General features: G+C 50.7%; 2 protein-coding genes across 4 annotated transcripts; one reads left to right on the top strand and one right to left on the bottom strand.

Moving 5' to 3' along the window:
- Positions 1 to 3,825: 3,825 nt before the first annotated feature.
- Positions 3,826 to 9,091, top strand: CDV3 (CDV3 homolog). 3 transcript variants are annotated; one of them, XM_078881765.1, is made up of 5 exons: positions 3,826 to 4,279; positions 6,510 to 6,583; positions 8,097 to 8,239; positions 8,593 to 8,773; positions 8,937 to 9,091. In XM_078881765.1, the coding sequence occupies exons 1-5, from the start codon at positions 3,878 to 3,880 to the stop codon at positions 9,058 to 9,060; spliced, it is 924 nt and encodes a 307-aa protein (XP_078737891.1). In that variant the 5' UTR covers positions 3,826 to 3,877; the 3' UTR covers positions 9,061 to 9,091. The 3 variants fall into 3 exon arrangements, with proteins under 3 accessions (XP_078737891.1, XP_078737887.1, XP_078737888.1); XM_078881761.1 differs by having other exon boundaries at positions 3,827 to 4,279; positions 6,507 to 6,583; XM_078881762.1 differs by having other exon boundaries at positions 3,830 to 4,279; positions 6,507 to 6,583; positions 8,596 to 8,773.
- A 26,818-nt stretch (positions 9,092 to 35,909) lies between these two features.
- Positions 35,910 to 57,511, bottom strand: LOC144951382 (bone morphogenetic protein receptor type-2-like). The gene is made up of 11 exons (XM_078881621.1): positions 57,502 to 57,511; positions 56,149 to 56,268; positions 51,725 to 51,844; positions 51,425 to 51,507; positions 49,855 to 50,085; positions 48,746 to 48,869; positions 46,064 to 46,227; positions 45,257 to 45,404; positions 43,685 to 43,821; positions 42,381 to 42,559; positions 35,910 to 36,348 (listed from the first exon to the last, which is right to left on the bottom strand). Exons 1-11 carry the CDS (start codon positions 57,509 to 57,511, stop codon positions 35,910 to 35,912), a joined length of 1,755 nt encoding a protein of 584 aa, XP_078737747.1.
- Between the last annotated feature and the right edge of the window lie 12,999 nt (positions 57,512 to 70,510).

Raw genomic sequence — 70,510 nt, 5'->3', positions numbered from 1 at the left:
AACAAAAAAATCCAGAAAAACGCATGTCAAAAATGTTATAAATTGATTTGCATTTTAATGAGGGAAATAAGTATTTGACCCCCTCTCAGAAAGATTTCTGGCTCCCAGGTGTCTTTTATACAGGTAATGAGCTGAGATTAGGAGCACACTCTTAAAGGGAGTGCTCCTAAAAGACACCTGTTCACAGAATCAATCAATCAGATTCCAAACTCTCCACCATGGCCAAGACCAAAGAGCTCCAAGGATGTCAGGGACAAGATTGTAGACTTACACAAGGCTGGAATTGGCTACAAGACCATCGCCAAGCAGCTTGGTGAGAAGGTGACAACATAATCAACGATTTTTGGGTTTAGATCGCGTTATTTATAAATGTGTCGTAACCCTCCACCACCCGACACGGCCAATCAGTAAAAAAGTGTCACGTTGACAAAAGACAAATAGTTCACTGCTTTAGCCCACCGGTGTGTTGAAGCGTGAAACCACAACAACGCCAGAATGGCGAATTGCCCGATGATGCTGGATGCAATTACCAGCGAAACGTCGTACTCAAATTGTAAATGTTGTGGTTTCACGCTTCAACACACCGGTGGGCTAAAGCAGTGAACTATTTGTCTTCTGTCAACGTGACACTTTTTTACTGATTGGCCGTGTCGGGTGGTGGAGGGTTACGACACATTTATAAATAACGCGATCTAAACCCAAAAATCGTTGATTATGAACAATATTGGTCGCGAAAGCCTACGTGTTAAACTAAGGTGACAACAGTTGGTGCGATTATTCGCAAATGGAAGAAACACAAAAGAACTGTCAATCTCCCTCGGCCTGGGGCTCCATGCAAGATCTCACCTCGTGGAGTTGCAATGATCATGAGAACGGTGAGGAATCAGCCCAGAACTACACGGGAGGATCTTTTCAATGATCTCAAGGCAGCTGGGACCATAGTCACCAAGAAAATAGTTGGTAACACACTACGCCGTGAAGGACTGAAATCCTGCAGTGCCCGCAAGGTCCCCCTGCTCAAGAAAGCACATATACATGCCCGTCTGAAGTTTGCCAATGAACATCTGAATGATTCAGAGGACAACTGGGTGAAAGTGTTGTGGTCAGATGAGACCAAAATGGAGCTATTTGGCATCAACTCAACTAGCCGTGTTTGGAGGAGGAGGAATGCTGCCTATGACCCCAAGAACACCATCCCCACATTGAGGTGGAAACATGCTTTGGGGATGTTTTTCTGCTAAGGGGACAGGACAACTTCACCGCATCAAAGGGACGATGGACGGGGCCATGTACCATCAAATCTTGGGTGAGAACCTCCTTCCCTCAGCCAGGGCATTGAAAATGGGTCGTGGATGGGTATTCCAGCATGACAATGACCCAAAACACACGGCCAAGGCAACAAAGGAGTGGCTCAAGAAGAAGCACATTAAGGTCCTGGAGTGGCCTAGCCAGTCTCCAGACCTTAATCCCTTAGACAATCTGTGGAGGGAGCTGAAGGTTCGAGTTGCCAAACGTCAGCCTCGAAACCTTAATGACTTGGAGAAGATCTGCAAAGAGGAGTGGGACAAAATCCCTCCTGAGATGTGTGCAAACCTGGTGGCCAACTACAAGAAACGTCTGACCTCTGTGATTGCCAACAAGGGTTTTGCCACCAAGTACTAAGTCATGTTTTGCAGAGGGGTCAAATACTTATTTCCCTCACCCCCTCGTGTACCGTTCCGGCCTTCATAGGTGCTCGCTAACAGCACTTGCCCCTACAGTCTGTTAAGGCTATACGGGGGATCTTTATCTTTGTATTGTATATGCTGTCTGTATGTGTGTATTGTATATAATGTCTGTGTGTATGTGCATTGTATATACTGTTTGTGTGTGTGTATTGTATATAATGTCTGTGTGTATGTGCATTGTATATGCTGTGTGTGTGTGTGCATTGCATACACTGTGTGTGTGTATTGTATATAATGTCTGTGTATGTGTATTGCATACACTGTCTGTGTGTGTATTGTATATACTGTCTGTGTGTGTATTGTATACACTGTGTGTGTGTGTATTGTATATAGTGTCTGTGTGTGTGTATTGTATATACTGTGTGTGTGTGTATTGTATATACTGTCTGTGTGTGTGTATTGTATATACTGTGTGTGTGTGTATTGTATATACTGTCTGTGTGTGTGTATTGTATATACTGTCTGTGTGTGTGTATTGTATATACTGTCTGTGTGTGTGTATTGTATATACTGTCTGTGTGTGTATTGTATATACTGTCTGTGTGTGTGTATTGTATATACTGTGTGTGTGTATTGTATATACTGTCTGTGTGTGCGTATTGTATATACTGTCTGTGTGTGTGTATTGTATATACTGTCTGTGTGTGTGTATTGTATATACTGTCTGTGTGTGTGTATTGTATATACTGTCTGTGTGTGTGTATTGTATATACTGTCTGTGTGTGTGTATTGTATATACTGTCTGTGTGTGTGTATTGTATATACTGTCTGTGTGTGTGTATTGTATATACTGTCTGTGTGTGTGTATTGTATATACTGTCTGTGTGTGTGTATTGTATATACTGTCTGTGTGTGTGTATTGTATATACTGTCTGTGTGTGTGTATTGTATATACTGTCTGTGTGTGTGTATTGTATATACTGTCTGTGTGTGTGTATTGTATATACTGTCTGTGTGTGTCTTGTCTGGTGTGTACTGCGTCTTGTCTGTACTGTGCATTTCCAATGTGTAGTTTGCATGGCCTGGTCGGTGGTAGTGTACTGACAGTATATGTGTATTTGGCTGCTGCTATAAATGTCCACGTGATGATGATGATGAGCCGCTTCGTTGAGCTGTCATTTGTGATCGCCAGGTGGCTTCTGAAAAATAGCTACACAAGCTCAGTGGGCTTTACCTGGGGAAATAAAGTTGAGTTTTTTACTGCACTATCTTGTCCGGTCTATACTGTGCCTTGTTGTCTGTACTGCCTTGTACCACTGCCTTGCCTCACGTGCACCGCTATTGGCACTGTGGTCTCTGTACAGATCGCCTGTACTTGCGTCTGCTGTCCCATACACACACGAACTGGCTGGCACCGTGTTAAGTGTGCTCTGTCGGTTATCTTCGTTGTGTTGTTTATGTTGTCTCTGATCTCCACCTTTCTGGCCTGTGTGTTGTGAAGAATTGGCATCGCCCGAAACGTCCCCAATTATATATTCCCTTTGAATACCAGTGTTGTTACAGACACGGCATGCGTTGGGTCATCTGTTCGGTCTGTCAACTCGATACAACGGCGTCCCATGGGTTACATGGCACGACCTTGCCACGAGACATCTGGCAACTCGGCAGCTTGGTTTGGCGTGACTTGCTGATGAGACCCACGAGGTCGAAACTGCTCCAGTTTGCTCGCCTCAAGTTCTGCTGCATATATTGGTCTGGCAAAACAACGGACTGATGGACTAAAACACGTGGTCATTAAACACGTGGAGTTGACACAAAACCGGGTGGAGGCCGGGTGCTTGACTCAGGCCATCATCACTCCTTTCGGGAGGGGGGTCGATAAAATAAATACAAAGTTGTCCGGATCAACAGCGGTTGTTGTCCTATGTAAATACTCGCCCCTGCCATAGGAATGTGGAATTTCCACTGCTGGTTCTGCAGGGGCTGTAAACCAAAGCGTCGATAAACTCCACTCGAGACTTTCGAGACAAAAAAAAGTCAAGAGTAGGAATCGTAAAGGATCGATTCACGCGCAATCGCTATCAATCGATTCCCACTCCCCCCCCCAACCCGCGTCATGCAACCACTCCCACGGGAATCGATTCGCTATTAGTCGACTCGAGGCGTGGCGCAATTGAATCGAAGTAATCGCTTCATGCCTACCGGGCAGCATGGCGGACGGAGAGGACAAGAGTCTGGATGACTTCTTCGCCAAGCGCGACAAGAAGAAGAAGAAAGACCGCGGCCGCAAGGGCGGCAACGAGGGCGCCCCCGTCTCCTCTTCGGCTTCTTCCGTCGGGCCCTCGGCCGCAGCAGCGGCGGCGGCGGCCCCGACTCCGGCGGCGCCGCCGGTCGCGGCGGCTGCCATCGCCGTCGCTCCCTCGGTCTCGGCCACTGCGGGCGGCGCGGCTGTTGCCGCCGGAGGTGCGAGCTCGGCCGGCGGGGCCGCTCCAGGCAACGCGGGGGCTTCGGGTGGAGGGCAGGCCGCGGCCTCGGCCTCCGTCAAGAAGCCGAAGCGGGAGCGGGAGAAGGTGCAGCGCGGCTCGGAGAACGCGGATAGCGCCGCGGTCAAGGTGACGCGAGGCGCCACATTCGTCAATCCTCGTCGTCATCGTCACCACCACCACCACCATCATCATCGCCACAGCTGTTACCATATCCACCACGATCATCACCATCTTTATAATCGCTCGCGCAAACATTAACCGGTGTCCATTGGCAGTAGCGTGGTGGTGGTGGTGGTTGGGATGTTACTCCGGCCCTTGTCATCAGACGTCGCCACCATCATTACCGTCGCCGCTGCGGATTAGAGCCACCCACCATGTCCATGGGACGTTCATCGCCACCGCGCCAGCCGCGCCGCACGTCGTGATCGGGAGGGGTGCCACGCGGGGCCCTTGTGCTTGTGCCGAGGCCCTGGCCGGCGTCATCCATTGAGTGGTGGGGAAATTAAAATAAAAACCCCTCGTCATCATCACCATCGCGATTACCATCACCGCTACCCTTACTAATGCCACCGTAATTAGCGCCACCACAATCACTGTTACCACCAACACCGTCACCCTCGCTCGAGGAATATTCACCCCCCAGCTACTATTACCGCCACTCACCACCACCACTATTACCTTTCACATTGCTAACACCAGCATCGCCACTATAACCATCACCACAACCTCCAATGCTATTACTACCATTAACACAACCACTACTCCCGCAATTACTGTTACCACCACTAATCGCCACTATCACAATCAACACCAACTCCACTACCACCGTCAGTACTATCACCACGACTTTTACCACCACCATCACCACTACTGTTATAATCTCTACCAATATAACCATCATAACCACTATTACCATCTCCACGACTGTTACGAAGACCACTACCATCAACCACTACAATTACCATCACCATGACCACCATCACCACGACTATTACCATTTCCACCACCGTCACAATATTTATTAATAGTGGCGGTACTCATGGTGATGGTAATTGTGATGATGGTAGCGGTGGTGATAGTTGTGGTATTGATAGTTGTGATGGTAATAGTGGTCGTGATAGTGGTAATTGTTGTGGTGGTGGTGAAAGTGGTGATGGTGGTGGTGATGATAGTGGTAATTATTGTGGTGGTGATAGTGGTGATGGTGGTAGTGGTATTAGTGATGGTTGTGGGAATACGGAGAGTGTGCTCTTGCGAAATGGTTGACACGGGGCTCCCCCCTCCCCCTGCTCTACAGCTTGCAACCCTGCAGCCTCCTATATCGCACACAGCCCAGCATCTTGCATTCAACCTCCACTCCACACCCTTCTACCTACACCCTACACTCCACACCCTACACTCCACTCCCTTCAACCTACACCCTACACTCCACACCCTACAACCTACACCCTACACTCCACACCCTACACCCTCCACTCCACACCCTTAAACCTACACCCTCCACTGCACACCCTCCAACCTACACCCTCCACTCCACACCCTTCCTACACCCTCCGCTCCACACCCTTCACCCTACACCCGACACTCCACACCCTTCACCCTACACCCTCCACTACATACTCTTCAACCTACACCCTCCACTCCACACCCTACACCCTACACTCCACACCCTTTAACCTTGATTTGTGGGGGGGGGGGTACACCGTTCCAAAAAGATTGCGAACCACCGCCGTAGGTAGGCCTTGTGGGGTCAAATTCCCACACTATCCATTACACCCAACCCCCAGTGTGTGGCGGGGTGGAGTTGACCCTGGCTGGCCTCTCTTGCCGGCACGAGGTTTGGAGCTTGATGACCACGTGGCCTAGCCAGCATGGTTCTTTTTTTTGTATTCCCGTCGTCACTTTTTTCAAATGGCGATTGAACGGCAGAGAGGGTTTGACGCAGACTCGGCATTCAAAGAGGAAGGAAAAAGGCGCAGACATGCAATGACTTGCTCTCACCACTGCTAGCGGATTGGCCTCCTACTATAGACGTCAAGACCCTCTCTCTCGAAAGGATATTTGATTTACCCTTCCATGCTGACCACACATCTTGGAAGAGATGGGAATACTACCCGCACTTTAATTCCACCGCACGCGACCTCTTGCCAGCCAATCGTAGACTTAATCGTGGTGGACAAGTCGACAGTGCCAGGGTGGACAAACGGCCCTCGTGGGTGGGGGGAGGGGCATGGGGAATTGCACCGGCCTCCATAGGTGGCCGCTCATGGCACTTGCCCCAACAGTCTTTGCTTGGAACCGCTGGGATGACGCTGCCTGTAACAAACCTGCGGCGTGACCGCCATCTTTGCAGGAGGAAGAGGAGTGGAAGGAGTTTGAGCAGAAGGAAGCCGACTACAGTGGCCTCAGGATACAAGCGCTGCAGATCAGGTGAGCGTGCTTGCCGAGCCCTCGCCTCTCACGTGACCTCTGCCCACCAGTCCTCGCCCTCGATGCAACGGACACCTCTGTTGCCTAGGTCATGGTGGCCAGAGGGCGCCACGGTTACGAAGAGATATTTAACTCCCTTGTCTGGTATGCAGGAGCTAGTGGGTTCTATCCCAACCCTGACGCCCGCTGTATATTTGGTTTGCATGCCTCTCCCAGTGGTCGCGTGGCTTTTTTTCCAGGGTCCTCTGGTTTTTCCATCCACATTTAGAATAAATGTCACGTGCTTAGAGTATTTGGCTGCTAGATATTTCCACATGATGATGAGCCACTTCGTGGGGCTATCATTTGTGGCCAGGTCGCTTTTGAAAAATGAGCTATACAGCTCCGTGAGCCTTACCTCGGAAAATAAAAATAGTTTAGTCTAATTAGTGCCATAGCAGATCGTTAAATAGTCTGGTCACGGTACGGACATGGCCAGGTTGGTGGTGATGGCGACGCAGTGGTCGTGCGATCACCGCCTGTAGCAGAGGGAGGTTCACGGTTCGAATCCGGCTGCCCAAGCTCTGCGGTCCTCTATAGGTGTTATTGGCAAATTAATAACCGTTCATGTCGCCGACAGCGGTGTTCCCGTTTGTACTGCTGGCTGGGCAGAGGCCGTGGTGGGGGGGGGGGGGCCGGGATTTAAGAAACGTTCCACATAGTTTTAAATGCCGCGCTGGGAAATTAACATAAACACGTCCAGGTCAACAAGGTTCGCATCTCCAAATTGAGAAACCGGGATCGGGTCGAAAAATGTAACCACCAGAAAGCAGCAGCGGCAGCTGCAGCGACGACAACAAAGCAGCCAAATTTCCTGAAGCGACGAAGAGGTTGAGAATGGCGAATCGGAAGATCGCAAGTAGGGACACGGAATGTGAGAATACCGAGGGCAACAGGGTTGTTAGAGCTGCACAGAAAAGGATGTGGAAAAATACAGGCGACGATAGCCTAGGACTGGCAGAAATTCGATGGACAGGAATGGGGGAGATAAATGGGGGTGAAGTGCCCATAATAGAGGTTTTTGGGTGAGATTGCGTAAATATATATAATGTGTCATTAAACCCGCCACCACCCGATACAGCCATTTAGTAAGGTTTGTCTCATAAACAAAACATGCCAATTCGTTACTAGTACAACACAGCGGTGTGTTGGAGAGTAAACTCACAACATTTACAATTCGAGTATGAGGTTTCGCCAGTAATTACAACTTGCATCATCAGGCAACAGACAGATTTGGGGATGAAGTGATCTGGTCTGTATCCCAATAATGATTCTTCGGCTTTTGCGCTCCACAAGAACCCTGCTCCTCTGGTGTGCACTTTGTCTTCTCCTGAAGACATCATTCGAACTGTTGAGACAAATGTGGGCTTGGGTTGGACGTGTCGTGAGGAATGATGATGATGGCCGATTACCACGGCGCTGTTTGTGATGACCTCTTGACGGTGCGTGTCCCCCCTCCTTCCCCGTGCGGCAGCGAGGAGAACGTGGAGGAGGAGGGCGGCCTCGAGGGCAAGGAGGACAAGGACAGCGACGGGGAGGGCACGGCGCGCGATAGCGAGCGCTCCTCCGGAGTGTGGAGCCGGCAGGGCGGCCAGGCGCAGCCCACTGCCCCCGCCGGTACGCAAGCACCCGTGTGTTTGAGCTGTCTGTCCATCCATTCGCGGTGGCTAGAAGATGTTAACTACCTCGCCTGTTATACAGGAGGACATGGGTTCTATGCTAACCCTGATGCCTGTATATTTGGAGTTTTTCCCCTCCACATTTAGAATGAACATCACGCGTTTAAGAATATTTGGCTGCTGCAATACATTTCCACGTGATGGTGATAATCCACTTGGTGAGCTATCATTTGTGGATAACCAAGTCGCTTCTGAAAAAGAAGCTACGTAGCTCAGTGGGCCTTACCTGGTAAAAAATATGTTATAATGAAATAATTTCCTGCTGCCCCCCCCCCACCTCCCTTGCCGAAGCAGCGAAGCTAGCGGCCGAGGCGCTGGACGTGAAGGGGGTCGTGGGGGGTGTCTACCGCCCCCCGGGTGCTCGCTCGGGCTCAGCGGCAACCCCTCGCCGGGGACCCCAGAAGCCCCCTGAGATCACGAGCGAGTCGCAGTTCCCCTCTCTGCAGGCGGCCGCCATGGTGGAGACGAAGAGGTGAGTCTCTCCCCGTCCTCGCCCTCTCCCCCTTTCCATCTCTATAGCGTTGTCCGTCTCCCTGTCTATAGCGCTGTCTTTCTCCCCATCTTATCTTTCCGTGTCCCCCTTCTATAATCTTGCGGTCTGTCTCGTCTCCCCGTCAATGTCTGCGTCGCTGCAGGGAAAAGGAGCTGGAGAAGACGTTCGAGACGGTGAAGCACCGCGGGCGGGCGCGCGAGGACGGCCAGCGTGCCAAGGGCGTCGACCTGGAGCTCGGCAATCAGTTCGCCGTGCTCGGCGAGTAGCGGCCAGAGCCATGGCCCATCTGGTCTTTGGGGTGGGGGGGAGGGGGGTGCCAAGGGGGGGGGGGGGTGTTAAGCGGGAGGGAGGGATTGGGGAACAGGGAACGTGTGGCGATGGGGTCGGAAGAGAGAGGTGGGGGGGCTCACTTTCTAACAACAGTATATCGGCGTCGCTTATTCTGTACAAAAAAAAAATAGATTGCCTAAATTAGATTTTAAAAAAAGTGATAAAAACACAACGTACTGGATGTCGGTGAGTTAAAAATTGCGGCCGGCGTTTTTGGTGCAGAATAAATGGAAAATAAAAAAAATTAATAAGCCTGTAATGAATGAAACGAAGAAAAAACTAATTGGAGAGACTGAATGGTGACGTGTGAGACGACCCGGGTCGCCGTGCGGCCTTCCCAGCCCAGCGATCGCTGTGACAACGCAGCCAGATTGGACAGCAGAACGGGAGGGATTGAGCAGATCCAGGGTTGCGCGCACCAGGGGTCGCAGGTCGGTGGTGGGACTGCGTGTGTGCTGCAGGCTGGCCGGTGTGCGTCGGGGGACCCGGGAGGTTGGGCTGGCGTTGTCGCCACCCATCGTCGCGTCTCGTGATGGCTGTTCACCCCCCCCCCACTCTGTGCTCTGTGTGCTAAGAGAAGAGCGAACAAGAAGTGAAAATCACTGCAGTACTGGGCAGTTGGAGGGGTCAATTGATTGTAAGGGGAGCACACGAACCAATCTGCCCTTATCTAACCCCCCCCCACCCCCAATGCACTAGCTGACTTGCCAAGCAACATACTCGCTCCAATCCTTACAAACCAGACATCCAGTCACTAGCATTCTCTCTATTCCAAACCCTAACAACACCAACAGCACTGTTCCCCTCACCTTCAAAACCTAGCCAACCACATTATTGGCCCTACACCAAAACTTAACTATATAACTAGCCCCTACAACCAACACGAACTAAACTTAAAACTAATCAATGAGCCAACCAGTCCCCTTACCAGTAATAAGCTCTATCCTTAACCACGGTAGCCAATCCATACTGCCCAACCGCCTCACGCTGAAAGACTAGCCAGCAAAAACCATAGATCTACATTTATATCTAACAAACTGGACAACCAGCCCCCTAACATTAGCCTGAGTCACAACTGTCACCACACTATCCAACCGCACCTTAACCATAAACAAAATTAACGAACCAGCCCCTGATCCTAACCCTAACTAAACCATTCAACGTGGATCCCACCACCACGTCTAACCCCCACCTCTGGCACTTAACTTCCCATCTCCCCGCCACCTTTTACCAGTCTTTGTTCTTTTTTCACTGTTGCTGTTCCCAGAGAGCCACAGCTCTTGACACGAACGGGGGTGGGCGGCTGGGCCGGGCTGGTGGAGGAGGGGCCTTTGGTGTGCGCACATGTGGATGCAGAATCGGAAATTGTGAAAATCTGTGGTCTCTGGTACCCATTTTTTTTCCCACTGCCACAACCGAGCCGAGCAAGCATGCGGAGTCCGTTGCGGTACTGGCGATGTTCCACTGGCTATTTGTCGTGCTGAGCCAGAACCAAACCTTTTCATATGCCAGACGGGATCTGGCTCGGGGGGGGGGGGGGGGGCGTGCGGGGTTGGTGGGGTCGGTGGGGTCTGAGCAGGGCCAGGGGGCTGGATAATTCTGCGCGTGACGTTAGTGCAGGACTCCACCGTCACCGACTCGTGTACGTGCCTCAACTCGTATGATCGCGCGCAACATCGATGGCTTGGCTCGGCTCGGCTTCTGCAGTGAGGAAAAAGCTCAAACTTGGTGCCTCGTCTGAGCTGCAGCGGGGCTGGCCCGGCCCCGGCGTGGCACAGCTCGGTTTTGCAGTGGGAAAAAGACCTCTGGGAGACGCGTTTGTTTTTTTCCTCTTTCCGCATTCTGGCGAGGATGTGGCGGTGGGGGGGGGTGCTATTGCACCGGGTGCCTTGACAGACGCCTCGACCCTACGTGTGCCCCATCTCTTCGTTTTGTTGTGTCGACCGCCCTTAGGGTTGCAGACACTACCCGCTCGGGAAGATACTTGAGAGTAAACTAAAACAATATCCGACACTGTGAGGAGAGAAAAAAAAATATTTAAAGCTTGTTAAACTAAACGGCACAGCTTACGGAGTTCAGAGAGGCGATTCAAGGAGCTGAACTCGTACAGAGGTCACTTTAACGGACGTGGAAGCTTTGCGCATTGATAGTCCAGTAGCCACAAGACTTCGTGAGGCTTTAGCGGTGCCAACGTTTTCCATGGTCATTGAAATGAATCGATGTTGGGTCGAGAGCTCATCTCACAGGGGTTCTTTATATCTGGCTCCGAAAGTCACGACGGATCGACTTGTCGATTCTTTCATGCTCGCCATGGCCGTGTAGGAATTTATTTGCAGCCAGTGGTGACACATTCACCGCATTAAAAAAAATATTCTTGAATAGAATTGTGACCTCGAATCGAGAGCCGGAGTGGAGAAGGTGTAATGACAGTCTCGTTAAAGTTTTGACGCATCCTGTTGATACTGACCGGTGGAAATGTCTGCGCGCTACGAGTTTGCATTGAAACCAACGATAAAAATTGTGTGGCACAGCAAAGGAGACTGCCGTACGGTGAATTAACCAGGATTGAAAGGGGGGTGGCGAGAACCAAACGTTGGCGCACTCCTGAGAAGTATCACCACTCCGAATGACATCGCAACCCTTTTCCCCAACTGCAGCCGTTTGTCCCCTTGTTGCCTTACACTATTACGTCGTGCCCTTTAACGCACCACCCATTGCAGCATCGTCCCACCCCCCACCCCACCAGCCCTAAAACCAATTATGAATGGCTGCAATGGTGCGTTTCACTACGACGGGGCGTTATCCTAAAGCAGGGCAACTGGCGATGGCGTCGTCGTGATCCGCAGTGCATTATGGGGATTGCTCCAAGTGCTGGGAAGGGATTATTGGGGGTTTGCGTTACTTTCCTCTGGGAGCCAGGGTTTGTGAATGCATTTATGCATTTTAACGAATTTTGAGCTCACCGGCCACGTTGCCATGATTTGATACCCCCGCGGTGGCGCGTTAAGGGATTTGGCAACCCGCAAAATAAATGGCGGTTTAGTAGACACCCCTTCCTAGCCCGCCATGTTATAATGTTACTTTTGGAGCAAACACGCGACCGACATCCGACGACGACATTTCTGTTGTACGCTTTTAAACGCATCACTGCGATTACATCATCAGTGCATTTCGTTGCCGAGAAAGTCGCTTGCGAGTTATCTTTCTCGCCGACGAAACTGCGGGGTCGAAGCGCCTTGTTTCAGATGGCCCAGGCCACGCAGCAGCCTGGCGGTGCGTCTGGGCGATTACGACCGCGTTTGTCTTTTTTTTACTTTTTCGGCTTACGTTCGAGAAAATTGCGTGAACTTCACGTGGGCCTTTTTGTTTGGGTCATCCCTTCAACAAGTTCACTCCACCTTTGCCCAGACAAGAGTTCCCATGTTTGCCGTGGCCGAGGGTTGTGAGAAATGGCGCTTGATCAATGGAGCCTTTGCGATTGAATCAGCTGCTTGCTCGTTCCCACCCACCCCCCTCCCACGATTGTCACTAAACGACCACTCAGTGCCATGCGCTCCGAACACCAAAACCGAAACGCGACTAACATCAAAAAGTGGGCCTGTCGAAGCCTTACCGGAGGTGGGGGTTAGTCACGAGGTTTAGGTTCAGTCCTCGAGGGCTGCTACTCGTGGCTAGTTGGGGTATTAGGGTTGGCGTTTGGTTAGCTAACGATCCCAACCTCCAAGCTGCTTTGCCCTATCCTCCCCATTCCCACTGTACGGTCTTTTCAGTTTTTTGCCGCTTGGGTTTTCCAGCGTTCTCGGCGTGTAGGGCCGGTGGGGATTATAGACGCGTGCCCGCGCTGTTGCTGCTCTTTCAGGTGCATGGCTCCTAATGGACGCTTCACGATTGCTTCCCCCCGGCCCGCCACCCCCTCCCGACATGTTGGCTGCCGTCACTAACACTCATTTTCAACAAAATGCCTGTGCTGCGATTGCTGTTGCTCAACGGTGTGGGACAATGGCGGTAAAACTCTACCTTTTCTTTTTTTCCCCCCACTGCACAACTGAGCCGCGCCCGGGGGGGCCATGGCGAGCCAGCCCGGCACGCCTCTGGTGGCGCCAGGGTGTTTTTTCCACTGGAAGGAGCTGTGCCATGCCACGTCACCGACGTAGCACGCAACGGACAAGTCGGGACGCGTTTAGCGATGCTTTGTCCTCGCTGTGCTTGCTGGCTGGCGTCGCACGCAATGAACGAGTCGAAGGGACTTACAGTGACACCGTCTGTCCACCGTCTGTCCCCCCCCCCCCCCCCCCCCGAGTCGGATGTATTGTGAGGCCAGCATAGCACGGTTTACTTCGCTCTGCACGGCAAAAGGCCAGTGGAAAACCACCCATAGTACCGTGAGGGCTCCACACTGGCTCTGTTCGGATGTTGCAGGGGAAAACAAAAATGGGTATTTGGACATCGGCTGGGGGATCAGCAGAGGTGGCGGGCTGCGCTTGTTCCAATAGTCCATTTCACAGCCCATCGACAGTGTTAAAACATGCAAGATATTTTTTACTTTACGCTGAACGTTGATCTTTAAAACGATCAAACTTAAATAAAAAAGCGCACTTGATGCGTGCTGTAAATCATACATCGGCCACCGTCTGCTTTGGTCTTTTCATTTCTGTTGATGTCATTTTTGGGACTGGTTTTGTTTCTTAAACATGTCAGTGTCCGTATTTTCTAACGGAGTAGAGAACGTTGAGGTGGATGTGGTGAGCTGGCAATGCAAGTGATGAGTGCAGCAGCATCATGGAGTTTGGGCTCATGGAATTCATGGTGGTGATGTGGCGATTATGAAGATGGTGTGCCATGTGGTGGCACGCCAGCCACGCTTTGGAAGTAGGGTCTGTCCCCTCCTGGTGGATACTTCATTGCTATGATTACAGATGGGGTCCGTGAGGTCCACCCCTCATTCCACACTCACAGATAATAGTTCTCAACGAATTATTCAAAATATATGCAACTACTGGCTAATTTTATGCGTAGGCTTTCACTACCCACACGATTCAACAATTAGTTTATTTTGGGTTCGATCACTAGATAGAATGCCGGTTGTTTTTTTTAACTAGAACCCTCCACCACCCGACAGAGCCAATCAAATCAAGTTGCCACGTGGAGGCAAAAACAATCGACCGGTTGATTGTTTTTTGTAAAGCAATATCAAAGAGGAGTGTGAAAAGCGAACGATTATTTCTTGAATTGTATCATAAATGTTCCGGCGACTGACCCAAGTACCGATCTGGCTGCGCTACTGTGCATTTGGCAGTTCAGCCGTGAGCGCCGTGCTACAATAAAAGCAGGCTGCGATCGAATCGCCGATCTTGCAGATATTAGCCGATAAAATAAAGGGGGCACATCACGTGACTACTCAATCCACGGATCGATTGTCAATGAATCCACGCAGCGATTAACCGGCAAATAACGATTAACCAGGTATTTAAAAAAGTATATTCTTATGCCCGTTTTTACATTAATGAAGAACATTGGATTCCGATGTCCGTTTTCATCTTAAACTTGATTCTGTGAGTGCATGCAACACATCTACTGCTGGATGAATGCCGCCTCTAGCCTGCTCTCCCTCCAATGCACAATCCGTATCAGCCAGGGTCTCTCCACTGCTTGATGAATGCCTCTAGCCTTCTTCCCCCCTCTAATGCACCATCAGCGTTGCACTCGTGAACGAATATCGACGCACCGTGCCGCTTGGCCAGGGAGCCGAGTTCCACCATCGGGGTGACCTCCCCATGCATGAAGAGCGCCCCATGTCTCGGACCGGTGGGGCGGACTGCTGCTGCTGATTTCCCACCCAAAAACTCTTGCTCCGTTTCTCTACCCCATTGTCACTCCATCCGTCACTGTCACCTCATCCATCACACATAACACCCCCCGATACTTTCTCAAACAATGGTACTTCCCATGTTGTTCGTTCTTTTCCTCCAGTCTACGATATTCTATTATTTCATGATATTGTTTGTTTCATAAGGCCTGCACCTGTCACCTGTAGCTTAAAGATAACTCATTTGGAGCTATACAGGCGACCCTCTGCGTGTTCCCTCCGTGGTCGCGTGGATTTGTCTCAGGGTCCTCCAGTTTCTCCTTCCACATTTAGAAACATGCGTTGAGAGCAATTGGCTGCAGTACATTTCCACATGATAAGCCACTTCGTTGAGCTATCATTTGTGATAGACGGGTCGCGTTTTCGCCTCAAAGCCCAGCGCTTGGTTATAACACAGAGATCTGTGGACATTCCCACACCCATTGGACTGTGCGATGTCCAGCAGATGAAATACTGCTCAGCAAATAGTTTGTGAACGCAACCGTTCGGACCTTTGAGTGTTACCTCAGGGTACAAATGTGCCCAATTGGGATTACACAAAGCAGGAGCAGTCATCGCCCCCTTCCTGCCAGACCAATGACCCAAGTCGCTCTTGCAAATGAGCTGAATCCAGGTCTCTTGAGCCCTCGCATGCGTGGAGAGCTGGCTGCAGGTACGGCTGCTTTGCTTACACATAACCCCTCATTCATGGGATTTGGCCAAACAACCTATTGCAGCAACCTCCCATTGCGGGATCCATTGAGCCTTGAGACTCAATGAGGGTTTTGCATATTAATAAATGGCGTTAATCCATTGCAGCCATTGGGGTACTAAATATCAATAGCGTGATGAATACACATCGTAAGGCATGTTCGGTGTACCAAGAATCCATTAGAATCGCCTCGGCAACATTGCCACTGCTCAACACGCGCCTTCCTACATTCACCCTTGCAGCAATTCTCCTGAGGGATCCATGCAAACATCCAATGAACAATTCTCATTCCGGTAGAGTGTTAATCACGCAAGCTCCATGGCCACGACATTTGGTCAACCCACTGCACAGTGCGAGGTGGAGCGGGTGACTTGACCATACTTCACCATATTCTTAGGTTTTTTCGGTAATGTCACGTAGGTAAAAAAAACGAATTAATAAAAGTAAAATAAAATAAAAATCACGACGTTTCAGAGGCAACACAAGCTTCCGTCTTCAGGTGGAACCGTCACAGCACGATAGCTGTATGAAGTGAGAGAAATTCCAAGAAAACAGTCCTTGTATATATACTGGTTGAGGGTGGGAGGAGCCAAGGTAGGCCCTGGATATTATTATTGTGAGGTTCGGTGCGGCTGAAGCACGCTGTTAGGAATGAGCCTTTGTTGTGTAGACTGCTTGAACTCGGAGGTTCCAAGAGTTGTTAAGGTGCGGCTGATGGATAGGTGCGCGTAAATGGGACTCAGCCTTTTGTTATGTAGAGGTGGTGCGGCTGAAACCACTGCCAGGAATGAGTCTTTGTTGTGTAGACTGGTTGAACTGGGAGGTTCTAAGAGTTGTTAAGGTGCGGCTGATGTAAAGGTGTGGCTGCTGTGAATGGGACTGAGCCTTTGTAATGTAGATGAAACAGCACTTTGCTACGTTGCTGGGATTAATTCTAGATTTGCCAAATATGTGTGGTCAAACTTAAAGTAGGAAAACCAGTGTGTGAAAAAAGAAGAAACTATACGGTAACTGAAGAATAGTGCCTGTCAAATAAGATGGTCCAAATATGTGTAGTTAACTCTGTTTTGCATGGTTAATAACATCTTTATTTATTTTACTTTTATTAATTTAAAATTTTTACCTACGTGACTTTACCGAAAAAAACCTAAGAATATGAATCCTTGCAGTCACGAAAGCTTCAAATCTAGAATCATACTTCACCACGCTGGTCAGTGCGGGGTTTGTTGAATGTTGGGGAGCGGTAGTCGCTCGCTGCCCTGCGAACCTGGCGACCCGAGTTCGATTCCCGCTCACGGCCTACACCGGTGACGATTATCTGGGCCTCCCCTAGGTCGACTCAGCCTCAAACGAGTACCTGGTGCGGTGTGTAAACATCATCGACAATGGGGTGCTGGTCACCCACCCCCCTCGTGTGTCGTGCCGGTCTTCACAGGTGCTACTCGCTATCACCACTTGCCCCAACAGTCTGTGGAGGCTACACGGGGGATCTTTGTAGGTGCTACTCGCTAACACCACTTGCCCCAACAGTCTGTTAAGGCTACACGGGGGATCTTTGTCTTTGTAGGTGCTACTCGCTAACACCACTTGCCCCAACAGTCTGTGGAGGCTACACGGGGGATCTTTGTCTTTGTAGGTGCTACTCGCTAACACCACTTGCCCCAACAGTCTGTGGAGGCTACACGGGGATCTTTGTCTTTGTAGGTGCTACTGGCTAACACCACTTGCCCCAACAGTCTGTGGAGGTTACACGGGGGATCTTTGTCTTTGTAGGTGCTACTCGCTAACACCACTTGCCCCAACAGTCTGTGGAGGCTACACGGGGGATCTTTGGTGAATGCTGGGAGCCAACAGCAGTGCAAGTAGTTAGCTCCGCCTCCTCTGCCGCCATGGTGAGCCGTGGTGACGTCGCCGCGGCGTGCGTGATGACGGCGGCGTGTGTGGTGACGTCACCGCGGCGTGCGCGATGACGTTTCAAAACACTGGCTGTGTCCACCAATGGGAAGCCGGCTTCTTCCCCCCACTCGGCGCTCCACCAATGGGAGGCTTCCTGCATATTACAAACGCCCGCACGTGACCGTCACCGCGTGGCTTTCGGGCGCGGTCACCGAGACGGCAACCGCCACTGGCGCCGCATTATTTGAATTACAGGGGCAGCCAATCCGCGTGGCCCGTTCTGGTCACGAGGCCGCGTCACCTGCCCCCCCAGCGCATTCGTGGTTCCGGGGCCTTTGGGAGCGGGTGGGTAGCCAGCACCACGCCAGTGGCGATGTTTGTACACACCGTACCAAGTACACATTTGAGGCGGAGTTGACCTAGGTGAGGCCCCAAGCCACACCATTTACTATGGTCAGCCCTTGCTAGTGTAATGAGATTGTGACGATGGAGATGGTTGATGGAGGCAACACGTATTTATTACAGATAACTTCAATACAGCAGAGTAACGACTAACACTCGAAGAGGTATCGGCCTCTTCACCCGGTCTAGTCAGGGGAAGTGTTCCCCAGTTAACGCTCCACATTAACTCCCTACTTCCCTCTATCCTAGACCTTCCTCATATGGAGGCTAGCTCCTGGTCCAGCTTCGGCACAGGTCCCGACCCTCAGCCACACAAGCCCGGCCCTCACAAGGACATCGGGCCTCGCTGCTCTGGGGGTCGCACCTCTGGCTTGCTCTGCCCGGCCCTCAGAAGGGCAGCGAGTCAGAGGAGTTCCAGGGTCCCGCTAGCTGGCCTTCAGTCTTCACTGGTTCTTCGTTTTGGGCTGAGACGAACTGAGCTCTGCTCTCCGGGACCCACTTATATACGATTTCCCCCTGAGGGGCGGGGTTCTGTGGGATCACACGAGCCTCCCAGCCCCCTCCCCTCAGGAGGCCCTTGGCATCCCTTACACAACCGCCCAGAACAGGTTTGTACCACTCTCCCCTAGGGCGGTGCTTTGTGAACCCCCACACGCCCCGCAGCCTCCCTCCCCCCAGGAGGTCTGGCCCGGGATGACACACTCGCTCTCACCGGTAAGTATTACAAGTTAGCTGGTTTGGCGTGTGTGTACCCCGGTACCAACACCACACTAGGTGATGGTTGGTCCAGGTGGCCAAAGCCAGACCAACCGTCAAGCCTAGCGACGGCGCCCCTCGGCAACGGCATTGTGATGCCACCGCCGGGAAGCCGCTCGGCGGGCGCCCCATCTACGACCTCGCCACCACCAAGCGACGGGGCCGACCCCGCTTCCCCCCCACCGCCCCCCACATAAAAACACCCTCACACATTTTCCCACATAGAGCTCCGAGGGGAGGTCTTCTGGCCGGCAGGTTTTTACCCGAAAGCCCTCATAGGGATAATCTTCACGGTTTCCTGCGGGCAGGGAATTGGGCGACATCCCCCGATGCTGGTTCGCACCGCGGCGCTGTGACCCGGGTTGAGATTGCATGGTCACGGCGGGGGTTGTCCAGCCACCACGGTTGAAATGCACCCCCCACACACACATATCGACAAGGCAGGCAGGGGTCCGCAATCCACAAACCAACGGCAGGAAAACGGGCTCCAATCCACAAACCAACGGCGGGAAAACGGGGCCCCGCCCACTGTTCGATGAGACGACGCAATCCGTTGCGCTAACTGGATTGTAACCGCCCGAAGCCAGCGAGAAGACAGGTGAAGCGCTCTGATTGGCCAGAGGAGCGGCACCCCTTGTGAGGTGAGGGGGATAAAGAGAGGGGTGAAGGAGGCATGAGTTAGTTCTTCTCAAGTCAGCTCCCGGGCCGTCAACTCCCGAGTCCAGCCACTCGAACGTCCGTGCGACGTGTCGACATGCTGCGAGGACAAGCCGACAGGAGCGTCTAACTGTGAGTAACTGGAGAGAGAGTGTTGGGATTGAGTCTAGGGAAACCCACACCGCTTAGAGTCCATCAAACTAGATAAATCAGGTACAGACCCTCGGGCGATAGTGTAGGCCTGCCTTGTCGGTCCTTACTGACTTAAAAGCGAATCGCAGTCAGCCGGTAATAAATAATTAATAACTAATCGTAGCCTCGTGTGGTTTCGATGAGAGTGTAAACGCGCGCGGTGCTGTGTGTACGTATGCTCACCGCGTGTGAATGCTGCGTGGGGCTGTGTGAGGGGGGGTGTCGCGTTTGATTGAAGGAGAGAGAGTGTGAACGCACGCGGTGCTGTGTGTACGTACGCTCACAGCGTGTGAGTGCTGCGCGGGGCTGGGGGAGGGGAGGTGTCGCGTTTGATTGAAGGAGAGGCAACGCAGTGTTAACAGGCGTACGGGAGCCGGCAACGAGCCATGCCTCTCTCGCGAACCCGAGGTGGGGCGACCCAGGGAGGGGAACCGTCAGGCGACAGTCCCTGCCCCGTGAGTGATGAGCCCAGCGGCGGCAGCGGCGGTCCGCACAACAGCGAGGGGTCGGGGAGCGGCGGAACCCCTGCAGTCAGAACACAGCAGGGAGAGATCTCGAGGGCCAGCGACCCTCAGCATCCCTAGCAACGGCCTCCCGAGCAACGACCTCCCTAGCAACGGCCTGCAGGAAGTCAAAGGAGAGCATCTGGGTCTGCCCCGTGACCTGCCAGCGGGCGTTCGACACTTCACATAGCCTCAAGGTGCACATAGCCTGGCACAAGCATCGTGGTGACGTCACCGCCACTTCGTGGCGAATGGCGGTTGTTGTTGTCATGTAGAGGTATAGTAACGTGGTACAGTGGTGTGGTGTAGTAATATACATTGCTGACTTCTTATAGGTGTGTAGCCTGGTGAGTTTGGAATTATGAGGCTTGGTGGCTGTTGAGTGTGAGGCAAGGAGTTGTTTCTCGTCTTAGCAGAATAGTGTCTGTTGATTGGCTTCCGAGTGGTCAGGTGTGTCTGCTGAGTGTTGTGGGAGTGTTGACGTGGGTCATAAGTGATTTCTGTTGGGGGTCAAATATGAGGTGACTGGAAGTGGTGTCAGGTGACTGGTGATAATCTGGGTTGTTTTCAGAGTGGCCAACAGAGTAGGGGCAGAGTCCACGGTGGAGAAACCAGGAAAGAGAATACCGACTTATCACCCAGGAATGTCTGTTCTTAACGTTCGTGACGTCACTCCACATCGACCAGCTGGCCTCATTAATATTCATGAGCAGGTAACGTCCTCCAAATGGACACCCTCCCCGACCCAATTCATAATAATTAGCAGCTGACGTCACTCCACATGGGGGGCCGAGGCGCCTCCTCCCCCCTCCTCAGCGTCAACTTACAACCCTCACTACAAAGGAAGAACCCTCACGTTACCCGATCTCCGTAACGCTAATTGAGACATCAAAGTAAAAAGGACGTCATGATGAACATTGGATTATTACCTTAAAATTAAATAGGTCTGTGTCATTCTAGATTTGAAATTTTCGTGACTGCAAGGATCCATATTCTTTGGTTCTTTCGGTAAAGTCACGTAGGTGAAAAAAATGAACAAAAATAAAAATAAATACATTAAATCACGACGTTTCGATTGCAACACAAGCAATCATCATCAGGTGTGACAACCACAGCAAGAAAGTGTTTACTGAAGTGGGAGAGATGCCAAGGTTAGGTCAGTTAAATAAATAAGAGAGGGGAGGGTGAGCGCTGCAAGGATGCTGAGAGCAAATAAGCAACATGATTGCTGCCAAGATAGATGATGGCGCCCAAAGCAAAATGGCGACACTACTAAACGCTGAGGATGCAATTAACTCGGTAAAATAGACTAGTACCTGGTAAATAAGATGGAACATTTATGAACGGTTAAATTTTACTTGGTTAATAACATATTTTCAATGATTGCTCAATTTGTATCCATCATTTCGGTTGAAGTTATGTCTATGTTTATATATCTGGATGGCTTCATGAACAAATCTTTGATGGTAGCCAGACGGCTTGCAGAGCACCTTGGTCTCGGAGAAAACAATATCATGAGAGCCCACAGCGTTATAGCAATGATCAGCAACGGCGGAGGAATTAGTTCTGCCGTATTTCAGATCTGTCTTATCCTCGCGGATACGGTCAGAGACATGACTAAGTTGCATCTGTGGTGATGGCCCAGTAAAAGAAATATGGCCTATCAAAATAATATGGCCAGTCAAAATAAAGTGGCCTGTGAAAAAAAGTGTGGCCACTAAATAAAGAGTGGCCTATTAAAAAATTGAAGTTGGCACTAAAAAAATAATTGGCCTATTAAAAAATAAAGTGGCCAGTCAAGGAACTCTGGCTGGGCAAATAATATATAAAGTGGCCATTTAAAAGAATTGGCCCCTAAAATATTTTTGGCCAGTCAAAAAATTGTCCAGTCAAAATAACGTAGCTAGTAAAACTGAAGTGGCCAGTGAAAATTTTTTTTGCCACTAAAAAAGAAGTGCCCTCTTAAAAAAATGAAGTGGCCATAAAAAATATATGATTGGCCTATTAATAAATAAAGTGGCCACTAAAACAAAATTGGCCTAGTAAAAAATAAGTGGCCAGTCAAGAAAATATATCCAGCAAAAAATATGAAGTGGACAGTCGAGAACGGATTGGCCCGTAAAAAGTGTGGCCAGTGAAAAAATTGGCCACTAAAACAAAGTGTACCTTTTAAAAAATGAAGTGTCCACTAAAAATTAATTGGCCTAGTAAAAAATAAAGTGGCCACTCAAGGAACTCTATGGCCGGGATATAAATATAAATTGGACATTCAAAGTAATTGGTCCGTAAAAAAGATATGGCCAGTCAAAAAATGTGGCCAGTCAAAATAACGTGGCTAGTCAAAATTAAGTGGCCAGTGAAATATTATTTGGCCACTAAAAGAGAAGTGCCACATAAAAAAAGTGGCCATTAAAACAAATAATTGGCCTATTTAAAAATATAGTGTCCACTAAAAATAAATTGGCCTTTTAAAAAATTTGGCCAATCAAGAAAATTTGGCCGGGAAAAACGGATTGGCTCTTAAATATATGGGCAGTCAAAAAATTGGCCATTCAAAATGAAGTGGCCAGTAAAAGAAATGTGGCCCATCAATATAATGTGGTCAGTCAAATAAATTGGCCAGTGAAAATAAGGGCCTATTAAATGATAAAGTGGGCAATTGAAAAAAATGTGGCCATTAATGGAAATTTGCTATTAAAAAAATAACATGGACAGTCAAGAAACTCTGGCTGTGAAAATATACTAATTGGGCAGTCAAGAATATCTGGCTGGGAAAATAATAAAAGTGACCATTCAAAAGAATACGTCCATAAAAAATTTATGGCCAGTAAAAAAGTGGTTCGTCAAAATAAAGTGGCCCTTAAAAATACTGTGGTCAGTAAAAATAAATTGGGCAGTCAAAAAAAGTGTCCACTAGAAAAAAAAATTGCCAATTCAAAAATAAAGTGGTCAATCAAGAAAATCTGGCCAGAAAAAAATATAAAATGGCCACTCAAAGAATTGGCTTATTAAAAAACAAAATACCCAGTATAAAATGTTTTGCCAGTAAAATAAATATGGCCTATCAAAATAATTTGGCCTGTAAAAATAAAGTGGCCAGTAAAAAAATGGCCAGTGAAAGAAATGTGCCTATCAAATTAATATGGCCAGTCAAAATAAATTGGCCAGTCAAAAAAAAGTGTCCATTAAAAAATGTGGTCTATTACAAAAAGAAAGTGGCCACAAAAAAATGGGCTTATTAAAAAAGTAAAGTGGCCAGTCAAGAAAATCTGGCAGGGAAAAAATATGAAGTTGCCGCTCAAGAATTGGCCTGTAAAAACGAAAGTGCCCTATTAAAAAAAATGTCACTAGTAAAATAAATATGGTATGTAAAAATGTGGCCAGTGAAAAAAAAAATGTGACCAGTAAAGAAAAAAGGCCCATCAAAATAATATGGCCATTCAAAATTAATTGGCCTATAAAAATAAAAGTGTCCAGTAACAGAAATGTGGCCGAGAAAACATATGAAGCCATTCGAAAGAATTCGCCTATTAAAAAATGAAGTGGCCAGTCAAAAAAATTGGCCAGGAACAGTTTTAAAGTGGTCATCCAAAAGAATTCGCCTGTAATAAAAAATTAACCCGTAAAAACAAAGTTTTTCACTCTAAATCCTTTATATGCGTGGCGGCTAGAGTCCTCTCGTCCTCTAGCTTGAGATGGCTGCCACCTATGGGTCAGATGATTGTCTGCCAGCATTAAGCAATTGGTAATTAAATATTTAAAAAAATTTCCCTAAACAGTGTAAAATTTTTGAAAAAAATTTTCACGAAAATTAATTATCACGCACAACGAGTCTGTGTGGAAAATGTCAGCTCAATTGGATCACGGGAAGTGGGTTAAAAAACGACCGAAAGATTTGCACGGTCGTAAGCAAGCAAGCACGCAAGCAAGCAAGCAAGCGAACTTAATATAAAGGATTTAAAAAAGATATTGCCAGTCAAAAAAGTGGCCAGCCAAAATACAGTGGTCAATAAAAAAATGTGGCCAATAAAAAAGTGGCCTGTCAAAATGCAGTGGTCAATAAAAAAGTGTGGCCCGTCTAATAAATGGGGCTTATTAAAAAATAAAGTGGACAGTCAGGAAGCACTGGCCGTGAAAAAGTATAAAGTGGCCATTCAAAAGAATTGTGCAGTAAAAAATACATGGCCAGTCAAAAAATTGGCCAGTCAAAATAACGTGGCTAGTTAAAATGAAGTGGTCAGTGAAATATTATTTGGACACTAAAAAATAACTGACCAATTAAAAATGTTAATGGCCACTAAAAAATGATAATTTACCCATTAAAAAAGTAATTGGCCACTACAAAAAAATTGGCCTATTAAAAAATAAGTGGACAGTCAAAATAATTGGCCCGTAAAAAATATAGGCCAGTCAAAACATTTTCAAGTCAAAATAACATGGCTAGTAAAAATGAAGTGGCCAGTGAAATATTATTTGGCCACTAAAAATAAGTGTCCTATTAAAAAAGTGAAGTGGCCATTAAATAAATAATTGGCCTATAAAAAAATATAGTGTCCACAAAAATTAATTGTCCTATTAAAAATTCAGTGGCCAGTCAAGAATTTGTCTGGGAAAAAATATTAAATGGACAGTCAAACGGATTGGCCATTAAAAATGAAGTGGCCACTAAAATGTAGCCATTGAAAATGAAGCGGCCAGTGAAACAAATGTGGCTACTACTAAAAATTGGCCTATTAGAAAATGAATTGGCCAGTAAAAAAATAAGTTGGCTTTTAAAAAAAATTAAGTAATTTGTCAAGATATCTGGCCGGGAAAATTTTGAAAGTGTCCATTCAAAAGAATTGTCCTGTAAAAAAATGTTTCCCAGTAAAAAAGTGTTTCGTAAAAATAAAGTGGCCCATGAAAATAATGTGGTCAGTAAAAATAAATTGGGCAGTCAAAAAACAGTGGCCACTTCAAAAAAGCATGCCGATTAAAACAGGAAATGGCCAGCATAAAAAATGTTTCCAGTAAAATAAATATTATAAATATGGCCTATCAAAATAATGTGGGCAGTAAAAATAAAAAGAAAGTGGCAGGTGAAAAAAGATATTGGTCATTGAAAATAAGCGATCCAGACATCCACCCTACGTCATTCCTTGTGGAAGAGATACGTAGATGACACTTTCGTCATTTGGCCACATGGCCTGCCAGCATTGAACCAATTTCTCAACCACATCAATTTCATACACCCATCCATCAAATTCACCATGGAAGTGGAGAAGGATGGTAAGCTACCATTCCTGGATGTTCTGTTTGAGAAGAGGCCTTGACGGCTCGTTGGGACACTCTGTCCACAGGAAATCCACCCACACAGATTCCTATCTAAAACCTGGTTCCCACCACCATCCGGCCCAGAAGAATTCCCTCATCATAACACTACACCATAGGGCCCACTGCATCTCCGACCAACACCACCTAGCCAGTGAACTGGAACACGTACACCAAGCCCTCAAGATGAATGGGTACTCGGACCGCATTATTCACATAGCTGTTTCTCCAACCATGGAGAAACAATCTAACGAGAAGCCAATCAAAACCATCACTTTACCATACATAGGTGTTACCAAAATATTTCCAAAATCTTAAACAAACACAAGATCCAGGTCCGATTCAATACAATACACAAAATCTGTGATCTAATCCTATCTGTGAAGGAGGTCATTCCTGACATGCAATACCCTGGAGTCTACAAACTGAGTTGTACCTGTGGTAGCAGTTACATTGGGAAAACAAAACGACATGTCTCGGACCGTGTCTGTGAACACAAGGCAGATCTGAAACACGGCAGAACCAGTACCTCTGCCGTAGCTGACCATTGTTATAACGCTGTGGGCTCGCATGGTATTGTTTTTTCCGAGACCCAGGTACTCTGCAAACCTTTGGGCTACTATCAAAGGTTTGTTCATGAAGCCATCCAGATATATAAACATCGACATAACTTCAACCGAGAAGATGGATACAAATTGAACAATCATTGGAAGGATGTTATTAACCAGGTAATGCCTTAACTGCTTGTGGTTGTTCCTATCATATCCGCCGGTCTACTAGCACCTTGTGTCTGTTTCCCCCCGTGTCCACACTCAGCTTCCCACTTCTAGCCCCGCCCACTCCCCCCCCCCCAGCCTCACGTCCTCTTCCCCTAGCGCTCACGCGGCTCCCCCTACCCCACACCCCCCCTCTCTCCTCCCCCTTGCTCCTCACCCTTTTACTCATTCCCACCTAATTCCTCATCTTTCATTCACTCAATGGTTGTCTTTCTGTTTCATGGGTTTCTCTTTCAGTTTCTTGATTTTCTCTCTCAGCTTCTTGGGTTTCCCCTCAAATTGTGGGATTTTTACTGCCAGTTTATTGGATTTCCTCTCAAAAAGTGGCCCGTAGAAAAAGTTCCTTTAAAAAAAAGTGTCCTTTTGAAAGAGATGGCCAGGGAAAATTGACCTGTCAAATCCCAGTGCATCTCTAAAAGTCCAAATGCTTTCCTCCAAAAAGGTTACGTGTAGCGTCTCGTCATACTTATGCTGATTCTGACGATACTGAGCATGTGGAAATCTCACGAACCTCAATCCTTAGGAGCTAAAGTCTCTCTGGACCACGTGGGATGCAGGCTTAAAGGTAAGTAGGCATACTTTAAAAGAACATGGGACCCATTCTTAAATAACCCATTAAACCCCCTTCCCATATTGGAGACCCTCAGGCCCAGTATCACCAGGACAGACACAGCTTGTGAACGCTGTGAGATGCCCCCCAGCCAACACTCAGCTCCCTCACCTCCCATCAGTTAACCACTCTCCCACCCCCCCTCCTCTCCCCTTTTCCCAACACTCGTGTGTTCGTTTTAAGAAAAGGTTCCACCAATCCTAGAAAATCCCCACAGTGAGCTCTGTAAATAAGAATGTGCACGACCTGTAACGGTGGGCAGTATGTTTATTGTTGGAATATTACCATGCATTGGACATGTGAATAAAAAAATATTTGTCAAAGCAACTCTGGCGACTCATCAGGGTAATTTGCACTTTACAGTATTGGCCATGAGGGGCTGCTTAAGGTGCAAAGTTCCACGAGGATTTGTATTGACTTCTTTGATGTCATCACCCTTTACTTTAATAATACACGTGTTTTTGGGTTAGATCGCGTAAATATATAAATGTGTCGTTAAACCCGCCACCACCCGACAGCCAATTAGTAAAGGTTTTTCACGTAAACAGACATGCCAATTAGTTACTAGTACAGGACACCGGTGTGTTGGAGATCCAAGCCATAACATTTACAATCTCAGTACGACGATTCGCAGTAATTACAACTAGCTTCATCAGGCGACAACCAGATTTGTGGAGAAGTCTTCCTGTTTCGTTGCGCGAAGTGGGGAGGGGATTAATGAATCCATGCACATTATTATGCATGCACATTTTGTGAGCCCATTGATCTTGTACTTCCCGTCCATTGTGTGTATTAAAATAGCTGTACCAACAGTAATCCCTATTGAAGTATGGTGGCCTGTATAGGCATGCATTTAAACAATGTTTTATTTAATGATTCGCTTCCGAGCAGCACTAAGTCTGTAGCTATCCGAACGATTACGATTATTTTAATTTTTTCTTAATTTCGATAGATTATCGAATTAGTCTTGGCCAGTAGTCACTAGTTTTACACACAACTTCAACATTGTCAAAATCATTTGAGTGTCCTTGTTGGCGCACGTGTTCTGCTACTGATGACAGTTGTATTTGGGAGTATTTAATATTTATTTGGTGTTCTTTTAGTGTCGTGCTGATCATTTGTCCTGTCTGCCCAACATGCCATTTGCCACAAGTGCGATTTAGCCAGTACACACCTTTTGTTGATAGCTTCGGTAATACATCTTTTGTACCAGGTATTAATTTCTGTATTTTATGGACCGTGCCAAATCTGACTCGGATGTTTTTTCCCCCACGCATCTGGCTAGTTTATCAACACACCGGTGTACTGTACTAGTAACGAATTGGCATGTTCTGCTTACAGGACACACCTTAATAATTATCTGTGTCAGGTGGTGGCGGGTTTAACAATATATTCATATATTTACATGATCTAACCCAAAAAAACGGTATTATGGATGATTTTGGTCGCGAAAGCCTACGTGTTAAACTGACCCTTTACTTGTTTGGCGCAGTGGTAACACTCGGCCCCAGAGTGAGAAGAGTTTCCTAGCTCAGGCGCACTTCTACGTGGCGTTTGTTCGCTCGTCCCTGCTTTGCACGGGTTCTCTGGGTTCCTCCCATAGCTAAAAACATACGATGTAACTAGTATTGGCCAAACATCCCAATTCTAAAAATACCTGCAGATTACTTTATTTAGATTACACATAGCAGGAACCTCCTGAAAAATTATTGAGGCTCTGCGATGGTCAAATGGATGCTGTGTACAAGGCATAAGTTCAACATTGAATTTGTGCATGTTAAGTTATTACTGTTTACCCGGTCACTGTGACCACGAGTGGCAGAACACCGCAGTTTATCGGCAGGCAGCGCTGGTGCTACGTAGCTTCCAGATGCCGATTGGAAGCAGCGCCGCAAGCCGTGCGACGGGCAGCGGCGTGCGAACCGGTGGACGTGGCCGTCCTGCCCCACTTGGCCATCGGCAAAGGCGGCCAACGAGCTGCGCCACGATGCACGCACACACCCCACGGATTGCCTCCCACGCATCCACACACACCCACGTGTACTCGTACCCACGCGCATACACACTCCAGGCACTGTCACCCACCCATGCGCTGCCCCCCACACACGCATTGCACCCACACACAAACACGTATGTGCATCCACGCACTCCTAAATGCTCACCGATGCAGCCCCACACGCACCCACGCACGCCCACATACTGCCACCTGTGTCAGTACCTCTGCGTACATGCGTGATGTCAGTACTCGTATATTTATTTCATAGATGGGTTTCACACTTCCGATTAGCACGGTTGGCGACGTACAGGTCGCGTCCACAGCGTTATGGAGCTGATGAAAAGATGATAATGCTCGACTGATTCAGAGTAGACCACACACAGCATACACTGGCTCCACAGAAATAAGTGACTATCGCACCTTATCTAATACATTTGGTATTGCAATGTATAAAGCAGGAAAGATTGACAATTGGAAGGTAACGTTGCTGCAGAAACACATTATTCAAAACGTTAAGGCCAAACAGCATCTGCTTGAGCATGCGATGGATGTGCTGCCAACTGTCGCCCTCTCTCTGATCTACTCCGTGGCAGAGTAATGTGCTCCAAGCCTGGTCCGGGAGCTCATGCACAAAACTGCTACACGTAATTAATTAATGCACATATACCCTGAGACCAACACCAATCCCCTGGCTCTCTGGTCTGGCAAACATTCTGCCAACAAACATCCACAGAGATGTGCAAACTGCAAGGGAGTTTACACGTTTTCTTGCCACTATCCCATAACCAAACCCTTAACAATGTCGATCACACTGTCACCACTCTCGAATCTCACCCAGATCCGGAAGAATTCTAGCGAACAGAGCAGAAGAATACGGACGTCCAGAATAAATGCCTCGTTTGAGACCCAAACATCGCACCTCCTGGCTCTGACATTCATCGAAGACACCGGTGGTATAATTGTAATGACTCCGACGACAAGAATATAAGAACGGCCAATTTATGAGTTATTCCATAAGGAACCCTACTATGGATGACACAACAAGAGATCCTAAGCTTCGTGACTGTCTTACAGCTTGTATCCTCCTCCGAACCTCTCTGCTCCTCGTGCTCTCCCCTTATATATCCCTCAGCCCCCCTTTCTGGAATGTTCCTTCACCCTATTTCCCTCAGCCAATCCCTGTCCTTTCCCTCTAACTGATCCATACCGTCGCCTCTGGATTCCACCTTGTTTCCCGCCTATTCTCCTTCAAAACTTTCCCTTCAATCCAGTGGCGGCTCCTGCAAAATCTCTCAGGGGGGGCAAATGTCTGGATGATTGATAAGGATAAGGTCCACCCATGCAATGGATAAATTAACAGCTTAAGCATGTAAAGGCAACTTCACTTCTTTAATGTTAATGAAAAATAAAGTGACTCTTACAATACATCTTGTTTGTTTCTATACTCACTATTAAAACAAACCACTCAAGTTTCTTTTATTAAAGATTCCACTAGGTGGCGACAAATGATATTGTTGGATGAAACGTGCTTACGTATGATGACGTAAGCACGTATGATGACGTAAGCACGTTAGGGCGAGCCCTCCCGGAAGCTATAGAGAATGCATTGCAGCGCCCCCGTTCGAAAAAAAACATCTTTGAATGTAAGTCTATGGGACCACTCGGGGCGATTCTCAGCTGGAGGGAAATCGCCCAAAGAGAGGCGGTACTCCACAGAACGTAGCATGACGCTGATTGGACTATATCCAGAGGCACAGTGACGGCTAGCGTGACTCTGTGGTTGAATGACATTGGTGGTGCGTCGCCCAATCGCCCTAATGAAGAAACCGCCCCTGCTTCAATCACTTCTAAAGCCTGCCTCCTGGTCAATCCCTGTGGAGACCTCTTTCCTCCAATCAGAGACTTTGGTTTATTTTTAAATAACCGTCAGGCTGCACATTTGCTTGGGGTAATTTTCGGTAATTACATAATCATCAACCGCCTCAGAGCACCAATAGGCTGATGCACACGTCTCCATTCATAGATGGGAAATTAAAGACAAGTCACAGTGCTGCGATTGTGGCCATGCAACTCAAATTATGGACCATGGAGTAAACGACTGGAGTCTTCGTGTTTAAGAATAATGGAGCACGCCCCCCTCTCACGCCCCCGACTCTTGTTTCCCCTGCGGGCCTGGCACTACCGCTCCATGAATTGAATGTACCCCCCCCTTCTTCCCTCACCACCCCTTCCCCCCCCCCCCAGATAAAAGCACATTGGCTTCCCGACGCGATTAATTTGTGTGCAAGGCGATCGATGTCTACCACCCCTACACCCGCGTTTAAATTCCCCCGTCTTATCACCTAAAGCGTTGTTCGGGCCTGTGTTGTTGTTTAAAAAATCCTCATAAAAAAAGAAGCGAGCCGCACATTAAGCGTTCAACAACTGTCTTTTATTTTGTCCCGACAAACTTTGTACATCAATATATAAAAAAGCTATGACAAAAGTGTATCAATATAAATAATCGTAATACAAAATACATGGTGATGAGGCATACACAAATCGTATAACATTATAGTTTTAGACAACACGTGCGAAACATTTTTAAGTGTCTTGAGATTTAGAGATCATCTCAACATTTGGGATTCGCTGCATTGGAATATGAACCAGCAATTTGGAGGCATGCTTTGTGAAAACATCTCAATACTTCATTTCTTTCTCCAACTCGTCTTAGCAAGAGCTTCACAGTATAATTATTTGAGTCAACTATGGGGAGTTATTTAATACAAACATTTTCTTTGATAAAACCCCCCATTGTGCACCCCGTGAACTAAACAATTCGTGATTTGCTGTCGTCTCCCACGATCTATCCTCTCTCTCCGTGCCACGTCCGTTATAAAGGACGTCGGCCATCCATGACCTTCAACCATTTAGCTCTGTCCATGATATTTGCTAAAAAAGCTTTGCATGTGATACTCCTCCCACTTGCATCCAATGTTCAAATTGCACATTGTTACTTAATTCGCTATCTTCCCCCGGCTTCTTGTACCTATAATTTCCCCAGTCGCCTAGCTTCTACTGCTGGCAGATTATTCTCAAATGCACACAACTTTACAATGGGTTTGGCCTTACATTTAATGACTTAAGGATTGTAAGGGTATGCCCATGTCGAGATTCAGAAACCTTTGATTGAAACGTAAAAGGTTGGGAGCTGAGAGTCGGATTGGAAAGGCAAACACTTGTACATGGTGCAGTCTCTAATCTAGTAAAAACTTTATTCATACGAGGGTTGTGGAACGGCAACCAGTAAATCAGTAACCGTTATCAGGACCAGTTACCGGTTTCAAAAGTCAGTTCACGAACATGCCGATCGGCAAACGCGAATGTGCAAGGCACACGGTGGCCGAAGTCACCGCAAGGTAACATTTTCCCTCGTTACACAGCGCAAAGGTAAAGGGGCAGCCCTGCAGTTGCTTGCAGCTCACGCGTCACGCCATTGCTGGAGGAAGGGCCTCCACTAGCGGGAGCTCTAGAGGGAATTTGGTCTACTCTTCCACGCTGAACTGGACGTGTCGGGAGCTGTCGACTTGTTTATGTTCAGCAGGTCGGTAAATGGTTTATTGTTTTCTTGCGTTTAACAGTAACGCAAACAAAACATGTTAATTCATACAAGGAGTAAAGCGACTCATCGATTCATCTATTAATACAGATTCTTAAGCTCACGGCTGATACGTCATCTCGCCACGGTGGTGAAATGTTAACTCCCTCATCTGGTATACAGGAGGTCGTGTTCTCACCGTGGTTGTGTGAAATTTTTCTCCGGGTCCAATTTTGAAACATTCTGTTAGAGTATTTGGCTGCTATACATTTCCACGTCATGATAAGCGACTTCTTCGAGCGATCATTTGTGGCCAGGTCACTTCTGAAAAATAGCGACATAACTCAGTGGGCCTTACTAAGCAACATAAAAACTATCGTTTAGTTTGCATGTGTAAGATTTTTGCTTTTTAAAATTCTTATTGGCGTAGAGCCATAGCACACTGGTCAGTGCACTGGGTTGTGAACCCAGTACCCGCGTTCGATTCCAGGCCACGGCTTACATCGTTGGGCGAGTGACATCTGAACAGTTTCTGATTCTCCCTTCACCAACCCGCACAAACAACCTCAATGACTAAAACGGCATGGGGAGGCCTTCACTTGGAAGTGGCTAGACAAAGGGCTGTAATCTGTGGTGCAAGTACAGTTATGGGTTCACGTGGCGGCAGTGACGCGGTCACCACTTGCCGAAGAGCTTCGCGGTGCGAATCCAGTGGCCGCCCTGGTTATTACTGTGGGTGCATCATCACCACCTGGGATTCATCAAGGTCGAGTATGATGATCCTCCAAGGACAGCGATGGTGGCCAGGTTTTGTGGGTACAGAGGTGGTGGATGATGAGGTCAATCCTAGAACCACATATCTTGTGACAGTGACGGCGCGCATTGTCGTTATTGATAGTTTGGAAAGTTTTGAGAGCATTGTCACTGGAGCGCGGAGAGAGGCGTTCGGCCTTGGTTTATCGGGCATAGATGGCTTTGGTTGCTTTGAAGGAGTCGTGGGAGTTTTTTTTATGTGTCTGGAAGTTGCTAAATCTCCTCTACCCTTTCCCTCCACCAATTGTTCTTAAGAAAGCGGGTTCTCTTCTGAACCGCAGCTCTAGCAAGACAGTAGTTCTGCTTCCGCGGGGGGAACTGGTGTCGCTTTGCGGGTGAAACAACTTGAAGGAATACTCCACGCCGCCTGCTTCACAGTGAACATTCAAAGATTCCACTGACGCCGAACGCAAAGAGTCGGCCGTTGTGTGACGGCGTCAGTCCTAATTTGCTGAAAATCGAAAATTGACTCAATTGAGATTTTACACGGCAGCGATCGTCGCCCCCTCCTGGCAGACTGATGCCCCCAGGGCATTCTTGCAAATGAGGCTCGTCCTGGTCTCTTGGATTCTCACCACCTGGTCAAATTAAATAAACTAACGCACATTATTTTGCAGCCACCGTGAGTGGTACCATACCATGTAGAAAACGTTGGAAGAATATCGTGGCCTTGAATTGTAGTAATTTATCAAATTGGCAGAAGCAATTATTCCAACCATAATCTTATCTTATATTTATACAGCGCCTTTATCAAAGGTGCTTTACAAGCGTTGACGAGTGGTACAATGAGGGTAACTAAAGGTGGTATGGTGGATCGAGATGGGTATGGGGAGGGAGGTTAGTGGGTACGGATTTAGGGTGGGCACCTAGGGATGTAGGAGGGAAGGATGGGCCAGGGAGAAGAGGTGGGTCTTGAGGGAGGAGTGCTGCCTGCTTCATGTGGAGGGGAAGTTTGTTCCAGTGCAAGGAGGCAAGTCGGGAAAAGGGGCGGAAACGAGATTGTGCATCACATGTGAGTTATGCAACATGCACACGGAGTTGTAGTTTTAGAAAGGTTATATGCCATGATCAAAACATGTAAAGTCAACATCGGATGCAGTGGAGATGAGTTTCTTGAAGATGAGTTACTGTAAAGACAACGTGTGTGAACAAAGGCTGGACATTCTCTGACAGCGTGAGTAACGATTACAGACCAACGTGTGGCCACGGACAGCCCCTTACAGCTGACGCAGAGAGCCCGAGTGATTCAGATGTTAGCGTGGCTTTTCGGCACGTGGCTTTTCGGCACCAAGGCAGCAACCCATGGCAACTCCTGCAGGCCAGCATCCAAACGGTTCGTGGATGCAGCTGAAATCCACACGGAAGGCCAACGTGATACCCCCAAAAAGACCACGCTCATCATCATTAACCACGATCGAGCCACTGCTGGATGGAGACCCACCTTGTCACCAAGACCCCACACGCTCTCGCGACGCAATCAATGGCCATAACGTATGAGCGATTTTGTGGCAATCTTCACTTGAAAAAGTTTCCTCTTGTTCTGTAGACAGAACTTAAGTTGACCAACGCCATTGCCACGCAAGTTGCCACAGTTGGTAAATGCACATGTGTTTCTGAAGGTTGTTGGCAACATTTGCTCTAAATTTGCCCCCGTGCACCATGCCATTTTAGTCACGCGCTCTCCTCTTGTCCGCGGTAAATCCCACAATGTTCCTGCCGACACAAATAAAGAACGGTCCACACGGTACCGGTGACTCTGTCCGAGTGAAATAACTGCATCAATAACACCTCTTGTGTTTGGCTGTGTATTGGCTGCACACTCTCCACCTAGGTACACTTGATAAAAAAATAAATTTCCGCACAAATGCGCTATGTATAACGGCAGCTACCTTATACAAAAGATAAATTATAATTTCTTATTGATATTTGGGTTAGATCGCAAAAGTAAAATTCGTGTTGTAAAATGGTATCCAGCACACCAGTGTGCTGAAGCAGTAAGATTGGCATGTTTGACAACTATATGAATTGTCTTTGTCGGGTGGAGGAGGTTCACAACACAGAGTTCACTAAGGCCATCTGACCCAAAAATCTATTATAAATAATAAAAAATACACTTTAGATTTCCATGAACCTACCAAAGCTTGCCTCCAAGCACTCAAAAATAAACATTGCATTACAACAAAGGATAACATTTTAAAGAAAATAGAGAAGAGCTGTACTGAAAGCGCTGTATGAACGCAAATCTATTAAATGTCTCCGGGAGTAAATGAGCTGCGATGCAGTGTCTTGCACGTTGGTCAGACGGACCTGGCAGGTGTTCACAGATCATCCGTGTCTCGACGTGGCACGATACCAACGGAACGCCCTCGATCTGTGCGTGAACCATCTCGGAGCACGCACGCCGGTGCTAATGTCCCCCCACCCTGCTCACCACCACCACCACCTTTCATAAAGCACTCGCTTTCGGAAAATCATCGTGAGATGAAGTCGCATTGAGGTGGTATATATTTATACATTTAACCTGTTTGTTGCTGCTATACTGCTGTTGTCTAAACACGAGTGTCCAACACAGGCCTCATGGGAGTAGGAGGCCCGGGCTCCCCTGGAGCTGGGTCCGAGCTGGTCGGTCCGCGTAGGGGAATGGGCAGGCGAGCCGTGGGAAACGATACAGATGATGGAAGTACCCCGAATACCGGACCACACCTCAGTCAATACCAGGTGGGGCGGACCGCCACAGGCGTCAGTACACCGCGTACGTGTTTTGGTTGCCGTTCAGCAGGCCCATCTCGTGGAAACTCTTGCCGGACGATCCCAGGAGCCCTCCCCCCCTCCCCTCCCCGAAGTTCTCCCCCCCTTCCCTCGCGTAGATCGCGTCGCCCGCCCTCCCAGATTTCACCGCGTCATCGCCGCCCAGCAAGGTCACGGAGGCCGCGGGGTCGCGGTCGGCCGGCGTCCCGTTTGCCGGCGGCACCGGCGACGAGCCACGCTCCGCCTCCGTCCGGGAGGAGGCCGCCACGTCGGCCGTCCCCTCGCCGCCGCTCTCGCCGACGCTTCCGCGGTCGCACGCGGAGCCCCGAGGGCCCGGGCATTTGACCCGGCCGTTGGGGTCGCCGTGAGGCTCCTCGATGTAGACGCCGTCCGGGGAACGCGGCCCGTCGCGGTGCCCACGGAGCGAGTTTCTGTCGGGCGTGGGGCGAGACGACACGGTCACGGCACTGCGGAGGGGACGCAGAGAGCTCTTGGGCTTCCGGTGACGCGTGTACAGGTAAGCGGTTGTAGAAATGTGAAGATCTGTGAACCCACGCCTTCCAGGTTTCAACGCTGCAAGGTTATTTGGACCGGATATTTAGCCAATGGGATTCTGCAGGGCAGAGCGGAAGCATGCTGTCTGGCTGCAGAGTTAGTCTTAGCCAGTGCATACGACGGACAGATGTTCACTTTGAAATATATAGAGGATCCTGCACAATGCATGTGTTCACCCATGTGCCTGGTAAACTTCTGCACAATGGAACACTCAAACCGTAAACAAACAAGGTCTTCACCAACTCGATTCTATTTAGGATTTAAATAGTGCCCTTTCCAGGGTCTCGCTGTACTGCCACCCGAGAGGCCCCTTCACATTACCCAGCAAGGTGGGTGTCTCACAAACGTCATCTTGGCTCCACGAATGCTCCGCCGTACTCGGACGATTTGTGCTCTTGATCGAGAATGCTGCGGCTTACAATACCCCTCCCACCCCCTGGGAGGAGGCAAATCAACGCAGCGAGGTGACGCAGAACGGGGTGGGCGTGCACCCTGGTGAGGAGGGCAACGACACGGGGCCCTGTCCAATCCTCCCCCCCAATTCCCTTCGTAGCCTGGCGCCTGGGGTCCCCCCGGTCCACAGCTGCCTCAATACAGCTGCACCACCTGCACTCTCTGTAGCTGCACCACCTGCACCCTCTGTAGCTGCACCACCTGCACTCTTTGCAGCTGCACCACCTGCACTCTCTGTAGCTGCACCGCCTGCACACTCTCCAGCTGCACCACCTGCACACTCTGCAGCTGCACAACCTGCACTCTCTGTAGCTGCACCACCTGCACTCTCTGTAGCTGCACCACATGCACTCTCTGTAGCTGCACCACCTGCACCCTCTGTAGCTGCACAACCTGCACACTCTCCAGCTGCACCACCTGCACTCTGCAGCTGCACCACCTGCACTCTCTGCAGCTGCACCACCTGCACTCTCTGTAGCTGCACCACCTGCACTCTCTGTAGCTGCACCGCCTGCACACTCTCCAGCTGCACCACCTGCACTCTCTGTAGCTGCACCACCTGCACTCTCTGTAGCTGCACCACATGCACTCTCTGTAGCTGCACCACCTGCACCCTCTGTAGCTGCACAACCTGCACACTCTCCAGCTGCACCACCTGCACACTCTGCAGCTGCACTACCTGCACTCTCTGCAGCTGCACCACCTGCACTCTGTAGCTGCACCACCTGCACCCTCTGTAGCTGCACCACCTGCACTCTTTGCAGCTGCACCACCTGCACTCTCTGTAGCTGCACCGCCTGCACACTCTCCAGCTGCACAACCTGCACACTCTGCAGCTGCACCACCTGCACTCTCTGTAGCTGCACCACCTGCACTCTCTGTAGCTGCACCACCTGCACTGTAGCTGCACCACCTGCCCTTTCTGTAGCTGCACAACCTGCACACTCTGTAGCTGCACCACCTGCACACCCTGCAGCTGCAACACCTGCACAGTAGCTGCACCACCTGTACTCTCTGTAGCTGCACCACCTGCACACTCTGTAGCTGCACCACCTACACTCTCTGTAGCTGCACAACCTGCAATCTCTGTAGCTGCACCACCTGCACACTCTGCAGCTGCACCACCTGCACTCTCTGTAGCTGCACCACCTGCACTCTCTGTAGCTGCACCACCTGCACCCTCTGCAACTGCACCACCTGCACACTCTGTAGCTGCACCACCTGCACTCTCTGTAGCTGCACAACCTGCACTCTCTGTAGCTGCACCACCTGCACTCTCTGCAGCTGCACCACCTGCAATCTCTGTAGCTGCACCACCTGCACACTCTGCAGCTGCACAACCTGCACTCCCTGCAGCTGCACCACCTGCACTCTCTGTAGCTGCACCACCTGCACACACTGCAGCTGCACCACCTGCACTCTCTGTAGCTGCACCACTGGCACGCTCTGCAGCTGCATAACCTGCACCCTCTGTAGCTGCACCACCTGCACTCTCTGTAGCTGCACCACCTGCACTCTCTAGCTGCACCACCTGCACTCTCTGTAGCTGCACAACCTGCACTCTCTGTAGCTGCACCACCTGCACCCTCTGTAGCTGCACCAACTGCACTGTAGCTGCACCACCTACACTCTCTGTAGCTGCACAACCTGCACTATCTGTAGCTGCACCACCTGCAATCTATGTAGCTGCACCACCTGCACCTCTGTAGCTGCACAACCTGCACTGTAGCTGCACCACCTGCACTCTCTGTAGCTGCACGACCTGCACACTCTGTAGCTGCACAACCTGCACACCCTGCAGCTGCACAACCTGCACCCTCTGTAGCTGCACAACCTGCACTCTCTGTAGCTGCACCACCTGCACACTCTGCAGCTGCACAACCTGCACTCTCTGCAGCTGCACCACCTACACTCTCTGTAGCTGCACACCTGCACTCTCTGTAGCTGCACCACCTGCACTCTCTGTAGCTGCACCACCTGCACTCTCTGTAGCTGCACAACCTGCACCCTCTGCAGCTGCATCACCTGCACCCTCTGTAGCTGCACCACCTGCACTCTCTGTAGCTGCACCACCTGCACTCTCTGTAGCTGCACCACCAACACTCGCTGTAGCTGCACCACCTGCACACTCTGCAGCTGCACCACCTGCACTCTCTGTAGCTGCACCACCTGCACACTCTGCAGCTGCACAACCTGCACTCTCTGCAGCTGCACAACCTGCACTCTCTAGCTGCACCACCTGCACTCTCTGTAGCTGCACCACCTGCACTCTCTGTAGCTGCACCACCTGCACCCTCTGTAGCTGCACCACCTGCAATGTAGCTGCACCACCTGCACTCTCTGTAGCTGCACCACCTGCACTCTCTGCGGCTGCACCACCTGCACTCTCTGTAGCTGCACCACCTGCACTCTCTGTGGCTGCACAACCTGCACTCTCTGTAGCTGCACCACCTGCACTCTCTGTAGCTGCACAACCTACACACTCTGTAGCTGCACAACCTGCACACCCTGCAGCTGCACCACCTGCACCCTCTGTAGCTGCACAACCTGCACTCTCTGTAGCTGCATCACCTGCACTCTCTGTAGCTGCACCACCTGCACACACTGCAGCTGCACCACCTGCACCCTCTGTAGCTGCACCACCTGCACTCTCTGTAGCTGCACCACCTGCACTCTCTGTAGCTGCACCACCTGCACACTCTGTAGCTGCACCACCTGCACACACTGCAGCTGCACCACCTGCACTCTCTGTAGCTGCACCACCTGCACACTCTGTAGCTGCACCACCTGCACACACTGCAGCTGCACCACCTGCACTCTCTGTAGCTGCACCACTGGCACGCTCTGCAGCTGCATCACCTGCACCCTCTGTAGCTGCACCACCTGCACTCTCTGTAGCTGCACCACCTGCACTCTCTAGCTGCACCACCTGCACTCTCTGTAGCTGCACAACCTGCACTCTCTGTAGCTGCACCACCTGCACCCTCTGTAGCTGCACCAACTGCACTGTAGCTGCACCACCTACACTCTCTGTAGCTGCACAACCTGCACTATCTGTAGCTGCACCACCTGCACACTCTGTAGCTGCACCACCTGCACTCTCTATAGCTGCACCACCTGCACTCTCTGTAGCTGCACCACCTGCACAGTCTGTAGCTGCACCACCTGCAATCTCTGTAGCTGCACCACCTGCACTCTCTCCAGCTGCACCACCTGCACACTCTGCAGCTGCACCACCTGCACTCTCTGTAGCTGCACCACCTGCAATCTCTGTAGCTGCACCACCTGCACCTCTGTAGCTGCACCACCTGCACTGTAGCTGCACCACCTGCACTCTCTGTAGCTGCACCACCTGCACACTCTGTAGCTGCACAACCTGCACACCCTGCAGATGCACCACCTGCACCCTCTGTAGCTGCACAACCTGCACTCTCTGTAGCTGCACCACCTGCACACTCTGCAGCTGCACAACCTGCACCCACTGCAGCTGCACCACCTACACTCTCTGTAGCTGCACACCTGCACTCTCTGTAGCTGCACCACCTGCACTCTCTGTAGCTGCACCACCTGCACTCTCTGTAGCTGCACAACCTGCACCCTCTGCAGCTGCATCACCTGCACCCTCTGTAGCTGCACCACCTGCACTCTCTGTAGCTGCACCACCTGCACTCTCTGTAGCTGCACCACCAACACTCGCTGTAGCTGCACCACCTGCACACTCTGCAGCTGCACCACCTGCACTCTCTGTAGCTGCACCACCTGCACACTCTGCAGCTGCACAACCTGCACTCTCTGCAGCTGCACAACCTGCACTCTCTAGCTGCACCACCTGCACTCTCTGTAGCTGCACCACCTGCACTCTCTGTAGCTGCACCACCTGCACCCTCTGTAGCTGCACCACCTGCAATGTAGCTGCACCACCTGCACTCTCTGTAGCTGCACAACCTGCACTCCCTGCAGCTGCACCACCTGCACCCTCTGCGGCTGCACCACCTGCACTCTCTGTAGCTGCACCACCTGCACTCTCTGTGGCTGCACAACCTGCACTCTCTGTAGCTGCACCACCTGCACTCTCTGTAGCTGCACCACCTGCACTCTCTGCAGCTGCACCACCTGCACTCTCTGCGGCTGCACCACCTGCACTCTCTGTAGCTGCACCACCTGCACTCTCTGTGGCTGCACAACCTGCACTCTCTGTAGCTGCACCACCTGCACTCTCTGTAGCTGCACCACCTGCACACTCTGTAGCTGCACCACCTGCACACTCTGTAGCTGCACCACCTGCACTGTAGCTGCACAACCTGCACACTCTGTAGCTGCACCACCTGCGCTGTAGCTGCACCACCTGCACTCTCTGTAGCTGCACAACCTGCACACTCTGTAGTTGCACCACCTGCACACTCTGTAGCTGCACCACCTGCACACTCTGTAGTTGCACCACCTGCACACTCTGTAGCTGCACCACCTGCACACTCTGCAGCTGCACCACCTGCACACTCTGTAGTTGCACCACCTGCACACTCTGTAGCTGCACCACCTGCACTCTCTGTAGCTGCACCACCTGTACTCTCTGTAGCTGCACCACCTGCACCCTCTGTAGCTGCACCACCTGCACACTCTGCAGCTGCACCACCTGCACACTCTGCAGATGCACCACCTGCACTCGCTGCAGCTGCACCACCTGCACTCTCTGCAGCTGCACCACCTGCACACTCTGTAGGTGCACCACCTGCACACTCTGTAGCTGCACCACCTGCACTCTCTGTAGCTGCACCACCTGCACTCTCTGTAGCTGCACCACCTGCACTCTCTGTAGCTGCACCACCTGCAACTCTGTAGCTGCACCACCTGAACTCTCTGTAGCTGCACCACCTGCACTCTCCGTAGCTGCACCACCTGCACTCTCTGTAGCTGCACCGCCACTTGTTTGAGTGAAGCCTCCGACACAGCCGAAGGGTGCGATGGAAGGCCAACAAACTATGGGTCTCTGTGTGAGTCTATGGGTCTCTGTGTGAGTCTGTGGGTCTCTGTGTGAGTCTGTGAGTCTCTGCGTGAGTCTATGGGTCTCTGCGTGAGTCTATGGGCATCTGTGTGAGTCTGTGGGTCTCTGTGTGAGTCTGTGGGTCTCTGCGTGAGTCTATGGGTCTCTGTGCAAGTCTGTGGGTCTCTGTGTAAGTCTATGGGCATCTGTGTGAGTCTGTGGGTCTCTGTGTGAGTCTGTGGGTCTCTGCGTGAGTCTATGGGTCTCTGCGCAAGTCTGTGGGTCTCTGTGTAAGTCTATGGGCATCTGTGTGAGTCTGTGGGTCTCTGTGTGAGTCTGTGGGTCTCTGTGTGAGTTTATGGGTCTGTGTCTGAGTCTATATATGTTGAACGTCTTAACGCGCCGTACGTAGCCAACCGCGCGAATTTGCCGTCCCCGGCGAGTGAGGGCAACGGCCCGCACGGCAGCGCTCACATTTTGTTGTTCGTTTCCATGGTGGGGGCGGCGGTGGTGGTGTCGGTGGTGGCGGCGGGGCCCGAGGAGCAGAGGGACTGCAGCTCGGCGAGCCTCTCCTCGGCGCAGTTGGCCGTGAGACGGGCATCGGCATCATGCTCCCAGCACTCCTCGATCACCGCCTTGAGACAGGAGATCATCTGCAACAAGAGTGGACGCGCGCGCTCGAGTCATCACGGCCTAGGAGACTTGGGGGTGCCACGGTGGGTAGGAGATGTTAACTACCTCGCCTGGTCTGCAGGAGGTCGTGGGTTTAATCCCAACCATGACGCCTGCTGCTGCAGTATATTTGGAGTCTCTCTCACGATCCTCGTGGTCACGTGGATTTTTCTCCAGGTCCTCCCGTTTTTCCCTCCACATTTAGAATCACTGTCACGCGTTTAGAGTATTTCGCTACAATAAATGTCCACGTAATGATAAGCAAATTCGTTGATCTATCATTTTCTATAGCCAGGTCGCTTCTGAAAAACAGCTGTATAGCTTAGTGGGGCCTCACCTGGTAAAATCAAATAGTTTTAGTTTCAATAGTTTATAACGCCATGTGCTCACCGCCGTGCTAACCGCTTCACAATTCTTAAACTCGGAACGGGGCCCCCGCCCACAGGCCGAGAGATTCAATGTTATTTCCATCCTGCGATCAGACAACTCCTGGTGATCACACCCTTCCCTGTGAGCTCATTGCGAAACAGGCAGTCGGACAGAGACGGAGAGACGGAAAGCCAGAGAGAGAGAGAAATGGAGAAGAGAAGGAGAGATAGACTTCTGAAAAAGAGCTACATAGCTCGGTGGGCTTTACCTGGTAAAATAAAAGTAAAGTTTAGTAGATTCGTTTTTAGTTTACTGGAGCACGTGCGCTCAGCCACCATCCCAGCACTGTTGGCTCTGAAGAAGTGCGAGTACCTATACACCTTACCCCGCCACACGCGGCATGGTTGACCGTGCTAATCGGAGGTGCTAATCGCAGTGTGGATTACACACAGCAACATCGTCTCCTTCCTGCGAAAACCTGGCAGGACCCTCCTGACAAAAAGTCACGAGACTCAGCTGGGTTAAAAAATAAGACAACAATAAAAGCCGCAGAGTTTTCGAACAGAAATGCGTTTAATCTAGATTTGAAGTTTTATTTTATTTTATACCTACGTCACTTTACCGAAAGAACCGACGAGTATAGAAATGCGTTTGCCTCGCGACGACGACCATGAACGATTGGAGAGTCGTGCTTTTAAAATGTTGCAAAATGGGATAAAGAGGTGGCCGTGACTCACGAAGCTGTCGTCCCTCCATGCGTCGGGGAACCTGGGCCTCTGCCGCTCTCGCGCCACGAAGTGCTGCACGTCCTCGAAGGACGGGTGGTTGCCCAGCTCCGCCTGCAGCGCCATCTCGTAGGGTGGCGCTCGGCCCTCTGACGTGGGGAACACCGCACAGGCGTCATGACGAGGGGGGGGGGGGGTAACTGCAAGATCCGACCGTGGTCCATCCGGGGCTCGCCGAGCCGCGTTGGTTTCCGGTTGCCCAACGAATACAGCGGTGTCATATTCTTGGTTCTTTCGGTAAAGTCACATAGAAGGGAAATAATAAAATAATAAAAATAAAACATAATAAAATAATTCTCACGACGTTTCGGCCACAACACAAGCAGCCATCCTCAGGTGAAGAACAGGTCTGTCGGGAAGACAGCGTCTGAATGAAACACCCCAGGCTTGGAGCATATATTTAAGCTGGGATGGAGGGGGAAGAGCGCCTTGACAAAATAATTTGCACGTCAACAGGAATTTAGCATATTTATGGGAAATGCAGATATGGGATTAGTCACTACTTGTGAAATGCGTAGGAGGTGGGCGGGGGGTTTCAAAGTCATTATGCCCGTGCATTATGCAGGATTAGCAGCATCAAAGGGAGGGGATAGGGGTAGCATTAATAAAGGCAAGGAATGTTAATAGTATGTAGCTGCAGTAACTAAACCACCACGTAAAAAACTAAAGTATAAACTACATAGTATCATTTATACTTTAGTTTTTTACGTGGTGGTTTAGTTACTGCAGCTACGCTCCAAGCCTGGGGTGTTTCATTCAGACGCTGTCTTCCCGACAGACCTGTTCTTCACCTGAGGATGGCTGCTTGCGTTGTGGCCGAAACGTGAGAATAATTGTATAATGTTTTATTTTTATTATTTTATTATTTCCCTTCTACGTGACTTTACCGAAAGAACCAAGAAGATGAATCCCTGCAGTCACGAAAGAAGCTTTACATCGAGACGTCATTACAGTTGTTACATTCTTAGCTATCGTCGAGCGCTTCTTAAAATGCGTTTCCTCGAGTAATCGGCAGCAGGGCGATTATATTGAAACATCATTTTCATGGTTGCAATTGCTACCGGACATCTGTGAGAAAGAGCTTCATAGCTCATCAGATTCCTCCAGCCTAAATAAAGATGCTGATTCTGATATTGTATTACTTTGCATGCAACTGCCAGCATGGTCATGAACATCATAGCGAGGTTGTAAGGACTGGACCGACTGGAGGCCTGCCAGCCTCTGCTGAGTGAACTGCAGTCGAAGGACCTCTCGGTCATCTTTATTTGTGCAGGAAGTGCAGCAAAGCGCCGATATCATGATCACATCGTCAATTGTAATATCGTATCGTGGGAATTGATGGCGCAGCAACACTGGTATTTACTCTTGGCAGGGGCCTCATCTGAACGGCGGATCGGAGTCTCGGGTACCGGTGGCCACACATAAGTGAGCCATGCGTAGGGCGTGGGTGGGCCACACGTGAGCCACACGCGGGCCGCACGTGGGCCATGGGTGGGCCACATGCGGACCGCGCGTGCGTCTCACCGGGGAAGAGGTTGCGGCACCGCATGAAGATCTCCCAGTAGACGAGGCCCAGCGAGTAGACGTCCACCTGCTTGAGCGCCGTCTCGTAGTCCGTGAGGTCGATGGCCCCGTCCAGCACCTCCGGGGCCATATAGCGGAACGTCCCCACCTGAACGTACGCGTGGCCGCCGCGCACGCACACACGCACACACAGACAAAAGGCGAAGATCCCCCGTGTAGCTATAGAGGCTGTTGGGGCGAGGGCTGTTCGCGAGCGCCCATGACGGGCGGCGTGGCGCGCGTGGGAGCGGTGCTTTTTTAGTTTGTTCTTCCCCCCGCACCCTCCGATTAGCCTGGCTGGCTACATACGGTGCGATGTTCAACATTCGTACAAACGTAACAAAAACAATAATCAGAGTTCCGGGGGATGGACAGCAGTTATTCACTGCTCCGCAGGACTTTATTTGGCGATACGTTCATTGGGCGTGTGTAAAGTTACTTTGCCTTGCAGTGTAGGTTCAGTGCTCTCCCCATTCCCTTTCTCCTTCTCCCCCGTCCCCTCTCCGCCCTCCCCCCCATCCCTTCCATCTCCTCACTTTTGTTCTTCTTCCCTCATCCTATCCGTGCTCCCCACTCGCGGTCCCCACCTGGGTGGGGTTTGTGCTCTGTGCACTCCTTCCCCCACACCTCCGATTAGCACGGTTGGCTGCGTGCGGTGCGAAAGAAGTTCAACATACACACATGTAGAAAAAACCCACAATAATAATAATGGAGTTAAGCCACAGAAGTGCGCGGAGGAGCAGCTGCCATCCTGCGATGCGGCCGCACCTCGCAGATGGTGGAGGTGTCGTCGTCCCCGCCGCGCTGGACTGGCGAGCGTCGCGTCAGCTTCATGGCGAGGCCCAGGTCACTGAGCACGCAGCTGTGGTCCGCGCGCACCAGCACGTTCCGGCTGTTCAAGTCCCGATGCGCGATCGCGGGCTTGTACTGGTCTGACGGGGGCGGCAGAGTGGGGGAATTGCGATCGTTAAAACGACCCTTTGAAATGAAAGTAAATAAAAAGTGGATTAACAAAAAATCAATCCCCGCTCCCGATCGCGTTCCATTCAGTGGCAGTGGCGGTTGACGAGATGATGGCCGTTTTCTGTTGGGAAATCTGCAGAGAGCAGTGCATCGCTTTGTGTCAGTAAATGTCTCGGCAAGACGACGTCACAGAACGAATTGTGAACATCACTTCACTCGGCCTTCCCCTCTGCACGCTTGCAGAGAACACTTTTTGGTGGCTTGCAGAGCTGCGTGTCGCATGTTAAACCATTGAGAATATTGAATAATTATTTGTATTGCAGGAGGAATCCGATGAGGGGCACGGGGTCAGAACGCTACAACAACAAACGATACAAAACACGGTAGGGAGTGCAAAGTGTAGGAAAGGTAAACAAATCACAAAAAAAAACACAAATAAAATTTGTGTTTCTACCTTATGAAAATTATAATACGTTTTACCCTATTATTCTTGGTTCTTTCGGTAAAGTCACGTAGAAGGGAAAAACAAAAATAAAATAATAAAAATAAAACAATAAAATTATCATGACGTTTTGATTGCAACACAAGCAATCAACATCAAGTGTGAAAACCACAGCACTTTTTAAAAAAATTCTTGCTGTGGTTTTCATACCTGATGATGATTGCTTGTGTTGCAATCGAAACGTCGTGAGAATTTTATTGTTTTATTATTATTATATTGTTTTTTTCCCTTCTACGTGACTTTACCGAAAGAACCAAGAATATGAATCCCTGCAGTCACGAAAGCTTTAAATCGAAGTTTTTACCCTTTCTGGAAATCAAACAAGAGGTGTTAAGATGTCCAAACATGAAATAGGTAACAGTTTTTGCGAGGAATCAGTCTGCATTAACCACACCCAGTACTTGTGGTGAACATGCAAACAAACATGCTCTGATAATGTAATGTATGATGCATTGGCTTTGAAACTGATTGGCCTACACCAGAGACTACCTTCTTTGGGGCCTTGTCTCACAGTGTCAGACCAGAGAACTTCAAAAGTGAAGAGTACAAAGACAATGCACTATCAGAGCATTTATAGCTTGGGGTGAGCAGCTACATCATGGGATACCTTGTTTGCCAATATCATATTTTGATACTGGCAGGACAGGTCCCATGATATTTTCATCTTACCAGGTAAAGTCCACTGAGCTATACCCTTTGGTTATTTCGGTAAAGTCACGTAGGTAGAAAAATAATAGATCACGACGTTTCGATCGCAACACAAGCAATCGCCATCAGGTGGGACAACCACAGCAAGACAAAACTGCTGAAGTAGGCGAGAGATCTGCCGTGGCACGAGGTTATATAGTAGGCCTCGGCAGTTGGGGGGAGGAGGCAGGGGGAGAGAGGGGGTGGGGGGGCAGGGAGAGAGAGGGGGTGGGGCAGAAAGTGGACCCCGCGGCAGGACCGGATCAATTGAGTAGAGATCGGAGAGATACACAGAGTCGGAGATAACAGCTGACATAGGCAGGTAGGATGAAAACATCACAGTCAGTTAAGACTTTACCTGGTTAATCACGTGCTTCCACTGAGCTATTAACTTATTTTTAGAAGCAACCGGGGCACAAATGATAGCTCAACAAAGTAGGTTATCACGTGAAAATTTATAGCAGCAAAATAATCTAAACGCATGTTTCTCAATTTATTTGAGTGTTAAATTACTGAAAATAAATCCCATTATACATTATTTCTCTTGTGCAGTCACTGGTGGCCGTGCTGAGACCATCAACTCGAGAGTCTGGTTACATCACGGGCAGCGGAAACCCAGTATGAACCCAGTATGAACCCAGTATGAACCCAGTATGAACCCAGTATGAACCCAGCATCTAAGCGGGTTTTCATGAATAATATTTACAGCGAACTGTCAATCCGCCTGCTGGATACACACCTCCCCATGCATGCCGTGTTGGTCGCGTAGATTTTTCTCTAGGTCCGTCCGGTTTTTCCCTCCACATTTAGAATGAACGTCACACATTCCAAGTATTTGGCTGCTATAAATGTCCACGTGATGATAATCCCACTTCGTTGAGCGATCATTTGCAATAGCCAGGTCACTTCAGAAAAAATGGTTGTATAGCTCAGTGGGGCCTTACCCGGTAAAATAAAATCGTTTTAGTTTCAACAGTTTATAACGCAATGCGCTCACCGCCGTGCTTCACGATTCTTCAATTCGGAATGGGGCCCCCGCCCACAGGCCGAGAGATGCAATGTTATTTCCATTCTGCGATCAAACAACTCCCGGTGATCACACCCTTCCCCTTCCCTGTGAGCTCATCACGAAGCCGCGAGTCGGACAGAGAGAGAGAGAGAAAGATGGAGAAACAGAGAGAAAGAGAGACAGAGAGACGGAGAGAGACGGAGAGAGACAGAGAGAGACAGAGAGACACAGAGAGACAGAGAGAGACAGAGAGAGACAGAGAATGCGCCGCTCGCGCCGGGATGCAAACCGTAGTCGCCGTTCTTGACGATCTCCGAGTGGAGGTAGGAGAGCCCCCGGGTGAGCGAATGCGCCAGGCGGCACGAGCATTCCCACTCGCTCGCGTTGTTCATCAGGAAGTTGCTCAGCGAGCCCTGCGGGGCGGCAGAACGCGCCTGGGGTCACGCGCGGAGGGCGACGAGGGGAGCGGCGCGACACGGAGCCACGGCACAGTGGGGGGAGGGGGGCGGCATGAGAGTTTAAAACTCTTCAATCTTGATTTGAAGCTTTCGTGACTGCAGGAATCCATACTCTTTGGTTCTTTCGGTAAAGTCACGTAGGTAGAAATAAAATAAAATTTGCCTGATGACGACCGCTTGTGTTGCGATCGAAACGTCGTGATTTATTTTATTTTAAACCATTGTTTATGTTACCAGGTGAGCTCCACTCAGCTGCTGCTTAGCTCTTTTTCAGAAGCGGCCTGGCCATCACAAATGGCAGCTCGGCAAAGTGGCCGATGTCGTGATGTGACAATGTGTCGCAGCCAAATGCGTTACGCGCAACGTTGATTCTAAATGTGGAGGGAAATACCGGAGGACACGGAGAAAAATCCACGCGACCACGGGGAGAACACGGATGGGCATTGCTCAGTCACCCCACGCCCCATCGTTGTCACTGTTATATTGGTACGGTTCGCACCTCCAATTAGCACGATTGGCTATGCACGGTGCGAAAGAAGTTCAATGTACACACGCACTCTATTACTATCATCATCATTATAACTCCGCTTGTTTACTCGGGAGAGCCTCACTGCCACAGCAAAACACTCATGCATGACGGCTAAGGCGAAAACACTTCAACTGCCGAGCATCAAGGTGAATTCTAGATTTAAAGTTTTCGTGACAGCAAGGATCCATACTCTGCATCCCTCCTCCCTGGCTCTTACCCTTTATAATCGCTTGTCACATACAGCTCTCTCTGCCCACTACAGTAAAATGTTTTTGCTGGGGTTCCACCTGATGACGGAAGCTTGTGTTGCCTCCGAAACGTCGTGATTTAGTTATTTTTTTAAATTTTATTTCATCAAGGTGAAACCCACAATTCCAGTGGTGGTGTTACTCACGTGCCGATGGGACTCACGTGCTGGTAGTACTCCATGACGACGAGGAACTCGGGCCGGCCGTCAGGGCCGCTGCGCTCCTCAGCGGCGATGAAGCGCGTGATGTTGCCGTGCGCGACCAGCGGCAGGCGGTAGATCTCGCGCTCGTTCAGGAAGTTCTGCCGGTTCTCCAGCGACGTCACCTTCACTGCCACCGTGCACTCGTCCAGCACGCCCTTCCACACCGCGCCGTAGCGCCCGCGACCTATTTGCTGTGCGCCACAGGCGCGGGGGGTGGGCGAGGTGGAGGGAGGGGACGGCAGGGGGTGACGGTTACGAGAAATTCGTGCGAATCGACAAGACGGACCCTCTGTTCGCCCTTTTAGCCGTGGCGGCGGTGGCTGTGGTGGCTCCGCTGCTGTGGAGGCAGCAGCTGCGATGGTTGGTGGATCACCGCACACGCAGAGATGGATGTCGAGGATGAGGCCATACCCTAGCTCGCCACGAGAAGGCAGTGCAACAGATGTGGATGGACTACACATGTTCCTGTCGATACAGGATATAATGTTTTCCCCTCGCAAATGTGGGTTTTATCCCAGTGCTCCGGTTCCCGCCCGCGTTTAAACATTACATTGGGCACCAACACCTTCATACGTAGAGGACAGCAGAGCTTGGGCAATTTTTGGTGCAGTGGGTCCATCTTGTGGCCGCTTTTCTGCCCACCCGTGGTTTCCGTGCCCCTCTGAGCGAGCGAGTGACTGCCGTGCAGCGCCGCGGCACGAGCTCAAGTCGTCACGAGGACTATCCTGGTGTGGTGCGTGGAGCTGGCAGGGCGCTGGGCTGGCGCCGCTGACATGCTGGTCTCAAATCCAGGTTCAGCCGCCCGCTGTTAAGCCGTCTCTCGAGGGGAGTGAGTTAATGGTCTCCGCACGGTGGGAACAAAAACCCGGCACGTTCAATTTGGTCCTGAAGCTGATTTGTCTAAATTCCAAGTTCGACAATTTAAAATATCTGTTTTGACTGTCACGAAACAAACTTTTCTCTCTGTCGCCATGGCCAGGTTGGTGGGAAAGTGGGAAAGTGCTGCCACATCCTGAAGTGGCCAGGAGGTGGCAGCACTGCCGCACCCCCACTATGGGTTCTCTATAAAAGAGTTTTTTTGGGTTAGATCGCTGTAAATGTATAAATGTGTCGTTAAACCCGCCACCACCCGACACAGCCAATTAATACGGTTCGTCACGTAAACAGAACATTCCAATGCATCACTAGTACAGCACACCGGTGTGTTGGAGAGCCAAGCCTCAACATTTACAATCTGAGTACGACGTTTCGCCAGTAATTACAACTAGCTTCATCAGGCGACAGCCAGATTTGTGAAGTCCATGGGATCTGTTAACTCTATGGGTTCCGCACCCCTATGGGATCTGTTAACTCTATGGGTTAGACACTTCTATGAGCTCCATTCGCTACGTGTTGATGTTGAAATTCTTTCGCACGGTACGTAGCCAACCGCGCTATTCTGAGGTGCGGGGGAAGAACAACAAACTAAACGCACAAAGCAGTTCTCAAGAAATTAGTGTTCAATCTCACAGACATACATAAGTTCCGCACCTCTATGAGCATGAGTTTGTTGGTGTCGATGCTGGGATAAGGCTGGGCTTCTGCTGCTCTTCCCCTCTTCCTCTTCCACTGCTCTGCGGGGGTGACACGCACGGCCGTGGTCATGCACGGCACCGGACCAGCCGAGCGCACCGCATCGGCTACGTACGGTGCGAAAGAAGGTCAACACACACACAAGTGCACCGCTCTCTCCAAAACGCCATCGTCTCCGTAAACAGCCGCGGTCAGGAGCGGGCATTTCTTTTAAACTTTAATTTCGATGGGATGTCGTGAAGATGAACGGGCACTCACTGTGGCCCTGGCGCAGTGCGTAGAGCAGCGCGGCGAGCAGCGTGGCGGCGGCGGTGAGCGACACGAGCACCACCACCATGGCATGGCCGCCCGGGGCCGCCGGCGCCGGCGTCACCTCTTCTGCAGCAGCGCACGCAGCGAGCACGCACTCTCATCACTCTACGTTCACTCTGACACTCTCACTCCGCTCTCAATGACACTCCACTCACACTCCACTCACACTCCACTCTCGCTCACACTCAGCTCTCAATGACACTCCACTCACACTCCACTCTCGCTCACACTCCACTCTCGCTCAGCTCTCACTGATACTCCACTCACACTCCACTCACACTCCCCTCACACTCCACTCACACTCCGCTCTCACTCACACTCCACTCACACTCCACTCTCGCTCAGCTCTCACTGATACTCCACTCACACTCCACTCACACTCCCCTCACACTCCACTCACACTCCGCTCTCACTCACACTCCACTCACACTCCACTCTCGCTCAGCTCTCACTGATACTCCACTCACACTCCACTCACACTCCCCTCACACTCCCCTCACACTCCACTCACACTCCACTCACACTGACACTCCACTCACACTCCACTCTCGCTCCGCTCTCACTAACAATCACTCCGGCTCTCGCTCACACTCCTGTCATGCACGCTACACACCTCACTCAGATTCCACTCACTCCTCTCGGCTCACTCTGCCGTTTACTCACACGCGGGGTTACCATGCACGGGGGACACGCACGAGAGCTGCAGCCCTCTCGGTGTCAGGGCCATGACGAGCAAACGGGTTCTGTTCTTAATTGCAATTTGTATTTTATTTTACCAGGTAAGGCCCACTGAGCGGTATATATCTTATTTAGAAGCGACCTGGCTATGACGAATGATAGCTCAACGAAGTGGCTCATCATCTTGACTTAACACTTTAGTGACTGCAGGAATTCATATTCTTTGGTTCTTTCGGTAAAGTCACGTAGATGGAAAAAAATAAGAATAAAAATAAAGTGAATAAAATTCATAAAAATTAAAAAACACTAATGTAGACTGTAGCCTGGTTCTTAATCGGAGTGAGTGTACTGGCTGCATCTGTCTTAGACCATGAAATTCACCATGGAGGTAGAAAATTATGCCATGCTACCTTTATTGGATGTCTTAATAAAAAAGAGACCAGATGACTCAATGAGCCATTCTGTCTACAGGAAAGTAACCCATACTGACGCATACCTAAAACTTGATTCCCACCACCATCCATTCCAGAAGAATTCCCTCATCAAAACGCTACACCATAGAGCTCAATGTATCTCCGACATGAACACCTAACCAGTGAACTCTAACACGTACACCAAGCTCTCAAGGTGAATGGATATTCTGACTACACAAGCAGCAAGGCCATCACCCCAACCGTGAGGAAGGAGCCATCTGAGGATCCAATCAAAACCATCACCTTGCCATACATAGCAGGGGTAACCAAAACTATTTCCAAAATCATGAACAAACACAAGATCCAGGTCTGATTTAACACAGTCTCTAAAATGCGTGATCTGATTCCATCTGTGAAGGACAAGATTCCTGACATGCAATACCCCGGCGTCTACAAACTAAGCTGTATCTGCGGCAACAGTTACATTGGGGAAACTCAGCGACATGTCTCGGACTGTGTTCGTGAGCATAAGGCAGATTTGAAACACGGTAGGACCAATACTTCTGCCGTGGCTGATCATTACTCTAATGGGGCTGGCTCATACGAAATTGATTTCTCTAAGACGATGGTACTTTGCAAGCCTACTGGCTATCAACAAAGATTCGTTCATGAAGCCATCCATATATACAGACACAGACACAATTTCAACCAAGAGGATGGTTATAAACTCAGCAATCATTTGAAAGATGTCATAAACCACTTTGGGTCATGACTTGATTTGTGTTTTATTGTCAACCTCTACCGTCAGAAGTGTGGTTGTGTGTGGAGCGAGGTGCCATGATTGCCTGGCGGCCCTTTGATTGGTGTAGACCCACTGCCGGTTAGGGCTGAACGATTTGCGGAAAATATCAAATTGTGATTTTTCTGACAGATATTGCAACTGCGATTTGATTTGCGATAAAAAAATTAATTCAAGCTTCAGTTGAACATTGACTGTGTAATAGATTTAAAACATGTGATGGAGCATTACCATATGATATCATCAAAATATGAACTGCTCTATATATTCTAATGCAAGGATGATAACTTAAAATATATGAATTGCTTCCAACATCTATTTATTTTAAAAAAATAATTGAAATAGAACAATCAAACATAGAACAATTGTTAAGTTAAATAAATAAAGTTAAAATAAAAAATTCCAATAAGAAAGTAATAGGACTTTTAAAATCGCAAAAATCGCAACCTTTACGATTTGCTAATCGCATTGTTTCAAATTGCGATTTCGATTTGAAATCGATTATTCGTTCAGCCCTAATGCTGGTGTCGTTGTTTTCTCCTACATTAACATAAGCTGCCCCGCCCATGCTGCTGACACACTTGGGCTACGCCCATCTCTAAACCTTTATAAACAGTTTGCCTTTAGAGGCTAACCCCCCTTTTCCTGATGACGACCACTTGTGTTGCGATCGAAACGTAGTTTTTTTCTAATTCAACATTATAGACTGCCAGGTTAAGAACCAGGCTACAGTCTACATTACAGACTGCCAGTACACTCACAAAACTTAATAACCAGGCTACAGTCTACATTGTAGACTGCCAGTACACTCACTCAGGTTAAGAACCAGGCCTTAGTCTACATTCTTTTTGTTTATTATTTTAGTTTTATTATTTTTATTTTCATTAACTTTATTTCGCATTATTCTTTTCCTATCTACGTGTGGGAATTTAAAGCGATGTTAACTCTAAACTTGGAGGGAAAACACAAAGGAGCCGGAGAAAATCCACGCTACCACGGGGAGAGAGACACGCAAACTCCACATTTACAGCAGGTATCACAGGATCGGGATCGAACCCATGAGTCCGGTATAACAAGCGAGCGAGATAAGATCTCGCCTTTGTGCTGCCCAGCCTGCCCCATCCCTAACGCAGCCCCTCACACACAGCACAGTTCCGTGCTGAACCGGGCCGAATGCGGATTCTTGCGATTGTGCGCAGAGCTCCTCGCTGTAACGCACGCCGCAGCGGCGTGCCACTTGTGCGCACGGTTCAGCTCAACTTGGTTATGTTTTTTTAGTTCGCAGTTATCAATTCCAAAATCCACAGCATTCAATTCCGGCGAGAGTGCTGGGGGAGGAACGATCGTGTGTGTGCGTGGGAGAAGTGCGCGTGTGTGGCGCCGTTATTCCGAGAGCCCCTTGGGCTGCCACGTCTGTGAGCGAGCGATCGAGTAAACAATCGAGCACGCGATTGAGGATGCGATCGATCGAGCGATCGGGCGAGCGATCGAGCGAGCGATCGAGTGCGAGGGTCGTCGCTCACAGCGCTCGCTCCGCGTTGTGTTTGTTGGTCGACAGCCGCGGCAATGAAACTCGAGCTGGGAAACGATACGACTCGGAGCTGTGTTTACATTCGACTCCGCAAAAGTAAACGACTCCAGCGCAGCCTCGGCGAAAAGCGTCGACGTAGCAGCAGCAGCCGCTGCAGCAGCAGCGGCTGCTGCTGCAGCTGCTGTTACTGCTGCTGCTGCAGCTGCTGCTACTGCTGCGGCTGCTGCTGCGGCTGCTGCTGCAGCTGCTGCTGCGGCTGCTGCTGCTGCGCGGTTCAGCGGTTGCGTTGTACCGAGTTGAAGCTGCAATGGACCCCGCCGCTCTAAACCAACAATCGCCTCTTTTTTTATTATTATTCCACGCTTTTATTTAACTCACTCCGTCTGTTGTCGTATCCTTAAAGCATCTTATAACTCAATTTTTACCCACTTCCCAATGTGCTCTCGACTGCAAACTTGGTATATTTATGTCATCCTGATGACAAGACTATATTCTATCATAAAAAATATATATATTTTAAACATTTTACACGCTTTTATTTAAATCACTCTGTCCGTTGTCGTATCCTCAAATCTTGTAACTCTATTTCAACCGTCTTTCCAATGTCGTATCGACTGCAAGCTTGGTATAGGTATGTCATACTGATGACAATACTATATTCTATCATTAAACATGAAAAAAAAATATTTTTCAACAATCTTTTTTACGGGTCTAATTGTCCACGCTCAACTCACGTTGCCTGTACATCACCACGCTCGCTAACGCTATAGCAAGCTGCGGGGCCACTGCCTGGAGTCGTGGAGTTCTGCCATTACGAGTACGGTTCATTTCATTAAAGCGTGTTAAAAAAAAAAAAGTATTTTTTAATATTTTATTCTTTATTTCAGTTCGCCCGTCGGCGCAAGGTCACGAGACGCATGGGTCCACTCGGACCCCCCCCACCCCCCACCTGTGGGCGCCAGGGTGGCGGTGGCGACGTTGCAGAGGTCCTCGCTGCAGCAGCAGAACAGCGTGAAGTCGACGCTGCACGTTTTGCTGTCGCAACCGTTGCTGCTCTTCATGAAGCACCCTGCCGTAGCGCGCACGCATGCACAAGGAGTCCTCAGTGTGGCTTGCATGTCGGAAGGGGCACAATCAGTCACTACAAGTGCACACACGTGGGGGACGCGCGCACTCACAAACACACAAAGACACACGAACAAGACGAAGACAAAGATCCCCCGTGTAGCCTTAACAGACTATAATGGTAGGTTTTTACCCTTTTAACTGGTACAAAACTGACACCTTTATTCAAGGCATCATGTTTGCAATGACCACAACACAAGTAGTCAATAAGCAAACAAAAAGAAGCAACTCTGATAAGGATAATAATATGCACTGTCCTTGAAGTTGATTGGCCCACACCCGAGACGGCTTTCTTTAGAGCCTAGTCCCCATTGGTGTAGGGCCAGATGACACCAGAAGGCGTACAACTCAAAAACAGTGCAATATCAGAGTATTGAGAGTTCGGGGTGAACATTTACACTATGAGATCTCTTTTACCAGTGGCAAAATATAATGGTAGGTTTTTACCCTTTTAACTGGTACAAAACTGACACCTTTATTCAAGGCATCATGTTTGCAATGACCACAACACAAGTAGTCAATAAGCAAACAAAAAGAAGCAACTCTGATAAGGATAATAATATGCACTGTCCTTGAATAAAGGTGTCAGTTTTGTACCAGTTAAAAGGGTAAAAACCTACCATTATATTTTGCCACTGGTAAAAGAGATCTCATAGTGTAAATGTTCACCCTTAACAGACTGTTGGGCAAGTGCTGTCATCGAGCACCTTTGAAGGCCGGTACGGCACACGAGGGGGTGGGTGGCCAACACCACGCCCGGCCGCCTTTGTCTCCCCAGTGGTGGTTTTCAACACATCGCACCAGGTACCCATTTGAGGCTGAGTCGACCTAGGGGAGCCCTAGGACCGGTTAAAATAATCGTCACCGGTGTCGACCGCGAGCAGGAATCGAACTCGGCTCACTCCTGCGCGTGGACCCGCGAAGCGAAACCGACCCGGAGACAATTCAGGCTGCCGTCTAAGACGGCGTTCGAGTCAACCCGACCCCCAAAACACGGAAACTCGGGGTGCCGGGAAGAGTGCGCAGGGGAGGAGTGGGACGGGGCTGGGAGAGGGCAGAGAGAGGGGAGGGAGAGGGCTGGGAGAGGGGTGCTGGAGCTCGAGATCCGTGGCGGCTCGGGGGTCAGGGAGCGTCACGCCCGGCAGTGACCCCGCCCGGCAGTGACCCCGCCCGGCACCTCGCGCCATCCCCACGGCCCCATCTCAACTCGCACTGCAACTCCGCACAGCGGTGTGCGCGTGCATGCGGGTGGTACGGGTGCGCGCGGGAGACGCGCGCGTGTTGTCGTCGGCGCCGAGGGCACCGCGTGGCTGGCGCGACGACGAAGCGCGGGACGCGATTCAGTTTCTCGCCCTCTCGGGAGAGGGGGGGGGGGCTCTGAAAGGAATCGCCGTTGTTTTTTTTCTTCCCCAGAGTAAGAACGACATTCCCAGAAGCAGAAGAAGACGGCACGGCGATGGGGGGGGGGCGCGATCTGATCACGGCTGCGAGTCCCCCCCCCACCACCCGGTGGTGTCCTGCGATTGGCTGTCGAACCCAAACACGCGAAGCGACGCGCAGGAAAAGCGGCTTCCGACTCTCACGCACGGTGCCGCTGAAACGCTCTGAATTTGAACGGTCACACGCGCGCCCCCGCCGACACTCTCTTGGCAAAGATTTAAAATTATATTTATATTTAGAATCACTTCGATCCATCGGCCGCGGACGAAGGCCTCCTCCGCCCAGGCCGTCGGCGTCGCTCGCGGCCGATTTCGTTGCTCCATCTCACGCGGCGGACGTCCTCTCGGCGCGGCGTGCTTCCGCTCCCGAGGAGCGTTCGGCCCGAGCCACCTTCATCTTTCTCATAAGTTCATTAAAACTGCAGCCCCCCTGTCGATCCACTGCTGGATGGAGGGCTCGTCCCTCCGCGTCAGCCGTGGAAGGTCGCGTGACCATACTTCGCCACCAGATTGGTCAGTGCCGGGTTCGGACATCGCTCTGCCCTGACGTTAGCCGTGGCCAGGGATCGAACGAGGGTAGCCAGGTTCGGGGCTACGGTGCCGCACGAGCCATAGTTAATCGAGTGACGAAGAGTTAACTGTGCATACGAATTTAATAAAGACGTGTAGATTATTATTGTGACTATGCTTGTTTACTCAGGAAAGCTTCACTGAGTCTCAAGACTCAGTTTTAGGAGGGTCCTGCCAGGTTTTCGCAGCAGGGGGTGTGATATGTGTTGAACTTCTTTCGCACCGTACATAACCAACCGTGCTAATCGGAGGTGCCGAGGAAGGACAACAAAATAAACACAAAAAGTGGTTCTTAAGAAATGAGTTTTCAATCGGAACGATGATTTGAAAGTGCGTGGCTCCAGTGGCTTCCTATTATCGGTGCTCGATGGCCAGCCAAAAGCCGCTGCTGCGAGGATGACCGCAGTTCCCGTGATGATGGTTTCTGCTCCTTGAGATCAGCGGCCAGGTATTGTGGGTCATTTGTGCAAAGCACTTTGTGTACAATCAGTGCGACCTTATAACAGCGTATTCCTTTGGCAACCGGAAGCCAATGCACCTCAGGGAGCAGTGGACGGACTACGGTGTTGGATCTTGCAGTGCCCGTCACGGGGTGGGATACGGAGAGCGTTGCACGTGACACGTGTTTCTGCGTGTTCACACAACGCCGGTAAGCGTGGAGAAATAAAACCCAACCGGAGGCTGGAAGAAACGTCATTTGTTTAAATGCGCAATTACGTAATTCACTTAGCAGGGGACGCGCGGCCGGACTTGCGCAGAAAGGCAACGGACCCTTACTCGACGGGGCCAATATTAGAAAGCGCCATGGGAACGTGGAGTTTCCACCGCTGGCTCAGGGCCGCGTTCAGGAGACGGGTGCCGCGTCACTTCCCGCAGGATCGCTGGACTTTGACCACGGATACCGCGATGTGCGAGCTAAACGAGTGGCGCGCGCACGAGGCATCGATCAAAATACTCCCCTTCAATGTTGACGGCCGCCCAATAACTGCATCTGGGATGATGGCGGTGGCGATGATGATCATCATTGATGATGATGATGGTCAATGATTGATGATGATGATGATCATCAATGATTGATGATGATCATCATGATTGATGATGATGATCATCATTGATGATCATCATCATCATTGATGATGATGATGGTCAATGATTGATGATGATGATGATCATCATTGATGATGATGATCATCATCGTGATTGATGATGATCATCACGGTTGATGATTATGATTATTATGATTGATGATGATGATCATCATGATTGATGATGATGATCATCATGATTGACGATGATGATAATCATGATGAGTGATGATGATGATCATCATGATTGACGATGATGATCATCATTGATGATGATCATCGTGATTGATGATGATGATGATCATCATGATTGATGATGATGATGATCATGATGATTGACGATGATGATGATCATCATGATTGACGATGATGATCATCATTGATGATGATCATCGTGATTGATGATGATGATGATGATCATCATGATTGATGATGATGATGATCATGATGATTGACGATGATGATGATCATCATGATTGACGATGATGATCATCATTGATGATGATCATCGTGATTGATGATGATGATGATCATCATGATTGATGATGATGATGATCATGATGATTGATGATGATGATCATCATGATTGACGATGATGATCATCATGATTGACGATGATGATCATCATGATTGACGATGATGATCATCATGATTGACGATGATGATCATCATGATTGACGATGATGATCATCATGATTGATGATGATGATGATCATCATGATTGATGATGATGATGATCATCATGATTGACGATGATGATGATCATCATGATTGATGATGATGATCATCATTGATGATGATCATCGTGATTGATGATGATGATGATCATCATGATTGATGATGATGATGATCATCATGATTGACGATGATGATGATCATCATGATTGATGATGATGATCATCATTGATGATGATCATCATGATTGATGACGATGATGATCATCATGATTGATGATGATGATGATCATCATGATTGATGATGATGATGATCATCATGATTGACGATGATGATGATCATCATGATTGACGATGATGATCATCATTGATGATGATCATCGTGATTGATGATGATGATGATCATCATGATTGATGATGATGATGATCATGATGATTGATGATGATGATCATCATGATTGACGATGATGATCATCATGATTGACGATGATGATCATCATGATTGACGATGATGATCATCATGATTGACGATGATGATCATCATGATTGATGATGATGATGATCATCATGATTGATGATGATGATCATCATGATTGACGATGATGATGATCATCATGATTGACGATGATGATCATCATGATTGACGATGATGATGATCATCATGATTGACGATGATGATGATCATCATGATTGATGATGATGATCATCATGATTGATGATGATGATGATCATGATGATTGATGATGATGATCATCATGATTGATGATGATGATCATCATGATTGACGATGATGATGATCATCATGATTGACGATGATGATCATCATTGATGATGATCATCGTGATTGATGATGATGATGATCATCATGATTGATGATGATGATGATGATCATGATGATTGACGATGATGATCATCATGATTGATGATGATGATGATCACGATTAATGATGATGATCATCGTGATTGACGATGATGATCATCATGATTGATGATGATGATGTTGTTGTTGGACGATAGTGATAACATCAACAACAACAACGCTGCTAATGGACGACGAGCGTCTCCTGTTGGATGCCGCTTTGCTGACAGAGCAACGCAACGGGGAGTTCGAGATCGGCGGCGCTGGCTGTGAGCTGACGAATTGCCTGGTGTGGTCGCTCATTGCGCTTGATGATGATGACGGGGGTTGGCAATAAACTATGAAACTAAACTAATTGTATTAACCGGGTGATGTCCACTGAGCTGTTGTGTAGATCTTTGTCAGAAGCGACCTATCACAAATGACGGCTCGACAAAGTGGCCGATGTCATCACGTGAACGTTTCTGGCAGCAAGAATACTCTGAAGCGCACGTCGATCTGAATGTGGAGGGGGAAACTGGAGAACACGCAAACTCCAAATATCAAGGCGTATGTATGTTATTATAGAGTCACGTAGAATGGAAACAATAAAAATAATAAAATAAAACAATCAAATAATTATCACGACGTTTCGGCCACAACGCAAGCAGCCGTCATCAGGTGAAAGAACCAAGAAGATGAATCCCTGCAGTCACGAAAGCTTTAAATCGAAATTTATGTTATTATACATACAACATACATACGCGCGCAGTGTGATTCGAACACTGGCAGTGTGATTCTAATAGTTATAATGCGATTCTAATCGCGCACCTCCGATGGCGACTTACGGTGTGAACGAGAGGGTCTGGATGGAACCCACGACTTCCTGCATACCAGGCGAGGTAGTTAACATCTCCTAGCCACCGTGATGATGAGAGAGAGAGAGACACAGACCTCCTGCATACCAGGCGAGGTAGTTAAGATCTCCCAGCCACCGTGATGATGATGAGAGAGAGACACATACCTCCTATAGACCAGGCGAGATAATTAACATATCCCAGCCACCGTGATGATGATGAGAGAGAGACACAGACCTCCTGTAAACCAGGCGAGGTAGTTAACATCTCCCAGCTACCGTGATGATGATGAGAGAGACAGACCTCCTGTAGACCAGGCGAGGTAGTTAACATCTCCCAGCCACCGTGATGATGATGAGAGAGAGACACAGACCTCCTGTAGACCAGGCGAGGTAGTTAACATCTCCCAGCCACCGTGATGATGATGAGAGACAGACCTCCTGTAGACCAGGCGAGGTAGTTAACATCTTCCAGCTACCATGATCATGATGAGAGAGAGACAGACCTCCTGTATACCGAGCGAGATAATTAACATCTCCCAGCCACCGTGATGATGATGAGAGAGAGACACAGACCTCCTGTAGACCAGGCGAGGTAGTTAACTTCTACCAGCCACCGTGATGATGATGAGAGAGAGACACACAGACCTCCTGTAGACCAGGCGAGGTAGTTAACATCTCCCAGCCACCGTGATGATGATGAGAGAGAGACAGACCTCCTGTGTACCAGGCGAGATAATTAACATCTCCCAGCCACCGTGATGATGATGAGAGAGAGAGACACAGACCTCCTGTAGACCAGGCGAGGTAGTTAACATCTCCCAGCCACTGTGATGATGATGAGAGAGAGACACATACCTCCTGTAGACCAGGCGAGGTAGTTAACATTTCCCAGCCACTGTGATGATGATGAGAGAGAGACACACAGACCTCCTGTAGACCAGGCGAGGTAGTTAACATCTCCCAGCCACCGTGATGATGATGAGAGAGGGACAGACCTCCTGTGTACCAGGCGAGATAATTAACATCTCCCAGCCACCGTGATGATGATGAGAGAGAGAGACACAGACCTCCTGTAGACCAGGCGAGGTAGTTAACATCTCCCAGCCACTGTGATGATGATGAGAGAGAGACACATACCTCCTGTAGACCAGGCGAGGTAGTTAACATCTCCCAGCCACCGTGATGATGATGAGAGAGAGAGACACATACCTCCTGTAAACCAGGCGAGGTAGTTAACATCTACCAGCCACCGTGATGATGATGAGAGAGAGACAGACCTCCTGTAGACCAGGCGAGGTAGTTAACATCTCCCAGCCACCGTGATGATGATGAGAGAGAGAGAGAGACACATACCTCCTGTATACCAGGCGAGGTAGTTAACATCTCCTAGCCACCGTGATGATGATGAGAGAGAGACACAGATCTCCTGTAGACCAGGCGAGGTAGTTAACATCTCATAGCCACCGTGATAATGATGAGAGAGAGAGACACAGACCTCCTGCATACCAGGCGAGGTAGTTAACATCTCCCAGACACCGTGATGATTATGAGAGAGAGACGCAGACCTCCTGTATACCAGGTGACGTAGTTAACATCTAGCCCCCGTGATGATGACGATGATGAGAGAGAGACACAGACCTCCTGTAGACCAGGCGAGGTAGTTAACATCTCATAGCCACCGTGATGATGATGGGAGAGAGAGACACAGACCTCATGTAGACCAGGCGAGGTAGTTAACATCTCATAGCCACCGTGATAATGATGAGAGAGAGAGACACAGACCTCCTGTAGATCAGGCGAGGTAGTTAACATCTCCCAGCCACCGTGATGATTATGAGAGAGAGACACAGACCTCCTGTATACCAGGCGAGGTAGTTAACATCTCATAGCCACCGTGATGATTATGAGAGAGAGAGACACAGACCTCCTGTAGATCAGGCGAGGTAGTTAACATCTCATAGCCACCGTGATAATGATGAGAGAGAGAGACACAGACCTCCTGTACATCAGGCGAGGTAGTTAACATCTCCCAGCCACCGTGATGATTATGAGAGAGAGACACAAACCTCCTGTAGACCAGGCGAGGTAGTTAACATCTCCCAGCCACCGTGATGATTATGAGAGAGAGACACAAACCTCCTGTAGACCAGGCGAGGTAGTTAACATCTCATAGCCACCGCGGCGGCGCCCCCAATGGTGGCCCAAAGCCTCCCCCTGTGAGATGGGCCCAGCGGTGTGGGGCGAGGAAGAGCATCGCCCCCCCCCCACCCTCCCCCGCGTCCCCCCATCGCCCCCCCCCATCGTCCCACCCCCCGCAGCCCCCCCCCCCATTCCCCCTCTCCCCGCGCTCCCAGGAGGATGTCTGTGCGCTGACCCCCCCTGACCCAGGCCCCAGCCTCTCGCCCTCCTCCTCTTCTCCGTCGCTTCCTCTGCCCGAAGAGGGCTTTATTTAATGGATAAGTCCAACGGATTTAGATATTGTGCGCGCGCGCGCGCGTGTGTGTATGCACAACTGCCAATGGGACACGTCGTAAGCGTTTCGTGACCGATACTATTAATAATAAAGGGTTTTTTTGGGGTTAGATCACGCTAATGTAAATGTGTCGTTAAAACCCGCCACCGCCTCCCCCCCCCGACACAGCCAACTGGGAAGGATCGTCACGGGCACAGACCGTGCGCCAGTGGGTTCCCGCTCCAGCACGCCGGTTGTGTGTTGGAGCGTAAACCCACAACATTTTCAATTCAAGTAGCGTGACGTGTCGCTGGCGAGTAACGAAAACAACGACCAGCTTCATCAGGCGATTAGCCCGAATTGTGACGAAGTCTTCCTGTGTCAGCTCCTAAGAGTCACGTGACGTCATCACCGTGTCGGGTGGTGGTGGGTTAACGACACAGATCATATTGACGCCATCTAACCCAATATCCTTCATCATGAACTTAAAATATCACCCTGCACTCGGGCAGGACAGGTTACGCAGAATGTGATCACGTGGCACTGGTCTCTCTGCGTCGACAGCTCAAAGGCGCCTGGCGCTTCTCTCTTCCTCATTCCCTCTCACCACCACCTGCCCACTCACCTCCTTCAACTCATTCCCTCTCACCACCACCTGCCACTCACCTCCTTCAACTCATTCCCTCTCACTACCACCTGCCACTCACCTCCTTCAACTCATTCCCTCTCACCACCACCTGCCCACTCACCTCCTTCAACTCATTCCCTCTCACTACCCCCTGCCACTCGCCTCCTTCAACTCATTCCCTCTCACTACCACCTGCCACTCACCTCCTTCAACTCATTCCCTCTCACCACCACCTGCCACTCACCCCCTTCAACTCATTCCCTCTCACTACCCCCTGCCACTCGCCTCCTTCAACTCATTCCCTTTCACTACCACCTGCCACTCACCTCCTTCAACTCATTCCCTCTCACTACCACCTGCCACTCGCCTCCTTCAACTCATTCCCTCTCACCACCACATGCCACTCGCCTCCTTCAACTCATTCCCTCTCACTACCCCCTGCCACTCACCTCCTTCAACTCATTCCCTCTCACCACCACCTGCCCACTCACCTCCTTCAACTCATTCCCTCTCACCACCACCTGCCCACTCACCTCCTTCAACTCATTCCCTCTCACCGCCACCTGCCACTCACCTCCTTCAACTCATTCCCTCTCACCACCACCTGCCCAACCAGCTCCTTCAACTCATTCCTTCTCACTGTCATCTGCCCACTCACCTCCTTCAACTCATTCCCTCTCACCATCAACCTGCCACTCACCTCCTTCAACTCATTCCCTCTCACTACCACCTGCCCACTCACCTCCTTCAACTCATTCCCTCTCACCACCACCTGCCACTCGCCTCCTTCAACTCATTCCCTCTCACTACCCCCTGCCACTCGCCTCCTTCAACTCATTCCCTCTCACTACCACCTGCCACTCACCTCCTTCAACTCATTCTCTCTCACTACCACCTGCCACTCGCCTCCTTCAACTCATTCCCTCTCACCACCACCTGCCACTCGCCTCCTTCAACTCATTCCCTCTCACTACCACCTGCCACTCACCTCCTTCAACTCATTCCCTCTCACCACCACCTGCCACTCACCTCCTTCAACTCGTTCCCTCTCACCACCACCTGCCCACTCACCTCCTTCAACTCATTCCCTCTCACCACCACCTGCCCAATCACCTCCTTCAACTCATTTCCTCTCACCACCACATGCCCACTCACCTCCTTCAACTCATTCCCTCTCACTACCCCCTGCCACTCGCCTCCTTCAACTCATTCCCTCTCACTACCACCTGCCACTCACCTCCTTCAACTCATTCCCTCTCACCACCACCTGCCACTCACCTCCTTCAACTCATTCCCTCTCACTACCCCCCTGCCACTCGCCTCCTTCAACTCATTCCCTCTCACTACCACCTGCCACTCGCCTCCTTCAACTCATTCCCTCTCACCACCACATGCCACTCGCCTCCTTCAACTCATTCCCTCTCACTACCCCCTGCCACTCACCTCCTTCAACTCATTCCCTCTCACCACCACCTGCCCACTCACCTCCTTCAACTCATTCCCTCTCACCACCACCTGCCCACTCACCTCCTTCAACTCATTCCCTCTCACCGCCACCTGCCACTCACCTCCTTCAACTCATTCCCTCTCACCACCACCTGCCCAACCAGCTCCTTCAACTCATTCCTTCTCACTGTCATCTGCCCACTCACCTCCTTCAACTCATTCCCTCTCACCATCAACCTGCCACTCACCTCCTTCAACTCATTCCCTCTCACTACCACCTGCCCACTCACCTCCTTCAACTCATTCCCTCTCACCACCACCTGCCACTCGCCTCCTTCAACTCATTCCCTCTCACTACCCCCTGCCACTCGCCTCCTTCAACTCATTCCCTCTCACTACCACCTGCCACTCACCTCCTTCAACTCATTCTCTCTCACTACCACCTGCCACTCGCCTCCTTCAACTCATTCCCTCTCACCACCACCTGCCACTCGCCTCCTTCAACTCATTCCCTCTCACTACCACCTGCCACTCACCTCCTTCAACTCATTCCCTCTCACCACCACCTGCCACTCACCTCCTTCAACTCGTTCCCTCTCACCACCACCTGCCCACTCACCTCCTTCAACTCATTCCCTCTCTCACCACCCAACCCCTGCCCAAATCACCTCCTTCAACTCATTTCCTCTCACCACCACATGCCCACTCACCTCCTTCAACTCATTCCCTCTCATTACCCCCTGCCACTCGCCTCCTTCAACTCATTCCCTCTCACTAACCACCTGCCACTCACCTCCTTCAACTCATTCCCTCTCACCACCACCTGCCACTCACCTCCTTCAACTCATTCCCTCTCACTACCCCCTGCCACTCGCCTCCTTCAACTCATTCCCTCTCACCACCACCTGCCCACTCACCTCCTTCAACTCATTCCCTCTCAGTACCCCCTGCCACTCGCCTCCTTCAACTCATTCCCTCTCACTACCACCTGCCACTCACCTCCTTCAACTCATTCCCTCTCACCACCACCTGCCACTCACCTCCTTCAACTCATTCCCTCTCACTACCCCCTGCCACTCGCCTCCTTCAACTCATTCCCTCTCACTGCCACCTGCCACTCACCTCCTTCAACTCATTCCCTCTCACTACCACCTGCCACTCGCCTCCTTCAACTCATTCCCTCTCACCACCACCTGCCACTCGCCTCCTTCAACTCATTCCCTCTCACTACCCCCTGCCACTCACCTCCTTCAACTCATTCCCTCTCACCACCACCTGCCCAATCGCCTCCTTCAACTCATTCCCTCTCCCTGCTCAATCCAGATGTTTTTACTCTTTGCAAATGAGGAGGGGGGGAGGAGGGGGGAGGAGGAGGAGGGGGAGGAGGAGGAGGGGGAGAAGGAGGAGGAGGGGAGGAGGAGGAGGAGGGGGAGGAGGGGGAGGAGGAGGAAGGGGGAGGAGGGGGAGGAGGAGGGGGGAGGAGGAGGAGGGGGAGGAGGAAGGAGGAGGAAGGGGGAGGAGGGGGAGGAGGAGGGGGAGGAGGATGAAGGGGGGAGGAGGGGGAGGAGGGGGAGGAGGAGGGGGAGGAGGAGGAGGAAGGGGGAGGAGGGGGAGGAGGAGGAGGAAGGGGGAGGAGGAGGAGGAGGGGGGGGAGGAGGAGGAAGGGGAGGAGGAAGGGGGAGGAGGAAGGGGGAGGAGGGGGAGGAGGAGGAGGAAGGGGGAGGAGGAGGAGGAGGGGGGGAGGAGGAGGAAGGGGAAGAGGGGGAGGAGGAAGGGGGGAGGAGGAAGGGGGAGGAGGGGGAGGAGGAGGAGGGGGAGGAGGGGGAGGATGACGGGGAGGAGGAGGAGGAGGTGGAGGAGGAGGGGGAGGAGGGTGTGGAGGGAGAGGAAGGGAGGAGGGGGAGGAGGAAGGGGGAGGAGGGGGAGGAGGAGGGGGAGGAGGAGGGGGAGGAGGAGGGGGAGGAGGAGGAAGGGGGAGGAGAGGGAGGAGGAGGAAGGGGGAGGAGGGGGAGGAGGAGGAAGGGAGAGGAGGAGGAGGTGGAGGAGGAGGGGGAGGAAGGGGAGGAGAAGGAAGGGGGAGGAGGAGGAGGGGGAGGAGGTGGAGGAGGAGGGAGAGAGAGAGGGGGAGGAGGAGGAGGAGGAGGGAGGAGGAGGAAGGAGGAGGAAGGGAGAGAGGAGGGAGGAGGAGGAGGAAGGGGAGAGGAGGAGGAGGTGGAGGAGGAGGGGGAGGAGGAGGAGGGGGAGGAGGAGGAAGGGGGAGGAGGAGGAGGGGGAGGAGGGGAGGAGGGGGAGGAGGGGGAGGAGGGGAGGGGAGGAGGGAGGAGGGGAGGAGGGGGTGGGAGGAGGAGGGGGGAGGAGGAGGAGGGGGGAGGAGGGGGTGGAGGAGGAGGGGGAGGAGAGGGGGTGGAGGAGGAGGAGGGGGAGAGGAGGAGGGGGAGGAGAGGGGTGGAGGAGGAGGGGGAGGAGGAGGAGGGGGAGAGGTGGAGGAGGGGGAGGAGGAGGAAGGGGGAGGAGGGGGGAGGAGGAGGAAGGGGGAGGAAGGGGGAGGAGGAGGGAAGGAGGAGGAAGGGGAAGGAGGGGGAGGAGGAGGGGGAGGAGGAGGAGGGGGGGAGGAGGAGGAAGGGGGAGGAGGGGGAGGAGGGAGGAAGGGGGAGGAGGGAGAGGAGGAGGAGGGGGAGGAGGGGGAGGATGCTGGGGAGGAGGAGGAGGGGGAGGAGGTGGAGGAGGAGAGGGGAGGAGGGTGAGGAGGGAGAGGAAGGGGGAGGAGGGGGAGAAGGAAGGGGGAGGAGGGGAGGAGGAGGAGGAGGGGGAGGGGGGGAGGAGGAGGAGGAGGAGGAAGGGGGAGGAGGAAGGAGGAGGAAGGGGCGAGGAGGTGGTGGAGGGGGAGGAGGAGGAAGGGGGAAGAGGGAGAGGAGGTGGAGGAGGAGGGGGAGTAGGAGGGGGAGGAGGAGAAGGGGGAGGAGGAAGAAGGGGGAGGAGGGGGAGGAGGGGGGAGGGAGGGGGAAGGGGGAGGAGGAGGAGGGGGAGGAGGAGGAGGAGGGGAGGAGGAGGGAGGATGAGGGGGGAGGAGGAGGAGGGGAGAGGAGGGAGGAGGGGGAGGAGGAGGGAGAGGAAGGGGTGGAGGAGGAGGGGGAGGAGGAGGGAGGGGGAGGAGGGGGAGGAGGGGGAGGGGGGAAGAGGAGAGGGGGAGGAGGAGGAGGGGGAGGAGGAGGGGGAGGAGGAGGAAGGAGGAGGAGGGGGAGGAGGGGGAGGAGGTGCAGGAGGGGGGGAGGAGGGGGAGGAGGGGGAGGGGGAAGAGGAAGGAGGGAGGAGGAGGAGGAGGGGGAGGAGGAGGGGGGAGGAGGAGGAAGGGGGAGGAAGGGGGAGGAGGGGAGGAGGAGGAGCAGGAGGAGGGGGAGGAGGAGGAGGAGGGGAGGAGGAGGGGGAGGAAGAGAAGGGGGAGGAGGGGGAGGAGGATGGGGGAGGATGGGGGAGGGGGAGGAGGAGGGAGAGGAGGGGGGGGAGGAGAGGGGGGAGGGGAGGAGGATGGGGGGGGAGGGGGAGGGGAGGAGGAGGGGGAGGAGGAGGAGGGGGAGGAGGAGGGGGAGGACGAGGAGGGGGAGGAGGGGAGGAGGAGGAGGGAGGAGGAGGAGGAGGGAGGGAGGAGGAAGGGGGAGGAGGAAGGGGAGGAGGAGGGGGAGGAGGAGGGGGAGGAGGGGGTGGAGGAGGAGGGGAGGATGAGGAGGGGGAGGAGGAGGAAGGGGAGGAGGTAAGGAGGGGAGAAGGAGAGGGGGAGGAGGGGGAGGAAGGCGGAAGGGGGAGGAGGAGGGAGGAGGAGGAGGAAGGAGGAGGAAGGGGGAGGAGAAGGAGGAGAGGGGGAGGAGGAGGAGGGGGGGTGAGGAGGAGGAGGAAGGGGGGAGGAGGGGGAGGAGGAGGAAGGGGGAGGAGGGGGAGGAGGAGGAGGAGGGGGAGGAGGGGGAGGATGACAGGGGAGGAGGAAGGAGGGGGAGGACAAGGAGGAGGAGGAGGAGGGAGTGGAGGGGGAGGAGGGGGAGGGGGGAGGAGGAAGGGGGAGGAGGGGGAGGAGGAGGAGGAGGAGGAGGAGGAGGAGGGGGGAGGAAGGGGGAGAAGGGGGAGGAGGGGGAGGGGGAGGAAGGGGGGAGGAGGGGAGGAGGAGGAGGGGGGGAGGAGGAGGAGGAGGATGGGGAGGAGGGGG

The sequence above is a fragment of the Lampetra fluviatilis genome, chromosome 62, assembly GCF_964198595.1.
Source record: "Lampetra fluviatilis chromosome 62, kcLamFluv1.1, whole genome shotgun sequence".
Classification (NCBI taxonomy): domain Eukaryota; kingdom Metazoa; phylum Chordata; class Hyperoartia; order Petromyzontiformes; family Petromyzontidae; genus Lampetra; species Lampetra fluviatilis.
This window is presented reverse-complemented; position numbering and strand designations above follow the sequence as displayed.

Coding starts and splice junctions, on each gene's coding strand:
- CDV3 (XM_078881761.1), top strand. CDS start 3,878: ATGGCGGACGGAGAGGACAAGAGTCTGGATGACTTCTTCGCCAAGCGC. Junction 6,584..8,096: donor ATACAAGCGCTGCAGATCAG/GTGAGCGTGCTT, acceptor CCCGTGCGGCAG/CGAGGAGAACGTGGAGGAGG. Junction 8,240..8,592: donor GCAGCCCACTGCCCCCGCCG/GTACGCAAGCAC, acceptor CCCTTGCCGAAG/CAGCGAAGCTAGCGGCCGAG.
- LOC144951382 (XM_078881621.1), bottom strand. Junction 51,508..51,724: donor CGCACTGCGCCAGGGCCACA/GTGAGTGCCCGT, acceptor TCACCCCCGCAG/AGCAGTGGAAGAGGAAGAGG. Junction 42,560..43,684: donor CATGGAGGGACGACAGCTTC/GTGAGTCACGGC, acceptor CTCTTGTTGCAG/ATGATCTCCTGTCTCAAGGC.